At 36.1% G+C, this 72,089-nt stretch overlaps 1 protein-coding gene across 1 annotated transcript; it reads left to right on the top strand.

Moving 5' to 3' along the window:
- Nucleotides 1-25,213: 25,213 nt before the first annotated feature.
- LOC148949154 (uncharacterized) lies at nucleotides 25,214-55,218 on the top strand. The gene is made up of 4 exons (XM_089092850.1): nucleotides 25,214-25,281; nucleotides 33,087-33,231; nucleotides 50,207-50,397; nucleotides 54,118-55,218. The coding sequence occupies exons 2-4, from the start codon at nucleotides 33,153-33,155 to the stop codon at nucleotides 54,277-54,279; spliced, it is 432 nt and encodes a 143-aa protein (XP_088948976.1). The 5' UTR covers nucleotides 25,214-25,281; nucleotides 33,087-33,152; the 3' UTR covers nucleotides 54,280-55,218.
- The last annotated feature ends 16,871 nt before the right edge of the window (nucleotides 55,219-72,089 follow it).

Genomic DNA, 72,089 nt, shown 5'->3' with positions numbered 1-72,089 from the left:
CTATAAACAATTTTTCTCTCCTCAGCCTTGCTTGATGGCGCTTAGAAAGGGCATCATTTAAGACCAATTTCAAATGCTTTGGCGCTTCTCTTTACCTTTGGGTGTAATCTAGGGCTGCCGATATCCCACTTCTCTTCAATAGAGGGTTAGATCTCAAAATAACGCCACAAATTTCAACTGAAATTAGTTTTAATACCACTGGACCAGAAGAATTCTATACACTTTCACGTCCCAGCGGAAAAGGCCTAAATTGGGTATGCAACGTAAATGTCTTAAGAATCTTCTTTCAGAGTATTCGCTGCCGTATTAATGGGAGGAAAGTTGGGAGGAAAATGGGAGGAGAGTACTATATTTGACCTACTAAGTTCTTCGTCTAAACAATCTGAGCGTTGACTAGCTGCGCTTAAATACTTTCTCAATACCTCGATTTCCCTTTTCAATTCTTCATTAGCTCGTACATTTCCTGCCAATTTCTCATTTATGGCAGCTAATTGGCTTTCAACTGAAGTAACTTTAGTTTAGAACTTCAGGAAGCGTCTTTTCCAGTAATAATAATAATTTATTTATAACCCGCAAATGAAAGTGCGGAGTAAATACAAAAGAAAAAAAAATAACAACATCAATACGAAAACAACAAAAAATAACAAACACGTAATTTAACCGATATCACGAAGAAAAAAGTAAACTAGGGGGGTCGGTGACAAAAGCAACATTACAAGTATTCGTGATCATATTAGAAGCCAGACTGACCATCTGTGCGCAACCATCAATGACACCATAACGGGATACAATATTTCTATTTTTGAAACGGCCGAGTAAATACATCAGATATTTACAGTATCTAAAGTAACCATTTCTAAGTCTCCATAAATCTTTTTTCCTCGGCAGGTGGTGGAATCCAGATAGGAAATTTAGTCCTGGAGAGCTAAAACTATTATAAAGCCGAGCTAGACCCTTACGGTTGTAACGCCCTCTATTTGGAGATATCTTGCCATAAGACACACGAATATTTCTTGATGCATTAGTAATCAACTCGGAGCAAGTTCCAGAAATAGACGGGCAAAACGATATACCAAGCCACTTAATATTATCCAAACAAGGTAATGAAATCGAACCAAGTTTTAGTGGAGATACAGAAGTTCTACTATTAAAGCACATAATCTCACACTTTCTCATATTAACAGATAGGCCAATATCACTAAGTAGAGAAGTCAGCTTACGGAAATTCTGAGCCAACCCTGGACGAGAAAAACTAACTAAAAGGACATCGTCGGCATATGCAATATCACGAAAATACACAGTAGGAAATATATGTTTTAAACAAGTAGCAAGGACACATTTAAATATATAAGGAGATAAAACACCTCCCTCTCTAACGCCTTTCCTAACAGCTACCGAATCAGAAATATGTGACATCCACTTAATACGCACATAAGAATTATCATACCAATATCGCAATATAGAAATAACTGAATAATTAACTCCGGAACAGGCAAGGCCTGGGCGTAAACAACATTGTCAAAGGCCCCGGAAATGTCTACTGTGCAGCAATACAATGAACAATTTTGTCCCAGTCAAGCAAAGCATTAGGTCAAACTTGAAATTAATTTCTTCTAAAAAACTGAGCGAGCGTCCTCCTTCAATGGACATTTCAAGGGAAAATTGGAAATATTTCAAGGGAGATGAATATTAGTAATAACCTTAAACAAATGACCGCCGTAGATTAGATCGTTTTTACTAATTCTCTTATAACTCCTTGCTTCCTCTTAATTCCAAATTTCAATCTTTATTATAAACTTCAATCAACAGCCACTATTGCAATCAAAGTCATTGCTAAAAGAAATATCAGCATAGTATCCAATAAGTACAAAATTGTTCACAAATAAGTCTTTTATCGTTATCCAATTAAAGCAGTAAGTTTTATCACCATGTATTTGACTTGTTTTGTAGACGATGTTTGTGACTTGTTTTGTGACCTGATGACTGCTGAATGAAAAACTGTCTTAGCTTATAAGTGGGTTCACTCGCCTAACGCTCAAGGCAGACCGGCACTTTCAGGTTTTGGACGCTTATTTCCCTCGCAATTGCCGGCAACTTGTTAGTTCAACTAATATTGAATTAAGTTTTTGTTAGTGCAAATGTCTGAGTTTATAAATTGGTTAACCTGCCTCCCCTGACGCAATAGGTAGTTGAGGCCCTCACTATTAGGCTTTAAACGCTTGTTTGTCTGTCATTCCAAGCAAATTAACAGTCCTGTGTCAATTCTAAATTCTTGGTCAACCTTCCTAAGACCATAGACGAGCGTGACTTGTTTGCCTCTCATTCCAGGCAATCTAACGGTCCTATGTCAATTTAAAATTCCAAAAGCTGAAAAACATGATAAGCTACAGTTTTTGTTGTTAAAAAACTTATATGGCGAACAAAAACAAGCATATCTGAGTATGTCATTACATATGTGTATATCTTATGTGTGTATATCATTATGTTGTGTGTATTGTTTTGGTATAAGCTTACATGATAAACTGTGATTTCTGTTTTTTTTTTTAAACAAAACCGAAAATGGCAATCAAACAGTTCGTGGTAACGAAATGTAAGTAAGAAGCGACCTGGCTCAATAGTGACCAAAACTCTAAAAAACGGAATTTTGATAGCAATAGACAGATCAAAAGAATTGGATTTTTATGCTGATTTTAAATATGTAGGTTTTATTAATTTTAATTTACCCGTCAAATGTTACGACCCTGAGAAAATTGCCTGATTTTTCAAAAAGGGGGGAAATATCCCCTAAAATTTACAGGATCTTAATGGAAATCACACCATTCAGCGTACCAGAGAACCCTACTGCAGAGGTGTTAAGCTCCTATCTGCAAAAATGTGGATTTTTGTACTTTTTGCCAGAAGAGAGATCACGGATGAGTGTTTATTTTTTTTTCCCCAGGGGTGATCGTAACAACCCAGTGGGTCAAGAAAATCAGAAGGTGGCTCATTCTAACGAAAATTAAAAGCTCTAGTGTCCTTTTTAAGTGACCAAAAAAATCAGAAAGCAACTAGGCCACCTACCCCGCCATTTTTTTCCCAAAATCTTCAGACCAAAATTGTGAGATTGCTATGTTGTTCTGCATAGTTGAAAGGCATAATAACTATGTCTTTGGAGATAACAAGACCCGCCGACCCCCCCCCCCCCAGCCTTTGTAGAAAGGTATTTAAGTTATAAAATTTGACCGCTGTTTACGTATAGCATTTGTTATTGGGAAGTATACATACATTTTTCGGGTGGGGAGGAGAGGACGAATATTTGGCTGGGGAGGCTTATGATGGAGAGAATTCTCCATGCAGAGGGAATTTTCCAAGGGTGAACTATTCAGGGGAAGTTGTATACTGGGGAAATTTGCCAGAATTATTTTACATAATTTCTTATATGTCTTGCTTTCTGTTTACTGACTCAATTTTAAGCGTGGAGGTGCTAAGGGTAATAGTCCGGGGTACATTTTCACCAGGATATAACTTTTTAGAGGATATTTCCGTGGGGAGTGGGGATTTTTCTGTTGGAGGAGGAGCCAAATTTCAATCAGAAATTAAATAAAAAAAAATAAGTTTTTTCAACTGAAAGTAAGGAGCAAGATAAAAACTTAAAACAAACATAAATTATAACGTATATGAGAGGGTTGCCCCTCGTCAATATGTCGTTCTTTGCGCTAAAGTTAGAATTTTGTTCCAATTCTTTAAGAATGCCCTTGAATCGCAAAGGACGTTTAATTAGAATAAATAGCTCTTTTTAAAGTAGTAAAAAGCTTTGGCGTAAAGACGAGGGGGGCGAACACTCATATGTGTAATAATGGCAATATCAATTGACTCTGAAAAATCCCCCAATTTTTTAAGGTTTTTCGTGAAAATCGTAATTTTCCCCTCATATTTTGGAAATTTTGTAACTCCTATTACGTATATGATGGGGATTGCCTCCTCCTCGACACCTCGCTCTTCACGCTAAAGTTTTTCGACACTTTAAAAAAAGTTACATATTGTTTTAACTAAACAACCTTGTGTTTCAAAAGTCATTTTAAAAGAATTGGGGGGGGGGGCAACCCCCCCCCCTCATATACGTAATAGTTTCTATTCGTTTTAATTTTTAATTTTGCTCCTTAATTTCAGTTGGAAAAACTTTTATTTTATTTTATTTAATCATGTTCAGGGACGATGCAGGGAAACGCAGCTCTGCTACATTGAGTATTTCCAAGGTTAACTTCAGACATACCGTGTACCCACACAATACAATGTAGCAGTTTCCCTCCACCGAGTTTTTCTCTCGGAGGGGGGGGGGTAAAAAAACTTTAAAAACGCCTTAAATTTCGTTATTTTCATTGTTACGTTTTTTACGAGTCGGACAAACATTTCAGGGAGAGGGGGGGGTCAAACCCCTTAGCCCCCTCTCCTGGATCCGGCCTTTCCTGTATTGATCATTAGCTAGTAAAATATTCTATTTCAATGTGCATTACCGAATTTATTCATTTAGCCATAAGCTATCATTTTAATCAGTTGCCTGTTACTGTGTATATGAGTCCTTCATTAAAAAAAAGAAAAAAAAATGCGGAATAGCCTAATTCATACCTTAACTATTCTCAAATTAGTAAAATATTCTTTTTCGAAATGCATTGCTGAACATTTTTCAATAGCTATTTTACAAATAATTATTATTCGACAGGCTGTTCTTTTTCTTAAATGAGATACTGCCTGAGTCCTGTATTGTTCATGAGTTAGTAAAATATTCTACTGGAAGGTGCATTACCAAATGTATTAATATATCCATAAGCAGGCTCGTACGCAGGAATTTTTTTTTTGGGGGGGGATGCAAATCCTTCAAACCCGTTATTCTGTGAGAAAAATCAGAAAATTATGGGAAAATGATAAAAATCGTGAGATTTCGGGGGGGGGGGCGGGCCCGGAGCCCCCCCCTGCGTACGTCCCTGTCCATAATCTATCTTTTTAATCAGTTGTCCATGAATGTAGATAAATTCTTCTACATTCAAACACACACACACCGCATACACACACAAAAAAATAACTAGCCTAATTCATATCTTAACTGTTCACGAGTTAGTTAAATGCTCTTTTTCGGAATGCATTGGTGAGCATTTTATTATTCATTAAATTATCATTTTATAAATTTCCCAATATGTTTTTTCATTATCATCTTGATATATTCTTTTTCTGCTTAAAAACAGATTACCCTGAACCCTTTCTTTATTGTTAAACCATTAGTGAAATATTTTTTTGCGGTGTGTACTGTCCAATACATTAATAATAATAATAATAAAATAATTTATTATAAGCCAAAAAACAGGCCATACAGAACAGTATTCTTAATTACACTCCACAAGAAAAATAACATAAATATCAAGTTTCACTCATTGATGTCAACGCTTCATTTACACATTTACATAACTGCCTGATTGTCCTTTTTACAGTCGTTTTCAGGATCCCCGGGAATTCCAATTTGCTAGCCAAAACATACTTTTCCCTTAATATAGAAATTTGCATTCTTTGAGAGTATGGGCTACATCCTCAATACCTAAATTACATCTGTGGCAAGAGTAGGCCACATCCGCATCTGCGGCCCCCTTATTTATTTCAAATACTCTTTTTCTAATTTTTAGTGGCAGGCAATTCACTCGGATCCAAAACCACCCCCTGAAAGTCCGGTAATCCTAGTTTTAAATATAATACAAGTCCAAATATCTCTTCTACTTGGTAATAAAACTTAATTTTTTCATTTTTTTTAACTGCCTGTGTCAACATTTGTACTTCCTGATATTTTTCTCTTTCTATAAACATCCCAAAACACGACTCCCCCTGATCTGAGGGTCCTAGCCCCTCATACCTAATATATGATAATCCTAATCCATCTAAAAAAATTTTATTTGATACGGCCACGATCTTTTACGTTTCGACCGTAGCATCTCCACATAAGCTGCTTTTGCTAACCTATCTTCTGACAGACTTAGAACATTTAGCCAGTACCAGATCATCTGTGCTAATCTACTCATTCTCAGTGAAAATATACCTAGGTCACCTTTTATCGCCTGATTGTGGGTCGTTACGCGAAGACCAATTAATCTCTTAATGTATTGCAGCTGAATTGATTCCAATTGTGGTGCCGGGTCATTCCCCCAGAGCTCAGCTCCGTAATGGATAGTAGGCAAAACTTTAGAATTAAAAACATATTTATGCATTTTTAGATCTTATATACTTGAAAGCCTTGAATTACGTAAAATAACAGCTGAAACTGCTTTCCCTCTCTTAATCATCTGTTTTACATGCTCTTTCCATCCTTCTTTTGCTGAAAGTGTTACTCCCAAATATTTAAAATTTTCGCTCTCTTTTACTTTTTCACCTTTATAATAAAATTCTACTTTTGATCATCATTATTCACACGAATTCCTCTAAAAACCACAATCTCAGTCTTTTTGAAATTCAACACTAGTTTTTTTCTATCTAAATATTCTTCTAATATACTCAATAAGATTTGGAGCTCCTCTGGTGACTTGCCTATCAACACCGCATCATCAGCAAGAAGCAACAGAGATAACGTCAGGTTCCCTAGTTACACCGTAGGGGCCCATACCTTTTTAAAATGGTCAACAATATCATTTATATACAACGTGAACAACCTAGGTGAAATACTACTGCCCTGTTTTACTCCTTTTCTAATTTCAAACGGTGACGATAATCCCTTCCCTAAAACTTTAACTATACCAAATGTGTTTCTATACATATCAGCTAGTATTTTAACAAAAAGTCTTGGTAAGCCTACCTTTAACAGTTTATTGTTTTAATAAATAATTGTCTTGTACCTATTTGAATAAATCTTTTATTTTAATTTCTGTTATTACTGAATATTTTATTTCACTTTGGCCTAGTTTTTCAAATAATTTGTTACAATTCACTATCACTACTTGAGTCGTAATTCGGTCTTTCTTTCTGCAAAGATTTATATGTGTACTTGGTTTGAACCAATCAACAATAAATATATGTTAAATCGACCTTTCTGACAACATTACGTGACCTTTTGTCAACAAACAGAATGAAAAGACCAATTATTATTCTACTTCATAACGTTTGCTTCGCTGACGTTAAATTAATCAATTTTCTAGGAAACTTGCCGAGTCAATCATTCTGTTGAGTAATTGAGCTTGCTTTGAACTATAATTAAATAAATAAAAAAACTAATTAAATAAAAAAAAAACGTGACCTTTTGACCAATTACGGAATGAAAAGACCAATTATTATTCTACTTCATAATGTTTGCTTCGCTGACGTTAAATTAATCAATTTTCTAGGAAACTTGCCGAGTCAACCATCCTGTTGAGTAATTGAGCTTGCTTTGGACTATAATTAAATAAATAAAAAAAAATAATTAAATAAAAAAACTAATTAAATAAAAAAAAAACGTGACCTTTTGACCAATTACGGAATGAAAAGACCAATTATTATCCTACTTTATAACGTTTGCTTCGCTGACGTTAAATTAACCAATTTTCTAGGAAACTTGCGGAGTCAACCACCCTGTTGAGTAATTGAGCTTGCTTTGAACTATAATTAAATAAATAAAGAAAAACTAATTAAATTAAAAAATAATTAAATAAAAAAAAACGTGACCTTTTGACCAATTACGGAATGAAAAGACCAATTATTATTCTTCTTCATAATGTTTGCTTCGCTGACATTAAATTAATCAATTTTCTAGGAAACTTGCGGAGTCAACCATCCTGTTGAGAGATTGAGCTTGGTTTGAACTATAAACTACAACAGAATTTATGTCTAGAATAGGGTATTAGGTCACAGTAATTATGAAAATCACCTTTATGTATGAACTTAAAACAAAAATTAAGTTTTTTAAAGTTGATGTTGATTTGAGGAGGTGAATTCGTTTTTACATATAAAGGAATATAGCAATTAAATTGATGTATAGAATAAGGTACTAGATCACGGTGATTACGAAAATCACCTTTATTGGAAAATAAAATTAAAAATTTCATTTAAATATTCCATTAGTGTTAAACCATGCTTAATATAAAAGAAAATGGTCTTAAAATGTAGAATGACAACTACAACCAGTTCAATGTTTTAACTAACGATTGAAACATTCTCGACGTTTTCAGTTATATAATATACAAATGTGAAGAAAAATCCAAATATCAATATTCATAGATCTTCATGATTTTTCAGATCATCAACTCGGAGAAACCCAGCTGTAACCAGTTAGTACACCATGTTGGCTTTGATGGTCCACAGGCCCAGGTGCATTTCATGCCATTCTTTTTGCAAGTACATCGCATATTTGAGCAGTCGGTTTTGTGTTAAGTCAGTCTCTGTCCAATCTACCATCATATCCCTGGATATGGTGGTTCCAGGGATATGGGGACCTCCCTGGAACCTCCCCATAGTTCCAAGTCGTCTTTTAATCTCTATATAATATTCTTCTATTCTCCACCAGGTACTCCTGGTACTCCTTAACAGGTGTGAGCTATTTTACAGACAAGGAATTCTCAACATATTTTGTCTTCGGGACAGCGCAAAGTGAGACCATGAAACGTTTCGATGATGATCAATAATTCTTCTGATAAACTGAGCGAATCATTATACGGCTCTTGGAAATTTTGGTCCGTCTTCTATTTCAGTGATTGTACTGTACGCACTGGTGTTCAAACGAGTCCAATAATCTTGTCTCTTCTGCTGTGGCCAGTCACGTCTCAAAATGTAGAGTAGTGCAGCTCCAAAACTTGCTGGGTTGACTTACTTTTTATTTGACTGATTTCATTTCAGATCCATTGTCATTATATTTTTGGTTGATTAAATGCTCCCCAGGCCTTTGCTGTGTGGGCACTGAAACGTTTCAGCTTCATAGCCTGGCGATGCGAGTTCGGATGTATCTTCTTCATTTGCCGGAACATGTTGGAACATATATGACTTTTTATGTTTTCTGCTGACCGATCTTTTATACTAATTCATCAGGATCAGATGTGTGGAGAACAGTAAGCTTTGTCTGGAAATGCTGTTATTGTGCAGTATGAATGCAACAGTTGAACCTCACGAGGTTCAGTGTCTCTAGTACTTTACTCGTTTCTTATTAGTATCACAAAAAATGGTACCGGTCCCTTATGTAAGTCTCAATTGTCGTTCGATTACATTACACATTTTAATTGTTATTATTTTGGCTTAGTGATCTTGATGAACTTAAGGAATGATTCAGAATCATTCAGGTGCAAAATGAACAGCCAGGATAAAAATAACGACTGCTTAGGAGTCGGCATTAATTTAATTGCGGAGAAGAGCAATGACCCTTTTCATGATACAAACGTTAAAAAACACCGTCTTTAGCTGTTACAGAGCTAATTGTTAATACGATCCTTTTAGTTCATAATTGAGGTAAGTTCCTTTCCGATTAATAAAATAGCTGAACTGTAAAGTCTCTTTTGATCCCAGTCAAAATCTACCGAGTTTGTAGATATATTGACAAGTTTTTTGCAGATTAGAATGTGTTGCAGAGGTATGGCATTGCAGTGCGTTGATAAATCCTCTTAGTAAAACATTGAGGCTAGCTTCTTAGTCTGAAGCTCCTCGCGGATCCTCGTATATAAAAGTTCTTCATTGTACGACATTCCTCTCTGAATAAAAAAAACAGCTGAGCAGTACAATCTGTTTTGCAAATTAAAATGTCTTTCACAGGTCTTGCATATTCGTAAAATAACCATAAAAACAAAATAATGTATTGTGGAGCCGTCACAAGGGTAAGGCTTGCGGCAGTTGTCCTAGTTACCACTACCCTTGTAACCGTGGAAAAGATGACCAATCTCTGCTGTAGAAAGACGAGACAGATCGAGTATTTCCCCGATAAAACTCGATTTATGAAACCTAAGAAATCGAAGATCTTTTTTACATAAAACAAATATTTTTTTACGTGTATTAAAACAGCCTCCTCCCCACCCTACCCTCTAATATTGGTCTAAAGAAGCCTCTTTCCAATAAAACGTGTGCATAAATCCATTTATCCGTTGGATAAATTCAATATGGCCCACGTATACTAATGTCTGTTTATAAAATGGTGTTTTAACTCCAGAGTCCAAAATTCAAATGGTATATTATATGTGATTTTATCCCAAGGGGGTATCAACTTTCAGAAATCACAAAAACCCCGTGGCACGTGCCAAGTGTGGTGAAACTTTGTCAAGTGTTGCGGAAACCTGCCACGCATGATGAAACTATTCGTTACACGTGGCACTCAGAGAAATACACCAGGCGGATAAAATTTGTCAACCCCATGTTTTATCAATAAATATTATGACACAAGGTTACTAAAAAAAAATTCAGAGAAACTAATATTACATGAGAAAATGCTAATATTAGCTAAGGCTAAGAAATCCGAAACTTCCCTTTCAGAAATACCCCAGAAAAAAAGATGGTTTAGAGGTTGAGAGGTTTTCTGTATCTGTAGAATTTAACTTTTACTGTTTTTGGATTAGGATTCAGCATTGATGTGTAGGTTTAGCAATTTGAAGCATTAAAAGATTCAAGCTTTTTGATCTTTTTGTTTCTAATGCCAATCTCGGCGGGAGCCTTTGGACAATATAAAATAAATAACTACATAAATGAAATAAATAAAAAACAAATAAACTTTAAGCTGGCAATTTTTAAAACGTCCCTAACCAACATATTCCGCTGTTTGTATTGTTCCATATTTTATTGATTGTTACTGGTTGATTTTCTTACCGCTTTGTCTATAAAACCCCAAATGAAACCTGGGGTTAGTTTGATCTAGCCTCTCGGTCGACACAACAAACGATTTCGTCAAATAAGTTGATTTTCCTTAGTTGTTTGATTCATCAAATATTGACGTTATGTCAACTTTCTGTCTTTTTTTTTACGACAAAATAAGAAAGCTATTTGTTTGTCTTGTTGGTATGCTACTATTACTGCTAAAAATTCAGTGCAGCACCAAGCCGCTTGAGGCTAACATAGCTGCGCACGGTCCTCCTCCATTTCAGTTTATTCAAAGATTCCATCTTTACTCTCTCCAAAAAATTCCAATTGACTTTAAATCCCTTCTTATGACCTCTCTCCGACCCATTTGGGGATGACTTACTTTTCGTTTTGCCCTACATGGATGATAAAAAAAAAGGATGATCTTTGGTAATCTGTCATCCTTCATTCGAAAAACGTGTCCTAGGAACCTCAATGTTAATTTCTCAATCTGAAAAAAAGAGCCCTAAGAATAATTTTTAAAGAAGCTATGGGACCATATTCACTCCTTCTAAAAAAGGCCAAGCTGGAAACTCTTGAGCACAAGAGAGGAACGCTGTGCCTCCGGTTTGCAAAAAATGCAATAATAAACCCTCATACGGAAAAAAATTTCCCCAAAAGACACTCCTCATCCCTACACCGCCTGCCACGTACTGTTTTGAACTTTCTTACATTTGACACCTTTTTTTTTTTTTACTAATGAATGGCTTTGCCTTTCTTACATTGTTGTTTTTGGCATTGATTAGGCAGTTTTTTAGTTGTTATGCTATTTTTATAATTTTTTTGTGACTCCGAAATGCGAATTCGGCCCTTCGGGGCTTGTGATAGTCATTTTTTGAAATAATATTATATCTTATCTTAAACTGTTCTTTACAGCTGAGCCAAAGTCAAACAAAGCTCCCCTAATATGGGATATTCACAAACTGAAAGAAAAGCTGGGCCATGAGACATGCCATCTCATTCTGTTTGCTCACGCCATCTTAGGCTGTGACTCTACTTCACAGATCCACAGTGTGGGAAAAGGCCTTGCTCTGAAGAAGCTAATGACAGATGCCGATTTTCTTACATCAGCTGCAATTTTCATGCTGAATTCAGCTTCAAAGGAGGAAGTAAGGGTTGCTGGAGAAGACGCTCTGCTCATGATATACGGCACATCACAAGGGGGAAATCTGAATGACTTCACGGGGAAGTTTTTAAAAAGAAGGTGACTACAGCTAGCACATTCGTCTACCCAGAACAGTTACCATCATCTTCTGATGCAGCTAAATTCCACAGTTACAGGGTTTTCTACCAATTTCAGGTATGGAGTGGAGATCCTGATTCTGAACTTTAAACCGAGGAATAGGGTTGGAAAAATAAAGATGACTTCTTGTATCCATTGACTACTGACGTCCCACCAGCCCCTCGTCTGCTCCTGAATATCGTGAAGTGCTCCTGTCAACTGGAATGTAGCTCAACGAGATATAGCTGCCTTTAACCCTATAGAGGCAATTGTTGTAAAAAAACAACACTGTACTTTTTGAGCTTGGACTGCCATCTTGCTGTAAAAAAATACTGCTTTTATCAACATCTTTCGATGGGGCTGAAAGATGGCAGTCGATTGATACCTTCGGGGAGCTGCTGTGTGACATGTGGCCTAAACAGGGAGTCACCAAACCAAGGGATAAGAAAAGCAATTGAGAAGGTAGGCAATTCCCAAGGTAGAAACTGGAAACAAAAAGAAGAGGTGGGATGTTCCTTGCATGTCATATGTGTATGAAACATATACCGTTTAGAATTACTGTAGTTGAAATTCACGAAATGTGCAAGAATTTGGAGCAGTAGCAAGATAAACTTCCTCCTGTTGTAAAAATACAACATCGGACGATCGTGGCTCAAAATTGTGAAACGAATAACTAATTTTTGTTTTCTTTTTAAATGGCAGAAGTCTTTTTTACGACAGACTAAGAAAACGAGCTCAAAATCGCCGAATTGACGCAGAAGAGGCGGCCAAGTATATTTTTGACATTCGAGAAGACATGTTGTCTGACTTGTCCGACGATGATGATGACGATGATCGAGACTTCCTGTCTCCAGAAGATCTTATCGATGATCCTGATGCTGACTTGTTGCCTCTACTGGACAATCTCCACTTCTTCTTCGAACAGGATGACGTGGAAGCTAACACTGAGCCCTGTGACAATGACTTGGTGAAAAATTCACCCTCCAGTCAGCAACAGCAACCGGTAACAGCAAGTACTGGAAAATCAAAGAATAAATCGAAAGTCCAAGAAAAATTCGACTGGAGAAAAGTAAAGACAGAAAAAGTTGATCTGTCTTGGAGAGGAGAGCCTCGCCAAGTTCCGGGCATCTTGGAGACTCCGCTGAAATAGTTCCAAAAATTCTTTGACGATGAACTTCTTGAGCTGATTGTTGAGCAGAGTAATGTCTTTGCACTTCGGACTGAGGGATGCAACCTCTGCCTCACTGTCGAAGAGCTAAAAGTTTTCATGAGCATTATTCTATTATTGGGAGTGATAAAAGTTCCCTATTATCGAATGCACTGGGAAGCAGCCACCAGATACCCTCAAATTGCCGACAAGATGGGCAAAGGTTTGACAAGATCAAACGTTTTCTCCATTTCAATGACAACAATAAAGCTAAGAAACCTTGAGAACAAGGATTTGACAAGCTATACAAGATTCGACCCGTCCTGAGTTATGAGTAAAGCCGTCATATGGGTGGCGTAGATTTAGCAGACATGCTGGCGGATATGTGCCAAAATCATCTTTGGACACGAAAATGGTATATGAGAATCTTCTGGTGGCTTATTGACACAGCAGTCTGCAATAGCTGGCTTCTTTTCAGATCAGACGTCGAAGCGCTGACTTCAAGGACAGACGAACCGATGATCTTGAGAGCCTTCAGGTCTGAAGTTGCTGCAGGGTTGTAAGCCTCGGCGCGTGTGATGCCCCAACGTAAACGTGCTAGACCATCCGCAGATGTTGAAGCAAGTCCCAGCCTCATTCGAAGTCGCAATCGAATCCGACAGGCAATATCTGCTCAAGCCGATGGACTTGATCACTGGCCAAAAAAGACTGAAAAGCAGAGCCGCTGCAAAGAGTGCAAATCGGGATATACCACTTTTGAATGCGAAAAATGTGACCTTCCACTGTGCCTCACTGCCAAAAACAATTGTTTTAAAGCCTTCCACACGAAGTGAAAATGCCCCATTTTCACATACTTGAAAGTCTAATGTTGTATTTTTACAACATGGTCTAAAATTGACAATTTTGAATAAATCATGCAAAAAAAAAATTTTTCGTCAATAGTCTGACCTAGAGATTACATGGAAAGCGTTGGAGATTTTTCCTGGTATTCGAACCTATAGTGGCCTGTCAAGGGTTAAAACGGCTTAGCTTGCACTGCAGCGTGTAAAACATGCAAAGGAACAGCATGTTCTAACTCTCCAAGAATTGAAAGCTATAACGACGAGGAGAACGTCGAAGCTTAGATATCAGAATCAAAAGAATAAGTTGTGAATAGTAGTCAGAGTTTTATTCTGTCTTTCAAATGTTTCTGAAGTTGATTCGATAATTTCATCAGTTGTGAATATTAGTCAGTGTGTTCATAATAGTTTATTCTAAGGGGGATTTTGAATGTCGGCTGCTGAAAACTAGTTTCATATATGATTTTCCTTTTCTAGTATTTTTCATGTTTTAATAAACATCATGCAATCACTTTTTTTTAAGCCGACCCATCAGGTGATGAAGCCAGCAACAATCAGACTCAGGCTAACTAATCATTAGATCTCAAAACCGACAATTTAGCCAGCAAAAGATGGTCTGGTAAAAAAGAACGGGTGTCACAATGACGAGAAGCGTAAAAATCTCATATTGATGATTAAGAAACTTTTTTTATATACCGTAGACCAAATTTGACTCGATTTTCGCACTCATCTCGTCTTTTTACATCGGAATAATAATTCAGTTCAAGAAAAACGAACACTTTCCGGAACTGAATTTTTTTTTGTTAGGAAAGTAAGAAAAATGACACGATAGGCAAAAAAAAAACTAGTTTTGTGTTGACCTAGAATGTGCAACTTTTGATATGTTGTTCAGCTTTTTTTGTCTACAACATGGTGTAAAAATTATTCCTGATACAATTTGTTTGGGGTCAAACTCTAGTTTGTCTCAATGGAAGATCAAGGGGGGCGCACGTCCCCTAACGTAATCTAAAGTAGCATAATTTACTTAATTAACATAAGTTTGTGTTAATTAAACTTGCTCCTAACGCAAGTTTATCGGATCAACCTATTTTGCACCCCCCCCCCCCCCTAAGAAATCCTGGATCCGTTCCTGGTATGCCTGTACTATAAGCTAAAAGAAATTAACGAAAAAACTGGTTCTATAATGCATCAATGAATGAACAACTTGAGCGGTAGGATGTTTATCATACAAGTTCCAATATTTTTCAAACAAAAGTAAAGGTCATTTTAAACTTAAGGTCAACAGAAATAGAAATATATAATAATTCAAACTTAAAACGGCAAGAAATTACAATTAAAGAATAAATGAAACTCAAAACGAACAGATATTTAACTAAACAATCATAGCAAACAAAAATATAACAGGTATCATATAAATGAATCAATCAGTCTTTTTTTTTTATTAATTAAATCCCACCTCCTCTCCTGTCGGTGACATAATAATCTTTTCCACTTAATTTCAAACTTTAATGTCACCTACACTAATTTAAGAACAACTTTTATTATTTGAAATTTGAAAACACTAATTTAAAAACAAATTTTATTATTTGAAATTTGAATTTGAGTAGCCAAACATAATTGACAAAGAAAAGGTATACAACAAAAAAAAAAATTAAAAACCACAAAAAAAAGTACCATTCCCGGTTTAGCAGGGTGCCCTTCTGCCATAGGGCACCCCTTTCACCGTGGAAATACATTAATAATAGACAAATAATTAATAAATAAGTCTTAAAACAAGTAAAACTTAAAAGAACATGCAAATTAAGCTTAAAGCAAACGGAAATGACTAAAAACAAGAGTTTGGCTACTACCCTTTCCCTAACAGTAAAAGTATACAGCCTATTCCGTCATTGGTACTTTACTGAAAAGGAATTATATTACACCTATTTTCTTTTGTACTCATTATAATAATGAAAATAAAGTAACTTTAACATAAGTACTTTATTTTAATAAAGTAACTTTGTCTTTTACTTTTGTTTGAAAAACTTTATTTTCGGTAAGTTTTCTAATTAATATCTGTTCGTTTTTTATTGCAAAATTTTAAAGTTTTCAAAATTCACTATTTCAAAATCAATTTTTTTAACATCAAATTCTCATCAAAGTATTGAAACTAATATCAAAGTAAAAATATCAAAGTAAAAAAGTATCAAAGTAAAGAAATTATCAAAATAAACACAGTAACAAAGTGAACAAAGTATCAAAATAACAATAAACAACTTGCATAACTTACACCCCTTGCAACGTAAATCAAAGTTTTAAATCAAAGTATCGGATCTGGTTGCCCTTCGGTCCCTTTTACCACTTCTAGCTCTTCTAAAAAAAAGTTATAGGTTCCAATTTCCAATTGAATGAATACCTTCGAAAGTAAATCCGGTCACCCCTTCCATAAAAACCTTATATATAATGGGCAACTTTCAAAAGATACAAACCTTGTCCCTGGGGCTATGGGGGATTTTCCAACTCCTTAGTTATAGCTATGTGAATTTTGAACTATTTTCAACCAAGTTTCTATTTCAAAATTTTAATCCGATGCATTTGACCAGAAATGCGTGCGAGGGGTGGGAAGGGGCTGGCCGCCCTTTGATCTTTGTTGACTTTGATCACTTTTTTAATGATAAAAGGCAAAAGGAATTTCGATTTCCAATCGTATGAACCTCCCCCAAAGGTCATACGACTACGCCTTCAATAACAACTTTATATTTTAAGGATGGGTAACTAGCATAATTCGTAACCCTTTCCCTGAGGGGGATTTCAAACCTATAAATCCACTATTTGACATTTGGACTATTTTTAGCCAAATGGCTCAAAATTTCGATCCGGTACATTTGGAAAAAGAAGCCATGGGGGGGGGGATAATTGCCCTCCAACTATTTCAGACTCTTAAAAGGGAACTAGAACTTTCAATTTTCGGTAAAATCTCGACCATTTTTGACTCTTTAAAAGGGAAATTTTCAACCAAATGAGCTTCTTCTAAAGTTTAAATGACCACTTTTTCCATAAAAACCTTATATACCCCAGGGATCTAACTTACAACCCTTGTCCCAAGGTTCAGAAGGTCGTATCAGCCCCAAAGGCATGGTTACATGAACACAATGGCTATCTCAAATTTTTGATTGGAAGTATTTGTGGAAAAAAGGGGGTTGGGGGCCTGTTGCCCTCTGATTCAGGGCCGTATCCAGGATTTTCGTTCGAGGGGGGGGGGAGTTTACCCGATTTTTTCACGTGGACTTTGTCTAACATCCTCGAGCAACATTACTTGCGAACGAAGACGCGTCCACTAGGCATACTTTCGGATCTTTTTTTTTTTTTTTTTTTTTTTTTTTTTTTTTTTTTTTTTTTAGCAACGAAAAAATAAGACAAGTATTTATATACAGTTAAATACTACAAGCTAATTTTTTTTTTTTTTGGAGACAGCAAAAACAGTTAACGCAAAAAGAAGCCAACTTCTTTCCGGAATAGCAGTGCTAACAGGTAACGTCACAAGAACAGCCAGAAGAAGAACAACATTTGGAAAAAAGGTGGTGTCGCATGCCTGAAGCGAAGACACAGCACATGTAGGCCTCTCTGATGCCGAAACATTCTCCCACTTGATGCGCCATAGCTCAATTTCTTGCTTCAGACAGTCTGGCTCGGAAAGAATATCGCCATACAATTCAACCAATTGACTCCAGGTTTAATACCTTCAGATCAACAGAAACAATTTTGGCAGGAGAAAGGACGCTGAGATTTGACAGCACTTTCTGGTGAAGCTCAAATCGTTGTTTCAGCTCGGAGGTGAAGTGGTCCAGGAAAGGAATAAAGAGCGAGGTTCTATAGTGGCTGAGAAGGTCTGGATCGTCTGCTTGCATACTCCGGCCACCTCTTGTCCTTCGACGAGTCATCTCCAGTCCTAAGTCGCTGGCAAAACGCTAAGCTTCGTCGAAAATAGACGTGAAAGCAGTAGCACCATTTCCTCGCATTTCCTTTGTTTTTGAAAGGACAGTTTTCACATGCCTGCATGCAGCTGCCAAATCACAGTCAACTGACTGAAGAGTTTTGCACAGTGGAAACGTAAGGCAGAAAAGCTCATTGACCACATGGAGACACACAACAAATTGCGACTGGTTCATCGTGTCCAGCAACTGCGCCACTTTTGCAGAAGTTTCTGCATTTTCGTTCACTTCAAGAGCTTCCAGGGATCGCAGGAGTGGTCGGTACAGCTCAAGAAAACGCACGACTGAATCGTCGCACTTCACCGATCTTGTTTCGCAGAGTCCTCGAATCCGGTAGTATGTCGTTGATCTTCTCTTTTAAATTCTTTGTCCTGAGTGGGACTGTATGGTAAAAACTGCAGACTTGTGACAAGACATCGAAGAAATGCTTAAACGCCAGAATAGAGCACACAGAAGAGATGACCAAGTTGAGACTGTGTGCACTACAATGGACGTAAAGCACCTTCGGATACTTTTCACGTATAACAGCCTTGACACCCCTAAGATGCCCACTCATCGCTGCTGCACCGTCATATCCCTGACCAACCATGTTTTTCAGATTAAGACCAAGGCTTTCGAGAAATCGCAGGATTGATGAAGCCAGACCTTGCCCAGTCAAATCAGAAACTGAGGTAAAACCAAGGAAGTCCTCATGCAGGTTCCCTTTGAAAGTTTAGCGGACGCAAACAGACAGCTGCTCGGTATTCGAAACGTCCGCCGTTTCATCAGCAAGCACCGAAAAGCATGAACTTGCGTTTACTCTTTCCACAATAGACTGCTGAAGAAGCTCCCTGGATGCGGCGATAATACCATTCTGGATAATGGGAGAAAGATATGTGGCATTTCCGGCCGCAGAAAGAAGATGGTTCTTCAGAACATCGTTACCGTGTCTCGCCCTCAGCCGCAGTAGTGCTTGGAAGTTGCCATCATTGTGAGAAGGTTCTGGATCCGAGACCGAAATGGGGCCAGAATTGTTGGTACCACGAAGGGCAAGCTGTTGCCACCCACAAAATATCACCCTCTCAACAATTGGTAACAACCTCTGGTGATTTTCTTGAACCTGCACTTTCCTCCCCGCGTCTAGTTGGTGCACGATATTGTCCTGCCCTTTCTCCGAGACAGAAATGAAGTTTTCAGCCGATACGATGGAGTTTCTATGAAACTCTGCTTGTTGGTGAGCTGTGAAGCACTCTATCGCATACTTCCAGTTCCTGAATGGTTTGGTGATTAGATTCCCCAAGCGCTGGTGGCAGCCTTTGCCAGCTGTCTCTGAAGAGATCAGAACGCAAAATCTGCAAAAAGCAGCGCCCTCAGACGGAGAGTAGGACAACCAACTGAAACGAGCGAGCCAAGTAAACTGAAACTTCAGCTTACGTTTATCGGATACTGGAAAAGTGTAGGAGATATCTGGAGTCCAAGGGATCTTCAGCAAACGAAGTTTAGAATTTGCATCGAGACTGGATGATTTGTTGACAAAACGACCGATGTCACTTGCAAACAACGAAAGAGACTGGGTTGGTGCAGGTTGCGTCGTGGTTGGTTCCAGTGTCCGTGATTCAGAAGCTTCAACGATGGCTCCAGTGCCCTTCAGATCCACAGGTGTAGATGAATGCTCTGCAGATGTCCCGCTAACGCCACTGTCAGAACCATCCCTGGTCCGGTTTGGCGCAAAAAACGACGTAATGTTACACTTCCTCTTCATGTTGAAAATCACTCTTCTCTTATCCAAGTCCAAAATGGAACTGAACTGAACTGACAATCTTGCCCTCTCTTATAACATTTACCTCGAGCCCCCATTAATCCTAATTTACTATGCAAGGTCTGACCTTGCATAATAAGGCGAACATGGGATTACCTAATTGCATAAGCTGATCACAACCGTTTACCCAAAGAATTGCAATAGGATTTTCGTATGCCACAAAATGCAATAGGATAATAGTGCATATTAACCCTAATTTACTATGCGAGGTCAGGTGAACATGGGGTTACCTACGGTTACCTAATTGCTTAAGCTGATGAGAACCGTTTACCCACAAAATGCAATAGGATTTAGTGAGGGAGCATATTTTTTTTCTGGTAAGGTTTGTCTTTACAGGTATTTTTTAGACTAATTTTTGACTCGGTCAAAAATGTCGGGGGGGGGGCGTTCAAACCGGGTAGCCCCCCCTGGATACGGCCTTGCTCTGATCCCTTTTGACTCTTAAAATGGGGAACTAGAAGTTCAAATTCCAATCAAATAAGCGTTTTCAAAGTTTATACGACCACTCCTTTCCATAAAACCTTATATGCCCCCTGAGAGTAACTTACAGCTCTCGACCCCGGGCTTTGCGGGTCTGCGTCAGCCCCAAGGCCATTGTTATTTAATCCATGGACTTTTTTGAACAAAATTACTATCTGAAAATTTTGACCGAATTCATTTTGGGAAAAGGGGTCTGATTAGTTCTGATCACTATTGACTCTTAAAATGGAACTAGAATTTTCAATTTCTAATTGAATTAATCCCCTCCAAAGTTTATGTGACTACCCCTTCCATAAGAACCTCATATGCTACCAGGGCATAGCTTACAACCCTTGGCCCCGGGTTCTGGGGGGTAGTGTAAATCACGGAGTTTTTGTTATATGATCTTTGGACTATTTTGAATCAAAAAGCTATCTCAAAATTTTGGTCGAATGTATTTAGGGAAAAGAGGGCACGAAGGGGGGGAGGCTAATTGCCATCCGATCACTTTTGACCCCTAAAACGGAACTAGAACTTTCAATTTCTAATCAATTGATTCCCCTTCGAATTTTATACGATCAGCTTGTCCATAAGAACTTTATATCCCCCGGGGCATAACTTTTAACCCTTACTCCGGGCTTAGGGGGGCTTAGTTGACCTCGAAGTTTCGTTTTCTAATCATTGGACTATTTTATGGGGGAGGGGTACATGCCTCCCCTTCAATTTTGACTCTAAAAAAGGGAACTAGAACTTCCAATTTTCAATCAAATGAACCCTCTCTGAAGATTGTACAACCACTCCTTACATGAATATCATATATGTCCTCAGGACATAACTTACAACACTTGCCCCAGGCTCGGGGGTGGGGGGATTGTGTCGACCCCGGAGTTCTTGTTTTCTGATTTTGGAACTATTTTAAACAAAATGGCTATCTAAAATTTTCATAGGATGGATTTAGGGAAAAGGGGAACAAGCACGAGAAGACGAAGCGACTGGTGTGTTCCCTTTAATCCTATCTAAGTAATAAGAAAAAACCGCCAAGTTTTCCCACCCTTGCACCCTTTATAAAATAGATTACAAGATTTTTTCACACCATGAAAAATTGAGGTGGAATTTTTTGTTTTGAGGGCAACGATACCGCTGTTAAAAATTTATTTTGGTAATTGTCTGTGAAAGAGAAAGTATATATGCTATGTTGTCTTTAAGGATTAACAGAGGAAGAAACCAATATTGGCTTTTTTTCTAATGGAGTGTTTTCTACTGAAAGGTTATTCCTAAGAACTCAGCTATTAAGGAGATTTGAGGAGCTATTAAGGAGATTTGATACTTTAAAGACTCACTCTATCGCATTAAATAGAGGCCCAGCCTTTTTTACTTTGTATGGCCAAATTATTTAGAACTAATTGGGCGGTTTCGCTTTGAGCTCCTTGGCACACTAAACAGCAGCGAAGACGCCTGGAAGTATTTTAAATCGAAGACCAGTAAAGCAACACAACTGGTGCTTGGCAAGCGAAGTTTCCTGAAGAAATCGTGGCTAACTGACAAAAAACTGCATGTCATTGGGCAAAGGCAGAGGATGAAACTTCTTGGGGACATGACCACCTATTGAAGGCTCAATGGAGTGCGGAACAGACTTATTCACCGAGACCGAACTCAGTTTGTAGCAAGGAAAGCCGATGAAATCGAACTAGCAGCAAAAAAGAAAGACATGGGTAGCCTGTTTAAGCACCTCCGTGATCTCACAGAAAATAAAACATCAGCATTGGGACCCGTCTTATCCAGGGATGGGAAACTTCTCTCTGATGAGGCTTCTTGTCTCGAGTGGTGGAAGGATCACTTCTGCTCACTCCTGAACAACACTAGCCCGTCTATGCCTCCTACTGATAGTCCCAGCCAACCTGGCAGTCCAAGACCCGAAGCAGATGCTCCTCCCGACGAGCCTTTCAGCCCCTCAGAAATTCGAAATGCAGTAAAAAGCCTCAGGAACAATACAGCTGCTGTTATATATGGCCTGAGTTCGGAGCTGCAAAAATATGCAAGTCCTGTTATGCTCCTGTTTCTTCACACCATTTTCTCTAAAAATTGGTAAACCGAAATAATTCCAGAAGATTGGCGGAAGGCCGTCATTATCCCTTTATGGAAGAGGAAAGGCTCTAGAAATAACTGCTCGAACTACCGTGGAATAACCCTACCTTCTGCCCCGGAAAAAATTCTCTTAATAGTCCTGCTAGATCGATTTCAAAATATCATTGGTAAAATCCGGTGACCGAAGCAAGCTGGTTTCATGTCGGACCGTTCAACCATCGAGCAGATTTTTACGATTCGACAAATCATAGAAAAAGCCACGGAGTTCCGACAAAAAGCTTTTATTACCTTCGTCGACTTCCGTGCTGCGTTCGACTCAGTGGACCGAGAAGCTCTTTGGCGGATTCTAGAATCGACAGGCCTCCCTGAGAAATACTGCAGACTATTCAAATCTCTACACCATGGGACGGAGAGCTGTGTTCAAGTGAACGGCCGGCGCAGCCCGTTCTTCCAAATCACGACAGGAGTGCGCCAAGGATGTGCAGTGGCCCCAGAGCTCTTCAATGTCATCATAGACTACGTTATGACAAGGACTACCTTACGTTTCAGCTTTGGACTCAAGTTTGGAGATCGTGTCATTACAGATGCTGATTTTGCCGATGACTTGGCCATTCTGGCGGACTCCATGGAGCAGTTGCTGGAAGCGCCTCGAATCCTACAAGAAGAGGCTGCAAAAGTAGGACTGCAGATAAACTGGATTAAAACGAAAATTATGGCCATAGACCCATTCCCCCCTGCTGCCAATCCTTCAGTTAGCCTGGATACCACCACTAGTATCGAAGTTATCCAAAGGTTTACCTACCTGGGCTCTATAATTTCTTCAGATAGCTCGCTTCTTTCTGAACTACAAGCGAGAATATCCAAAGCGTCTTCTGCCATGGGCAGACTGAACCGTCACCTCTGGCGAAAAACAAACATCAGTCGTACAACGAAGCTGCGGATTTTCAACGCCCCCATCGGCGCTGTGATGCTCTATGGAGATGAAACATAGCAAGCTTTAGCCGCAGCCCTCAAAGCAATTGATATCTTTCAGTCGAAAAGCCTGAGGAAGATTGAAGGTCCACGATGGCTCGACTTCGTCAGCAATGAGAAGCTACTACAGCTCACCAAGCAGTCTCGGTTTTCGACCCAAGCAGCCGAGTGAACATTATGATGGTTCGGACACCTACTTCGAATGCCTCCACACATACCTGCGAAAACGATCCACGATTTCGACCCTGTCAAAGCCGGTTAGAAGCGACCTCGCGGCCGACCGAAGAAACGACGGTCTGACAGCCTGTTCGAGTCCCTGACGATGGCAAATATCAGGTTGAGCGATGTGCAAACGCTTTCCATGGACCGAAGTGGATGGAGGAGGCAGACGTCACTCTCTACGCCGAGCAGCGCCCGGCAGGAGACATAAGTCAAGTCAAGTCAATTGGGCGGTTTTGACATAGCTTATATGGCTCGGACAAGAAATCTGAACAAACGACAAAAGACTAAAAGCCAACATCTACTTCCTCGGAAATCTTAAAAAAAAACTTAGTATTTCTCTAAGTGCTGAATAGAGATGATTAGTTTTAACGAAACTTATAATATTAGAAAGAGTGATTTTTTTTTTAATTAAACGGAGCAGAGTTTTCTTTTTCAGTTTCAGGAAAGGACAGTCCATATAAATGTTCTAACATATCTGCTAGGAAAACGATAAAGTCAGCTCAAAAGACGTATAATTTGAGTGATTTGGCAGCTTTGATAGTTCCTTGTAGTGCTACCCGCTTTCATTGTGCCCCGCTTTCATGCATGTGCCCCGCTACCCGCTTTCATGTTTCATGTAGTGCTACCCGCATGTTCAGTCTTTTTCATAGCCAAACCATAGATTTTCAATAGCCTTCGATGATGGCTAGTCCTGTGGGCAAATTCACTTGAAGGGCCCTTTGTCTTTGAAACGGTTAGCCGACGCTGAGGCTAACAAAATGATTTTAAGGTATCGAATCCTCTTAAAACGAATACTGTTGTTTATACTGCCTCTAACATGTTATTTTGTCATGCTTCTTAATAACATGTCTATGCATACTTAAAAACAAAATTGTACCAATTTTTGTTTGCCTGTCTTAAATTTCCCATTCCGTTCAACATTGGTTTCAATTTCTCCAAGAAAGTATACCTTATTTAAAGAATAGTAATAAGTTTTCACAAATTAACCAAAATAAAAGCATCATGGCTATTTTTTTGAAAAATCGGATGTATTACACTGAAGTTTACACTGGATTTTGCGAAAAATGTGCTCCACCTAAGGGATAAGATACTTAAGTCATTGAATTCATTGGTCTCAGATCAACCGATTCGCTGAGCCGGAATTTTGTGTCACCTAAACTTTTTTTGGGGAAGGACCTAAACTTGCTTAAAATATAGGAACATAACAATTTTTTCTACGATTGGTCTACCGATTTTCAAGTAATTTTGATCTAAAAAACTGTGTAAAACCCAAATTTAAAAACAAATTTGGTGTATAAATAAAGTTGATGTGTGGAAGTTGCAGAAGAGCAGAAAAATAAATAACACAAATAGCAGATTTTTTAAATTTATACTAATTAATATAATATCTTAAAAGTATACATCTTATTTTTATCCCACCACTTAGCGTCATGTTCATAAAACCTATTTTGTTTAATTTTTTCTGAGCCATGTTTAAGCATTCCATTCTATTCGACACTGAATTCATTTTCATAAGATAGTATATTTTATTTATACAGTAGTAATAGATTTATAAAGTCACCTACTTTATACCGTGACTATATCTTGTTGTATATCAATAAAGAATGTTTGAGTTGCACGAAATCTGATTGATCAATAATAATTGCCAGGTTCAGTGAAAAAGTTGCGGCAGCTCAAGCTTAGTTTTATTTCTAGTTAGAAGAAGCGAAGTGAACTTCCCCGGAGAACATCTAACTGACATAGGACTTTTTATTTTGGCAAATTGATGTCAGGTAATTTCAATTTTATTGGATGAGGTAAATTAAAAAAGAGTTGTGACCGTAGGAGAGGGGTAAAAGCACTGCTTTAGAGATAGAGGATTCGAGATCCCCTTAGGTTAGTCACATTGTTTAATAAGACCGTCTTGTTGTTTACTATGATCGGTTTTGTGAGTGTACCTGTGGTGAAAAGTGGATGGATCTTTGCTTAGTTAGTACCATGGGACCCCAGTCTCAATTCCAACAGCCGCAGGGCCGACATAAGGACCTTTGTAAAGAAGCGTCGTAAATTCATCGATTAGACTAGAAAACTGAAAGTTAGTACACCCTTTGACAGACTAAAGAATGTGATATACGCCCTTTGTAATAGACGTGACCATACATTCTAGGGGTATATCAGGTAATTTTTGAGGAGGACGGTCTGGCAACCCCCAAAATATATTTCAAGCCCTCCATCCCAAAACAAATAGCACAGAGAAGGGATAATTGTGATTAGCCATAATGGAGACCTCTCCCACACATACACGTATTTTTAAGCTAAGACAAAGCCTTGTTCTCTAGTCTTTCCCCTCGTCTTAAACGTTTGCTATTTCCTATATTAAAATCTAAGTCCCAATAAAATTAATTATTTTAATTGAGTGGTCTCTGTAAGGCTAACCATCGTTATTTTTATCCAATGATATTCCTTCTATGCCAAGAAATCCCACATAACTGCTGTAAATTAAGTATTTAACTGGCCTTTCTTCTGATAAATACTGGGCAGAAAAAAGGAAAATGTTTACTTTAATTTTTGTATTTTCTTTTCATATTTTGAAAAAAAGTCAATTTTTGTGAGTCTTTTGAAAAAAAAACACATGGATGATGAAAGTAGATATTTTTTTTGTCAATTTGACCAGTATTTTGGGGAATAAAAAAAAATATGTTCTGGAATTGTTATACTTTTCTGTTTTATACTTATCTTCAATATTTTTCTTGCTAAAAGCTGTAGTAGACTTTACAGTAGAGACTTGATTTCCAGAAGAACCGAAGTATCTACAACATATAACTGTTACAATAAATCTAATTACTCGAACACGATTCGATTGAAAGTACAAGAAAAGAAAATCATTCTAAAAGATAATCCAGAAAATCACTTGATTGTAACTAAATTTTTCCACTGTTTTTCCACAAATTTTTCCCACTGTGTTGCGTCATTTCGTCGTTAATTAAGAAAGCAAGTTATCATTGCTATTTCTCACTCAAGAGTCAGGTTTTACAATCGCCGCGAGTTTAGAAAGCAGCGGCATCATTAGGATTCGGTTGATATCTGATGATCGATATAAATTGATCATCAGTACATTCATGATCGACCATTGCTTTGTAATTTCCCAAATCTTCAATCATAGCCTCCCACAATGTTGGATTTCTTTACACTGCCAGAGACGTGACAGATAGCGAAAATGGCAGCGTCCTATTTATAAATCAAACAGTTCGTGGTAACGAACTGTAAGTAAGGAGCGACCCGGCTCAATAGTAACCAAAACTCTAAAAACGGAATTTTGATACCAATAGATACATCAAAAGACTCCAATTTTAATTCTGTTTTCAAATATATAAGTTTCATCAAGTTTAGTCAAATCTATCAAAAGTTACGCGCCTGAGAAAATTTGGCTGATTTTCGAAAAAGGGGGGAAAGACCCCCTAAAAGTTATAGAACCTTAATGAAAATTACACCATCATATTCAGTGTATCAGAGAACCCTACTGCAGAGGTTTCAAGCTCCTATCTACAAAATTGTGGAATTTTCCATTTTTTGCCAGAAGAAAGATCACGGATGCGTGTTTATTTTTTTTTTTTTTTTTTTCTTTTTCTTTTTCCCAGGGGTAATCGTATTGACCCAGTGGTCCTAGAATATCATAGGGGGGCTCATTTTAACGGAAATTAAAAGTTTTAGTGCCCTTTTTAAGTGACCAAAAAAATGGAGGGCAGCTAGGCCCCCTCCCACGCTAATTTTTTTTTATCAAAGTCACCCAATTAAAATTTTGAGATAGCCATTTTGTTCAACATAGTCGAAAATCTAATAAATATGTCTTTTAGGATGACTTAATTCCCCACAGTTCCCAGGGGAAGGGCTGCAAGTTATGAACATTGCCCATTGCTTACACACTGTCTTGGTTACTGGGAAGTATACTGACATTTTCAGGAAGGATTTTTTTCTGGTGGGGGGGGGGGGGCGGAGGAGAGGGTTACTCGGGAGAATCTTCGTGGAGGATGTTTCTTTGGACTAAGGGACATTTCTATGAAGGGGGCGCATTATTTAAACAACGATCAGAAATTAAATAAAAAAAGAAACAAATTTTTTCAACTGAAAGTAAGAAGCAACATTAGAACTTAAAACGAACAGAAATTATTACGTATATGAGGGGGTTATCCCCCAAGTAAATACCTCGCTCTTTAAGCTACAGTTTATTTTAGTGCTTTCAAAAGAGCTATCTATTCTAATTAAACGGCCTTTGCGATTCAGGGGTTTGTGAATTAATTTTTTTTTTACTTTTAGCGTGAAGAGCGTGGTATTGACTAAGGAAAGATCCCCCTCATATACGTAATAACATATACGTAATAAAAAAAAAAACAATAAAAAAAACAAGCGATACGGCTCAATAACAATCTAAAATTTTAAAAGCGGTACCTCGATGTCAATAAATTTATCAAAAGAATGAGCTTATAATGCTGATTCTAAATATATAAATTTTATTAAGTTTAGTATTACTCATCAAAGGCTACGAGCCTGAAAAAATTTACCTGATTTTTTAAAGAGGGGGGGAAAGATTGGTTACATTGGTTTCAAGCTCATATCTGCAAAAATCTGCAGCTTTGTATTTTTTGCCAGAAGAAAAATATACGAATATAGAAGTTCTTTACGTAAGTTAATTTGTAAATTGCGTCAGAACCAAATTTAGAGACAGCCATTTAGCAAAAGAAAAGTAAAATTCTTATGCAAATTTTGTTTACTTATTCAATGACGGTGAGCCAAAATAAAAGCTGCATTAATTAAAAAACGATCAGAAATTAAATAAAAAAAACAAGTTTTTTAAACTGAAAGTAAGGAGCGACATTAAAACTTAAAATGAACAGAAATTATTCTGTATATTAAACGGGCCGTCTCCTCCTCGACGCCTCGCTCTTTACGCTAAAGTTTGAGTCTGTCTCACAACTCTATTTTATAAAACAATAAAAAACTTTACCGTAAAGAGCGCGGCGTTGAGGAGGGGACAGACCCTTTCATATACGGAATAATTTCTGTTCGTTTTAAGTTTTAATGTCGCTCCTTACTTTCAGTTAAAAAAACTTGTTTTTTTATTTAATTAAATTAAAAAAAATTTTTTTTTAACTGAAACTAAGTAGCGACATTAAAACTTAAAACGAACAGAAATTATTCCGTGTGTGAAAGGGACTTTCTTCACCTCAACGACTCGCTCTCTATGCTCAAATTTTTATTGTTATAAAAAATAAAGTTGTGAGACAGAGTCAAACTTTAGTGTAAAGAGCGGGACGTCGAGGAGGGGACAGCCCCTTTCATATAGGGAATAATTTCTGTTTGTTTTAAGTTTTAATGTCGCTCCTTACTTTCAGTTAAAAAAACTTGTTTTATTTAATTTCTGAAAGTTTTTGAATTAATGCAGGGTTTGAATTTGGCTCACAGTACATGAACATTTAAACCAAATTTGCGTGTTAATTTTACTTTTTTTGGCTATAGGGCTTCCTCGAAATTTTGTTCTGACGTAACTTGCGAATTAACTTACGTAACGAACCTTTTATATTCGTATATTTTCATTGCGTATATTAGGGGGTTCCCCCCTAATCAATATCTCGCTCTTTTCGCAAAAGTTTAAATTTTGTTCTAATTCTTTAAGAATGACCCCTTAATCACAAATAAATAGCTCCGATAAAAATACAAAAAAAACTTTAGCGTAAAGAGCGAGGTAATGACCAGGGGGCAAACCCAATCATATAAATAACAATTTCTGTTCGTTTTAACTTTTGATGTTGCTCCTTACTTTCAGTTGAAAAAATTGTTTTTTTTTATTTAATTTCTGATCGTTTTTTAAATAATGCTGGGAAATCCGGTGCCCCCTTCATAGCTATGTCCCTTCCCCCATGAGAACTTCCTCCATGGAAAGATCCTCCCACGTAACCCCCGATTCCCCCCAACTACTAGAAAAAATCCCCCTGAAAACTTCTGTATACTTCCCAATAACCTTGGGCAAAGCTTGGGCAAAAAACATTGGGCAAAGCTCATAGCTTGCAGACCTTTCCCCGGGGACTGAGGGGTATTATAACTATGTCATCCTCAAAGACATAGTTATTACATTTTTCGACCATGCTGAACAAAATGACTATCTCAAAATTTTGATCGGGTGACTTTGGGAAAAAGAGTGTGGAGGGGGGCCTAGCACTTAAAAAGGGCACTAGAATTTTTAATTTCCGTTCGAATGAGCCTTATCGTGATATTCTCGGACCACTGGGTTGATACGATCACCCCTGGGAAAAAAAAACAAATAAACACGCATCCGTGGTCTTTCTTCTGGCAAAAAATACAAAATTCCACATTTTTGCAGATAGGAGCTTAAAGCTTCTATAGCAGGGTTCTCTTATACGCTGAATCTGATGGTGCGATTTTCATTAAGGTTCCATAGCTTTTAGAGGGCGTTTTCCCATTTTTTGAAAATCAGGCAAATTTTCTCAGCCGCGTAACTTTTGACGGGTATGATTAAACTTGATGAAACTTATATATTTGAAATCAGCATAAAAATCTGATTCTTTAAATGTATCTATTGGTATCACAATTCCGTTTTTTGGAGTTTCGGTTACTATTGAGCCGGGTCGCTCCTTACTTACAGTTCGTTACCAAGAACTGTTTGATTTTGTCAAGTTTAGAAAGATAGTACAATTTTATCGTTTTTTTTTATATTTTAATATTTCAAGCGACTTACCACCTGCAGTGTTCAGGCTCCATGGTCTTCAGAATAAACGAAGTTGTATAATCCACCTTACTATTTATAAGCTGTATAGTAATACATAGATTGGAAACATACACAGTTTATATACCTTTTACAGGAGTTATATACCTTTTGAAATTATTTATATTGCTACTACTGCTACTGTTACTATTAACAAATCACTGTGTAACTAAGGAGGCCAACATAGCTTTATACAAACCTCCTCCTCCCCCACCACCTATTTAAAGATTCACTCTTCACCCTTCGCCGTGAACTTTCAATTTTGTTCCTGATAATATCTTTCCACTCCAACCGGGGACGACTTACATTTCATTTGGCCCAAATGAAATGATAGCCCAATTTTTGGCAAATATTTCATCCTTCGTCAATACTAGCCATCTTAAGCTTTCTTCGAATATAACCCTAGAAAGTGGGATGAGACCACTTTTCTCGTGTAGCTTATTTATTGTTTTGTATACGGTCACTCAAATGAGCATCCAAGATAATCAATCGATAATTCCTCTGGAAATCTAAGATGATCAATCGACAATTCCTCTGGAAAACATTTAACGAAACTCCTCAACCCTTCGAAGTGCCCACTTTTCAGAATATTAGTTGACAGAAACATTTTATAATTCTAAAGATTTTTATATTTCTTAGCGAGGTAGTTGAATTTATTGTATTTTTTTGTGTGTTTTGCTTTATCTGTTCATTCATCTGACCAGAATTAGTGGAATTTTTGGGTTTTGAAACATTACTTATGTGGTGAAAAACTTTTTTGTCAATGGTACTTGCTGATACTATCGAAGGATCTTCACTTCCGATGTAAAATGCTGATCATTATTCAATAGTAAGTCAATACTGAGTAGAAAATTCCATCAATAGCAAACATTGAGCAAAAAATTTCACCAGTAGCAAATATTGAACAGAAAATTCAACCAGAGCATGTTGCAAAACCAATATTAAATGAAGATTCCAAAACACAAACAACCAGCAGTCGCAAGTGCTACGTTTGGAAAAGCCAAAACCTACAATTAGAAAATTGCGTTTGCAACACAAACATACTTCTTTCATTAGGAAAGGATATGTTTGACTGAAAATGCTTATAAATACTAATGCTTATGAATACTAAAATGCTTATGAATACTAAGAATGATCGCACCCCTTCCTCTCTCTCCGAAAGCTTACCATAGTGGCTTTCTGCTCAATCTCAAAGAAGAAAAAACCATAAAACAGACGGAAAAGGTAAATAATACTAATTCACCCTTTGCCGTCAAGGTATGGGGGAATCCAAGCTTGATTTCTGACAGCAATTTTCTTCGAAGAATTGCACGATTAATCGAATGTAAAAGAATATTCATTTAAAGATACCCAATTCTTATAAATTCAAACCACCAATCACCGTATATACTATAGTTAGATTTACATTATTTATCAAAAATTATTTCCTATTAATAATTGATTACTAATTGTCATAATTATTATAACAAAATTATTAATTAAAAAATACTAGTTAATCATTTATTATAATAAACAATATGTAATTAGTTATTGATGTAGTTTATGCGATTATTGATTTATTTTATTTATTTACTAAAAAACCTGTCACATGAAAAGACATAACAAACAACAAAAGAAAAAAAAATAGCCACGAGAGAAACAAAACATTTAATGTGACAACACAAAATAAATGCCAAAAGAAAAAAAAACAAAAAGACAACTGCACTACAAGTGGGCCTAATTTGTGCCCGGCTACTTTAATAGCCCGACAGTTAGCTAATTCAGAGTCTTTAATTTTGCAGACCCCGACCAAAGTACGCATAAGATCAATCAACTAATCAAGTTATGGATGTAATTAAAGACGTTCTTGTTCTTAAGAGTTGCTAACAAGGGTTCTATTTGCTACTCAAGGGCAGCTTCAGCAAAGAAATTCTGAGCTGTATCCCAAGTAAAGTGATAGTACCAGTGATTCAGATACATACAATTTTTAGTATGGGACCAAAACGTACTTTTCAAAATCTGGGTGGGGGAAAGTCAATTTTTTGTCGATTTTTTTTCATGGAAATACCAAATTAATGGCGTTTTGTGATAAAAAAAAGAAAGTATTTTTCAAAATTTAGGGGTGTAAATGCCACCAGCACACTCCCAAAAGGGGAACTCGTCTTTGTTTATAATTAATTAAAAAAAGAAGCTTTTCAGATGGAAGTCGAGAGAGCGAAGCTAAAGAGAGCGAAGCGAAAATACATTTATAAAACTAGCTTAAGTAAAATAACAAAAAATTTATTTCCTTATATTTGTAAAATTTGGAAAAAACAAGTCCTTATTCAGCCCTCAGAAAACTAAATTATAAGACTCTTGATCATTCTCTAATAAAGAACTCCAGCAAAAATACACAGGCCAAAATTTAATTTCCACGGGCTTTTAAATCAGAATGCTGAAAACTCCCAACAAAGGGTTTTCAGCTATTTGAATTCCAATGGGGCACTTTTCGTTTTGATCTTTCGCCATTATCCAGGGTTTTCAAGCTCTTCTTAAAAATTTCCATATATTAGTTTTTGCAATAAAATTTTGTTATTAAGAATTAACCAAATTAATAGTTATCATTCTGAATCAACTTTAAAGGACAACTCTTTCTCACTAGATAGTTTATTTTCAAAACGTATTTTATTTTATTTATTTATTTACTAGGGGCCTTGGTTAGCTCTTTACTACTTTTTAGCTATTGCAGCACCCATGTTTTTGTGTGTATTTTCTTTTTTATACATATTAATTCTTATATACCGCACTGGTGTTTATCTAATTTTTGTATTATATGTCAAATAATTCTTTGCCTCTTTTCAGATTGATAGATTTAATATATATTCAAGTCATGAATCAGTTTCTAGAGGGGGAAAGTATTAATGGGAAATGGGCTGTAAATCGTCAAAAGTGAGAGCAATCGATATAAAACCAGACGAGGAACCATCAGAAATCAATGGAGCTAAAGGTAAACTTATAAGATAAATTTATCAACAAAACAATAGGACCGTTCTTTTGCACTAAGATCTTGCATCTAAGAACTCACATCTTTTTTCAGGTATTTGCATTCTTTTAAATGATTTTAGCTCTAACGTAGTTTAGCTCACTGTTCCCAAGAGCTAGTGTGACGAGCCCCGTTTTAGGATTATACAGAACAATGGTGGGAGATCTTCGACGATATGCCCATCTTAGTTCTCATACTGCTGATCAGAGTTGAATGATAAAAAATGTTTGCAAAAGAACGCTATAAGATAAGAACGCTTAAGCGTTCTTTGTCAAAAGATGTAAGATCTTAGCACAAAGATGAGTAAAAGAACGGAAATCTTTGCAGAAAGATGTGGGATCTTAGATGTAAGATCTTAGTGCAAAAGAACGGGCCTAAAGATGCTCGTTGAGTACTCCATGCTTCTTACTATCCCTGGAGAATTCCTAGCACAACCTGTATGCATGAATGTATTTATATAGTTATGCATGTTTGTTTCAGAAATGGGACACATCACAGCGCCACAAACAGACATGGTCAGCAGATTGAACGATTGATTTATTTTCTAATAGCATATCCAAGCACAGCAATATAAAATTGCCATTGCGCAGGTGCGGGCAAAGGATAAAAGCACTACACATGACGTATGCCAGAACTATTCAATGGAGAACATAGGAACGTGCATAACTTATATACATACCTAGGCTTTGATTCCTAATTTTCTAAGAATGATAAAAACGAGTTTGACCAAAATATTTCCGAAAAGCATTCAGGTGAATATCGTAAACATCGTAAACAAAAATAGCTGGTTAAACACTTTACTTCTGGTTGTTGGAGCAATACAAGTTGTGCGTGATCTATACACTTATAGTTTAATGTATTTTGAAAGCCCTGGGGCTATAAACACAAAACAAGGGAATCTCACCTCCCCCCCCCCAAAAAAAAAAACAACAGAAAACAGAGTAGAAATAAAAAATGCATAATCTAGAAACAAAATAACTTTATCGAATAAACTTTTACTTTTTCAAACATTTATTTATAGACACAGCAACTCCAGTTATTGTTGTTGGGTTTCTGCTTTGAAGAATGTTTGGAAGCAGTGAATTAATCCCTTGCCAATATTATTCCCTGAAATCAGAAAGGGGGTGAGTGAATAAATGACACGGTAGCATTTCCCTGTTCACAAGGTTGAGCAGGAGGGTGGCCGAAGTTTACCCCCCCCCCCGCCCCGGCGATTACCCCCCTAGAAAATACTACCCCGAAGAAACTACCCCCCGGAAAATATCCCCACGGAATATACCCCCCCCCGTGGAAAATACTCTCGGAAAAAACACCCCCACGGAAAATAACCCCCGTGGAAAATACCCCCCCCCCCTCGCGGAAAATAAGGCTTTCCTAATTTGAGAATTTTATTTGAGTTTTATTTTTTAATTTCCGTAGGGGGAAGGAATTTTGGTACTTGTGTATTATATGCCACTCACTCAAGTTTACGCTGTGTAAAATTCGAGAACACACCGGTTTTTTCTTTAGTTTCTTCGTTATTTTAGAAATGACTTTGGGCTATAGATTAGAAAATTAGGGGGAGGGGGGAGGTATAGCGGGTCTGCATGCAAAGTGTGTTGGTACAATTATTCTGCATATTAGATAGATAGATAAATAAGTTTATTTTAAAGCCAAATATACGGCCATGAACACACTAAAATAACATAAATGAAAGGCAAAAATAACATAAACTTTGATCAGCGATCATCATAACAAACTTAAATGAAACACTACATTAACATAATAATAGTGCTTAATACTTGAAAAAAAGGTCATTGAGAAAAAATCATTTAACAATTGGAAAAAAATATTAAATGAAACATTACATCTACTTTATACTGGAATTTATTTTATTTTTTATTTTTTAGTTAACGAAATTTCCAGATACCTCGCTATTCTTCTGTAATTTTTTAGTGGCCATATACGTAAAGAAAATTGTTTTCTGACTTCAAACTGTTCAAATACTTTACCCTCCCCCCCTCCTTAGGTGCAAATATATAGCCCAAATTATATATTTCCCATTTATTCTGTGACTTATCTTTGTCTTATCTCGCGCTAAGCTGAAAAGAAAACTAACGAAGAAACCGGTTAGTTCTCAAGTTATACACGACGTAAACTTGAGTCAGTGGCGCATAATACACAAGTACCAAAATTCCTTACGGAAATTAAAAAGACAAAACTCAAATAAAATTCTCAAATTTGGAAAGCCTTATTTTCCACAGGGGGGAACGTATTTTCCGGTTGGGTATTTTCCACGGGGGGTATTTTCCAGGGGGGTATTTCCGGGGTATATTTTCCGGGGAGGGGGTATTTTGCGCGGGGGTATTTTCCGGGGGGGATAATCACCGGGAGGGGGGAAACGCCTAGAACCGAGCAGCAGGTTATACTTTCCAACAAAAATCAGTTGCAATTTTTACGTAGCTTTACGTCACACCCTGTGAGGGCTAGTGTTTTGTACTTTGGTTGGTTTTTACCATGATTTTTGAGGTTGATGACTGTGGTCCTCACAGTTGTACTTTAGGCGAGTTAACATGGCACATACATACCACAGAAAGTACACATGTCGTATCCTTACTGTTTCACTGAAATCAGCAAGGGCAGGTCACTTAGAATCCTTGGTGCAATAGCGTTGATTGTTGCACCGTAGTGTCAGAGGACTTAAATTAGTGATCTCAGGACTAACCCTTACATTCCATTGGATTTAGAAATATTGGGGGTATTATAATCCCCAAGACACTCTTCACCACTCGAAGACGATACCATACCCTAGCGGAGGCCAGTAGTGGCACTGGTGGCTCAGTGCCATATACGATGGCACCGGCAGAATTTAAAAACAATAAATTTACATCAACTAAAAAACCTTCAACCTTGACTCCCCTATACTGCTCCATTGCCAGAAAAGAACCGGGGAGGAAAAATACCTACAAAAGATGTGAACAAAATAAAAACCAAATCCCTACGCCTACCTCAAAATTCATTACAATAAAATTAGTCAGGGGGTTTTTCATGACCTAACTAACTCAAATGAGCATTAAAACCAATCCAGAAATATCATATCCAGGGAAAACCACAGTAGCCCTCATCAGCAGTTTGCCCGCTGAGTTTATCTGCTGATGACGGTAAATGTTTATAACACCCAAATATTAAGAGTTTTTGTCATTGTTTTTTACAATCTAATGAAAAGATTTATCCCTATTAAACGGTTATTTGTGCGTCATGAATAAGCAGTGTGGTCTTTGAAAATACCTACGAAGAATGGTTAATTTCCCGAATAATGGTCCTTTCATTACTATAAAATTTTGGAAGTAACTTCAGTGACGAGGGAAAGGTTGACATCCAAATAACAGGAAAATATGAAATATAAGACTGAACTGGGCTGCAGAAAAGGTAATCTAAGAACTCACCTTGTAAATATGCGTTTGGCGTCACCTTACCTAAAATGTTGGTACATTCATTTACAAAAGCTTCTTCGATAACGTAATACGAAGATAGAGTTAAACATATCACAAAAATTTCTGCGTGCACCTTTCTACAACGATGAACTCGACTCACATGGTCAACTCAAGCTAGCTTCTATTTTGTGATTCACGTAGTTAGACGGGTTAACACTATCCAAGATGATTTCTTTGGATTAAACTCTGCGTATTGAATGTTTATGTAATGGAAAATGTCAGGTAATGCCAGGTATAGTTGCCAGGTAATCATTTGTATTTTAAGAGGATTTTCCCCCTGATTCACATTTAATGCGCTCAAAGCGCTTTAATGCGCTCAAAGCAGTATATTCGCCGAATAAGCTGCTATCCACTTTCTTGGAAGGTACCCAGAGAATGACTCATTTCAAATAAGAATTATTCTTTGTGACTAAGACTGTGTTCACCAATTTCTGGTGTCTACGGTAGGGTATTTTCCTTGACTACATTGAAGTCGGCTATAGTTCATTTCAAAATATTTGGACAAATTTGAGATAAAATTAACACATGCAAATTTCTAGCAAAATATTTTCGTTTAGCTACAAATATAATAAGATTTATTATTTAACTCATGATTTAGAGGCTCATTTAAGCAGCAAGTTTTCCTAACTTCATTTTAAGTATTTTGAAAAATTTAATGATAATATGTTTATTGATTCCATGATATTTTGTAATTACTTACAAGTGATGTAAGATCAGGTATGGATAAACTTCCGAAGTTACCAGTAGCGGATTAATTGAATTCTAAAGGCTGGCGACACTTTAGCAGTACAACTTGGGCTTTGACCAAAATATGTTTTTAAATGAAAATTAATTTAAAAAAAATTTTCCAAAAAAATAAGTTTTTCAAAGAAAGTTAAAGAACTTCATTAAACCAAAAATGAGCAAAAATAAAGTCAAATAATCTACCAAGCGTGAAACTACCACAAATCAGCATCGATAAATAAATGAAACCCAAAACGAAAAGAATTTACAACAAATAACCGAATCAAACTCAAAACTAGCAGAAATTAACACGAGTAGGGCTCAAAATCCCTATGCCTTCCCAAGGCCAGAACAAAATTTGCACTTTACTGAAAAATATAAATGTTTTTATTTTTATAACTTTAATAAATCAAATAATATTAACATTTTGATTACAAAATATCAGCAGATGTATATTAAACTGACAATGCACATTCGTTTGTATTTTTTTCAGTAAAGTGCAAATTATGTTCTGGCCTTGGGAAGGCACAGGGGTTTTGAGCCCTACTCGTGTTAATTTATGCTACCTTTGAGTTTGACTCGGTTATTTATTGTAAATTCTTTTCGTTTTGGGTTTCATTTATTTATCGATTCTGATTTGTGGTAGTTTTACGCTTTTACGCTTGATAGATTTTTTTACGCTTGATAGATAGTTTTACGCTTGATAGATTATTTGATTTTATTTCTGATCATTTTTGGTTTAATGGAGTTCTTTATGTTTCTTTGAAAAAATTATTTTGTGGAAAAAGTTTTTTTTAATTAATTTCTGTTCGTTTTATATTGACATAGACTTTTCAGGGAAAAAGAAAATAATAGTTTAAATCTTTTATTTTTGTAAGACTTAATAGTTTGGCCTGCTATTTGTATGCTGGAAAATAATTTTCATAAAATAGTAGTGTTTAATTTAGTTTCATACCTCTTTCAGTTGACCTGAAATAGAAAAGTTGATACCATTCGCAAACAAATTTGTTTGCTTTCTTTGATAGCTTGGAAATACTTAAGCTATTTTGATTCTGTTATATTTTAAGAGCAGAAGTAGCCGCAAAAGTTTGAACATAATACCCTCAGTAGTTCTTGGGATACTGCTGAGATGCCTTATTGGGAATTAACATTAACACAGTGCATTTCGATTTAATCTTAAGGCAACAATTAGTTTCAAACAAAAGGGAAAATGGGAGGGTGGGTGTGGGAGGGGGATTAGTTGCCCTCCAATAACTTCAATCACTTTCGACTATAAAAAAGGACATTAGCCCTTTCTATTTTCAATCGAATGAGCACTTGTCGAAGTTCCTACGACAACTCCTTTGATACGAAGTTCCCTGGTCTAAAAAAAAAAAAAAAAAAAAAAAAAAAAAAAAATGTACTCATAATGATCTTTACTATAAGAATATCAAGCCTTCCAATCACTTTCAACTATTAAAAAGGGCACTAGCCCTTTCAATTTCGAATCAAATGATCCCTCTATTAAATTTGTACGACAACGCTTTCTATAAACACTTTATATACCCCCAGGGCATAAATTACAACCCTTGCCCTGAAGGCTCTGAGAGGGTTGTCATCCTCAAAGACCTAATATCCAGAACTTTCAACTACGTTAAACATAATTGCTATCTCAAAACTTTGATTGGATGTGTTTGGGGAAACGGTGTGAGGGGCATTAGTTGCTCTCCAATCACTTTCAACTAATAAAAACCACACTAACCTTTTCAATTACCAATCGAATGAGCCCTTTTGAAGTTTCTACGACAAAGCTTTCAATAAAAACCTTATATACCCCCAGGGCATAACTTACAACCCTTGCCCTGAGGGCTGGGGGGTTGTCATCCTCAAAGATCTAATTTCCAGAACTTTCAACTAAGTTGAACAAAGTTGCTATCCCAAAATTTTGATTGGATGTGTTTGGGGAAATGGTGGGTGTGAGAGGGGGAGGGGGTTAGTTGCCCTCCATGCACTTCTGACTATTAAAAAAGCACTAGCCCTTTTAATTTCCAATTGAATGAGCCCTTTTTGAAGTTTCTACGACAGCGATTTCAATAAAAACCTTATATGCCCCCATGGAACAACCTACAACACTTGCCCTGAGGGCTGGGGGGGTGTCATCCTCAAAGACCTAATTTCCAGAACTTTCAACTACGTTGAACAAAATTACTATCTCAAAATTTTGATTGGATGTGTTTGGGGAAATGGTGGGCGTGAGAGGGGGGGGGGGTAATTATCCTCCAATTGCTTCCGAATATTAAAAAGGGCACTAGCCCTTTCAATTTCCAAGCAAAGTAACCCTTTTTGAAGTTTCTAAGACAACGATTCCTGTAAAAACCTTATATGGCCCAGGGGATAACTTACAACCCTTGTCCTGAGGGCTTTGAAGGAGTTGTCACATTAAAAGACATAATTTGCGGACCTTTCAAGGACGTTGAATAAAATGGTTTTCTAAAAATTTTGATTGGATTTCTCTGCGAAAATGGTGGGCGTGAGAGGGGGGTTACTTGCCCTCCAATCACTTTCGAAAATTAAAAAGGGCACTAGCCGTTTCAATTTCCAATCGAATGATTCCTTTTTGAAGTTTCTACGGCAACGCTTTCTATAAAAAAAAAACCTTATACGCCCTCAGGGCATAACTTATAACCCTTACCATGAGTTCTGTGGGGGGAGTGTCATCGTGAAATACACAATTTCCGGACTTTTTAACTACGTTGAACAAAATGGCTATCTCAAAATTTTGATTGGATGTGTTTGGAGAAATGGTGGGGTTGAGAGGGGTGTTAATTATCCTCCAATCACTTTCGACTATTAAAGAGGGCACAAGCACTTCTAATAACCAATCGAATGAGCCCTTTTGAATCTTCTACATAATCACTATCCATAACAACCTTATATGCCCCCAGGGCATAGCTTACAACCCTTGTCCCGAGGGCAAAATACTTTTTACTACGTTGAACAAAATGGCTATCTAAAATTTTGATTTGATGTTTTTGGGGAAAAATCGGCGTGAGAGGGGGATTAGTTGCCCTCCAGTCACTTTCGACTATTAAAAAGGGCACTAGCCCTACGAATTTCCAATCAAATGAGCCCTTTTTCAAGTTTCTACAAGAATGCTTTCAATAAAAACCTTATGTGCCCCTAGGGAATAACTTACAACCCTTAACCTGAGGGCTGTGGGTGGGGGGGTAGTAGATTATCCTCAAAGATATAATTTCCAGACCTTTCATCTACGTTGAACAAAATGGCTATCTTAAAATTGTGATTGGATGTGTTTGGATAAATAGTGGGCGTAGAAAAGGTGCTAGTTGCCTTCCAATAACTTTCGACTATTAAATAGGGCAGTAGCTATGTTAATTTTCAATCAGATTGAAGTTACTGTGACAACGCTTTCTATAAGAACCTTATATGCCCCCAGGGCGTAAATTAAAAACCTTGCCGTGAGGATTGTGCGGGGGGGGGGATGTCATCCTGAGAGACCTAATTTCCAGAACCTTCAACTACGTTGAACAAAATCGCTATCTTAAAATTTTGATTGGATGTGTCTGGGGAAAAGGTGGGCGTGAGAGGGGGGTTAGTTACCCTCAAACAACTTTCGACTATTGAAAAGGACACTAGCTCTTTGAATTTCCAATCGAATGAGCTCTTTTTGAAGTTTCTACGACAAAGCTTTCTATAAAAACATTTTGTGCTCTCAGGGCATAAATTACAACACTTGCCCTGAGGGCTCTGGGGCAGAGTCCTTCTCAAAAACATAATTTCTATCTGGAAATGAACTACGTTGAACAAAATGGCTATCACAAAATTTTCATTGGATGTGTTTGGGGAAATGGTGGGTGTGGAAATGGTGGGGGTGTTAGTTACCTTCCAATCACTTTCGACTATTGAAAAGGGCACTAGCCATTCTAATTTCCAATTGAATGAGCCCTTTTCCAAGTATTTGCGACAACTCCTCCGATACGAAGGTCCCTTGTCTGAAAAAAAATAATACATTCTGCCAATATCGTTCTTTGCTTAGGCAGTACGATTGCGCTGCCTATGATTTGAAAATGGCCATGTAGTAATGCTACTTCGTTACCCCATTTTTTCAAGGCGTTATAAGCGGTCAGAATTGGTGGTCGTCGCTCACGCAATTTTTTTTTTTTACTTCTTCCCTTAGAGTAAAGGTCCCAATTTTTTTGCCTTGATTCATATCCTTCTTAGAAATCCGTATCTGGCAACCCTGCTGGTATGTTCAAAAGCATGGAACAAAATATTACAGAGGGGAAATTTTTGTGTCTTATTTATAATTATTTGTCTTTTAATCGTTTGGGTTAAACCCAGTGTTTATGATATGGTATCATACTCATTACATGAGGTCATAACACGCTAGATGTAAATGCCGTCATTGCATAAGATTATAAACCCTTTTGCGTACAGACCGGAATTACATAAGGTTATAACACCATTGGATTTACAGGCTATGATTACATAAAGTCATAACACCTTGGGTGTGCAGGCCACATTGCATAAATTTATAACGCCTTGGGTGTACAGAACATCGTTACATAAGGTCAAAATACCTTGTACAGGTCGTCATTACATAAGGTGATAACGCATTGAGAGTACAGACCTACATTACATAAGGCCGTAACACCTTGGGTATAGAGGCCGTCATTACATAAGGTCATAACGCCTTGGGAGTACAGACCGTCATTAGATAAGGTCATAAAGCGTTGGGAATACAGGCCACCATTAAATAAGTTCACGATGCCTTTTACGTATAGACCCTCATTACATAGTGTCATAATGCTTACAGCGTTTGCCTATAGGTCTGTTCTGGCTTGAGGTAAGTTGTTCTGGTGATTGCAGCTGAATTTAGTTCTAGCGTCTAATTATAAATATTTTATAGTTGGATAAAAAGTATATACTTATAGCATTGAGGAACATGTCATTTCAAAATCCGGTACTTTCTTTGACCCTCTCAGCATCCTGCACCGAGTGAAAGCTTATAAATGTCACGACGCACCTTTAGCTTCACAGGCTCCATGTGTCAACAAAAAGTTCACTTTAGTGTTATTAACTGGACAAATAGAGAACAAAAAGTTCATATCAGTTGAAGGAAAGTCATTTCTGACCTTAGAGTCTTCTATACAAGTGGCTATGAGCATCCTATCATACAGTGACCTCAAGCCTCAAGTTAGGTAATTTCATAAGACTGTTAAAGGCAGAGAACGTCTTTCCTGACACTATCCCAAAACCGATAAAGTTTTTGGAATTTGTCAATAGATATCAGCAACATCTTTTAAATATTCTTCTAGAACGTACTCAAATTTGATGCTCATGAGAGGAGATGCTGTCTTGAAATGGATTTCTGACTTGGCTAATGAGACTAAGAATGAACTAATATCATTATCTCTGGAAAGGGAGTTCCTGTTTTTTGGCGGCTTTAAGGAGCTAACTCACAGAACAGGTGATGCAGAGTTGAAATTAGACAGTTTTCCAACCCTTCAATGGATTATTATAAGCGGCCAGTAAAGAGGGAATATGAACTGCAACAAGACTGTTGAAACTACCATGGCCCAATCCAAAAGAAACCAAGTTTTGAAGTAAAACAACCATTTTGTTCCTAGCAAGGGAGGGAAGGCTTTAATAAAAAAAAGAGAAAAAAGTCATACCTTCACTTCAGCCCGACACATTCGAGGGAGAAAAAGTCTAACACTCAATGATGTGTTCGTGGTATCATCTCAAAACCCTCTTCCTGAAAGAAATCGTTTTTCTCACTTTATAGGAAACTGGAAAAGCATAACAGACGACAAGTTCGTCCTCAACGTTATCAAAGAGGGCTACAGTCTGAACTTCAAAAAAAACAAAAACAGAAATAACACCCTACTCTAGTATGACGAATGAAATGTATAATATTTATCAAGTATAATGGATGAAATATCTCAAGCAATCAATTGCTAATTTTGGAATCAGATATTGACGTGGTGTTCGAGAAAAGTGTAATAAAAGAAGTCCAAACTCAGTCGTCTCCAAGAATTTACAGTCAGAATTTTCTGTTCCGAAAAAGCAAAACAAGGGTTGGCGTCCAGGAACAAATTTATCTTGCATAAAATAATTTCTTGAACGTGACAACTTTTAAAATGGTGAACGAGGCCACAATATTACCTGCATAGCGGAAACCAAACTAGACAGCGTCAATAGATCTTAAAGACGCCTACTAAGAAATCGGTATTAACAAGAGCCATTGGAAACACCTACGGTTCATCTTCAAAACCAAATCTATCAGATCAAAGTGCTCCTCTTTGGGCTAGCCGCATGTCCAGCCGTTTTCTGCCACGTAATTGGTTCCATCGTGAGCTATTGCCTTTTTCAAGCCATCTAACTGCATGCTTACATGGACTGCTGGCTTCGGCACATCTACCAAAAGTCGGTAGTACAGAACAATGTAAAGACCATTATGATTCTCCCACGCAGACTTGAGCTCTTGCTGAGTGAGTAATCAGAATTGCAACATATGTGGCAGATCCTATTTCTCGGGTTTCAGGTAGACCTGAAGGTCAAGAGTGTGTACCTAACCCATTAAAAACATCAGAACTTGATATATGCAATCAGGAAAGCCCTAGAAAAACCGCATAATTCAATAAGAAAACTGATGAGGCTGATTGGAATCCTCAATGGAGGCTCAAGAGCAATTCGTTTCAATAAACTGCATCTCAGGAAATGATAGTTGCTATTGCTCTGGTTGTGGGACAGGTTATGGAACAACAAACATTCAAACATCCTGATTACGACAAAGATGAAAGAAGCCTTTTCACCATAGCTGAACAAAGATTGATTTAGTTAAGGCTTTCCTCTCAAGCTCCTATCATTTCACAAACAATATTCACTGACAGCTCAACTTACGGTTGGGATGGGTATCTAAAGAACCCATATTGATACACTTCGGGGACTTGATCTCCAGAAGAGAAATCTCTTCATATATATTGCCTTGAAATGAGATCCATAACCAACACAATCAATGCCTTTGCAGAGGAACTAAGAAACGAGGTAGTCATGGTAGCGACAGATAACTCGACAAGAGTTAATTACAATCAAAAAGAGGGTGAAACCCATTCTTTCTCTCTAGAGCAGGAATCCGTAAAGCTTCTTGAGATTACGATGGTCCTGAACTTTTCAAATGCTGTCAACCAAAAAACGTGCTGAATTCAGTTGAGGGCAAGGCATATTACCTGGTAACTCAATGTAGTAGCCAACACACTGTCATGAGAAGGAAAAGATCTGTCCATGGAATGGAACCTCAACGAGAGTGTCTTCAGAGCCCTGTCAAAAGAATATGGATTGCCAGATGTTGATCTATTTGCGATTCGATTAAAATGGGAGATTGACGTGTATTTCTCACTAGTTTCAGATTCTCTGGCGATCAGCAGAGATGCGCTAGTCCACGATCGGTCGAACAAACATATCTATGCCTTTCCTCTATTCACCCTGATTCTAATTGTTTTGAAGAAGGTTCAATAGTCTTTGAACTGCCAAATAACACGAATTGCTCTGAGTTGGCCTCACCAATCATAGCACACGAACCTTATCAACCTGCAAATAGACTTTCTGTATCCCACGAGGATCAGACAAATCTTTTCTAGCAAGGTGGACTTTGCTACTCAACACTGAGCAACTGAAATTTACACGGCTAGGAGATATCAAGTTTGGACTCGAAATAAAGGGGATTTCTAAGAAATCTGCCGTGCAATTGCCTGGCCTCAGCGATATATCATTGACTTCTACAATGGAAAACGTCAAGGGTTTGTGGGTTGGTGTAGACAATAGCGGAATTCATGATATATCTAAAGAATAGTCGAAACCTTGCCTCATTAACAATAGAAGGATAGGAAGCAGCAATATGGGGAACACTAGTTCTAGCTACAGGGCAGGTATCAGTAAAGATACTTGTTTGACGAAAATTATACATAATTTTTGGCACGAGTCACCACGGACTCAACAGGATGCTCCTACCTGGGGTCTTGGCCTTGTCCTAAAGAATTTAAATCTTCACGATTTCTTGCCTTGCCAAGTATCAGTATTGAAAGATCTTACTCTTCAGGCGGTATTCATTACTGCCATAGCAGCCGGTCGTAAAAGAAGTAAAATTCATGCCTTTTCATTCCGCACAGCACAAGATTTGGATAATTTAGTAACTCTCAGATTTCTCACTTTGTTTAGACTCCCCCCCCCCCCCCAAAAAAAAAACCCAACCCTGAAGCTTCATAAGATTTTTTTTCTTACCATTTTGCCCATGCTAGATGTAGATCCAGCCTTGGGCCCAGTAGAATAATATCGACCTACGCACAGCGAACACCTAACTTAGTGATCAGAAGTGGGTGAAAAAGGTTCTTTATTCCTTTTTCAAAAATAACACTACGAGAGGTGGCAGCAAGAACTATCTCTTCTTGAATATAACATGCCAGAACTATAACATATGATCTAGCCAAAGAAGATGTACACGACACAAGATCCATGGCGGCGTCATAGATGCTTTCAAAATGAGTGCCACTTGCTGATATAACGGATGCTACTGGCTGGTTTTCAGAGACTACTCCCAGACAGCATTACCTTCATGAATAGAAATTAGAACCGATGCTATAAATTCCGTCGTGGTTCAGACAGTTATGTAGCTTATGCATTTTAACATTTGACTTTGAATGTAAAATATATATTAGCTGATCTAGGAACCCACCACCAAATCAGTTGGAGTCTAAGCTTTTGTAAGTAAATGTACCAACGTTTGAGGTAAGGCGACGCCAAAACCAAACTTTGAAATGAAAGTTCAGTTTGGCTAGACAATACTTACATCAAACGTTGGTACATAGAATCCCTCCCTCCTCCCCATTTATAGAGAGCTATGGGGTTTTAATAGATTTAGTTCTAAATAGAAACTGGCTTGATTTGACTGTATTAGTCGAGTTCATCGTTGTAAAAACTTTTTCACAGACATTTTTTAACTCCGCCTTCATATTACGAAACCAAAGAAGCTTTTGTAAATAATACCAACGTTTGAAGTAGGTATTGGCTAGCCAAACCGAACTTTTATTCGAAAGGTTGGTTTTTAGCTTTCTAAAGATTCCTTGACTCTTGGAAACTTTCATTTTAATCATGCCAATATGACACTTTAATGATATCTTCTCATCAAGCAAGGTGTCTAGGAATCGGACACAACAATCTCTATTGGGCAACTTAAAGAACCTCTTCTTAATGCATGTATTTTTTTAAGTAGGGACACGCCTTTGAGACTCTTGAGAAAATGAGAAAGCATGTCTTTCTAACATATAAAGCACGTTAATTTACATCGAGCCACTAGATGGTCTCAAAAGGTCGTCATCTTTGAACAAAGGTCAGGCTCAGTTATACTGGCTATGCCTAGAGGACTTTCATCAGCAATAGAAATAAGTGAATTTTTCAAACAGCTATTGTATTGAAATCTTATCTGTTAGTTAAAAAAGGATTGTATTCTTAAAATTAAAAAGCTTTAACAAGAAGTGAACCAGGAAAAAAAGGCCACATACGGGTGCTTTATCACTGGTAAGCAGGACATCAATAAGAAAGTGGCCAATAAAATCAAGATCCTGCAAATGAAAGATCTATTAAATTATATGCATTGAAAATTCTCTAAGGTCCCCTATCCCTTTATCTGACAGGTAAGTGTGTAAAAAGTGCCTTTTTGGTCTTTGTTTTTTCGCAATTAACATTGTTTCACCTTGTCAAAACACAAAATCATAGCAAACATAAGAAACAGGTGAATTACATGAAAATATTAGTAATTAGTAAAGAAATACTGGATGCTTTCCACCCTCTCCTGTGTTTATAGAAACAAATCTTTGGCTCTTCCTAGGTAATGAATCAGAAAACTCATACCTGGAAATAACAGGAAAAGGGCCTGAGATACCACTAAACAGTATAGGATATTTTCACCAAGGTCAGTGAAGAAAAATATTATAAGCAAAGAAGTAGCAATGTCAGTTTCACGAGTTGGATTACATTCAGAAGGCAATGTTCTACAAGCAAGCATAGCTGAAAGAAAATCAAAAGAAAAAGTTGATCACGGGTCATAAAAATTAAGTTTAAAGTCACTCATAGTAACACGTTCACAAGGATTACGCTAGATTGTTTCCATAACCTCAGGCTTTTTGATAACGTATTTCGTGTAAATGTCTTTTCCACATAAAATATTTTGCTGGAAGTATCCTTTAAGCTTCTGCTTCCTTTGGATTATTTTCTTCTTGTTTTGTAATAATAAAAGTAAAAGCCTTCAAACGGGTACAATTTTGAAAAAATTGCACCACCACCTTCAACAGGCCTTGAAAAGTCAGAGTGGAGGTTTCAGTGATCTCTCTGCAAAATCCGGAATTTTATATTTTTTTCCAAGAAAGGCAGAAGTTCTAGAGTCCTCTGTAGTAAAGCAGATTCAGCCGCAAGAAAGTGCCTTTTTCAGCTATTTTGTGTTGTAAGACAACAATTTTGACAACACATCTGAGATAGCAAATCGCCTTAAATTACCGAGAAAGAATGTAGAAGATACTGAGAAACAGACAGACTCCTTGCAAATATATTGTGACTCGAAGACTTTACTTTCTTTTACTGGCTTCAAACTCTACACAGAAAAACCAATCAGGTGAAACCTGACTTTTAGTTACTTCTACTGGCCTAATGTTTCACACAGGAGGACAGTAAAACCAGTTAGGGTTTAAAAAGGCAGGGTATGTCAGCTCACCTTTCTGACATACATTTAATGAATAGCGTGATTGACTTACGAAAATATATCACAGGAGGATACTAACAAAATTTTACCACACTTTATTCCACAAAATATTTTGCCAAGAAAGTATTCTCCTTTTTTCTCATTTTATCAGACCTCTAAGTTTCTGAAGACAGACATACTACCGAACTGCGGCACACTCATCCAAAACATGCAATTCATATATATAGTCTCTATGTATGGAGTTTCATACATACAGTTCATGCAAATGAGCAGTTATTGAAGACAATTACACTAAGATTCATTTGACTGAGTGATCCATGTAAGATATCATTCTTATATTGTAAACCAATTGTTAAACAGGTATGGTCAGTGTGTTTTTCTGGGTCTGGACGTGAAGGCTCAAAAGTACATTTTTAGACCCAAAATTTCCAACTCTGTGAATACCCTTCAAAATAGTAAGGAGGAGGACGTGGAAATTACCTTCCAGCCTTCGTTCATTTAAAGGAATAGATTTACATAGCTACACACAACATAAAAGGTAAATAATACAAATGTCGAACTGGCTTATCCTAATACAGAGTAAAAAGGTGATCAAGTGGAAAGTTTACCTTGAAGTCATTCATGATAATGCTGCTTTCTGTTGTGAGGCAGTGTTGCAGTGTTTGTTAAACGACCATTTGGTTCAAAGAATCATTTCGTGTGTATTAAACAATATTTATTAAACAGTCATAGAGTTAAAGCTGATAAGCGATCGCATGGAAATTCATACTTAATTCACATTCATTTTAAGTTATCTTGAATTTCTATTTACAATGATCAAATGTTCAGATTTGAACATTACCTTTAAGAGGTATACTTCATAAAACATTTTTGGAAGAAAAAGAAGAGAGACATGCACCAAATCTACCAGCCACCACGAAGTTACTCAGTTGGACATTTGTGTGCTATAGAGATCTGTGTAATATACCTTTTGTCTGTGATTTGGACTAATTGTTCAGTACAGATTCTGAGGGGCTGGTATCCAGTGCTAAAATCTCGTCAAAATCTTGGGGGGCAAAGTTGGAGCCAAATTTCCCAAATCAAGTGAAAATGACAGTGAAAGTTAAAAATGATCCATATATTACAATAAATGCAAAATATACTGAAGAAAACTGACCTCTTTCTCTGGATACTTGAATTATGCAGGGTTATCTTAGTTTTGAAAAGATTGTTTGTAGAAAGTAAATTTCAATTTCAGGGGGGAGGGAATTAAGGTCTGGGGGAAACTTGGGTTGGATGGGGAGTTGACCCCTCTACCTGATGGCAAAGTACGCCCATGCTGGTATCTTAGTCTTATTGTGCAAATAATTTGTCAAACGGGTGTCCCATCCCCCTTGGATATTCTATGTCAGTTCGAATATCGCTCATCTCTCTCTCTCTCTCTCTCTCTCTCTCTCTCTCTTTCTCTCTCTCTCTCTCTCTCGCTCTCTCTCTCTCCCTCTCTCTCTCTCTCTCACTATCTCTCTCTATCTCTCTCTCTCTCTATCACTCTATATATATATATATCTATCATCATCATCATCATCATCATCATCATCACTACTCTATATATATATATATATATATATATATATATATATATATATATATATATATATATATATATATATATATATATATATATATATATATATATATATATATATATATATATATATATATATATATATATATATATATATATATATATATATATATATATATATATATATATATATATATATATATATATATATATATATATATATATATATATATATATATATATATATATATATATATATATATATATATATATATATATATATATATATATATATATATATATATATATATATATATATATATATATATATATATCAAATACGAGCTTTTACCATCTATTTCTTTTTGTTCCAAACGTTGCAGCAATTCCTGTAAATTAATATGACTCTTTTTTTTGAAATTATAGCATTGCCAGAAAGTATAGCGTATGAAATAGATTTTGACGAAGAAACGACTGACAAAGAAAATAGTGAATCAGGAGCAAAATTTCAACCGCCTAAAAGACTTCAAAAGATTCTAACCCAAGACAAAGAAACTAATTTAACGCCAGAATCAATTGCAGAAAAACAAGCTGAAGCTGAGAAACGAAGACTGGAGGTAATTTTCTCAGCTTTGCAAAAAAAAATTATGTAAAAGTTATACTTTTAAATGGTCAAAATACTACTGGATAAAGGTTGTGAGCTTTCAAAAAGCGAGGATTCTTAAAATATCAAAAAAAAGAAGCAAAAACAGAAACGGAACTGTATAGAAAGCTTTCCCTCAGCCCTCCCCACAGTGAAAATACTGCAGAGTTTTGACCTATATTACGAAAAATACATGAAATGATCACGGTTTCCTTTTTTCTATTTTTCTGTGCTAAAAAAAACAGAACAAAAAATAAAATGAAAAGAACAATTAAAATAACAAAAATATAAGACAGAAAGTACCTGTAGATTTCTAACTGCTGGTGGTGTGCGGAAGTGAGGAATTCAGTTGATATTTGAGTCCCAATTGAGCTTTCAGTCAATGTTTGCCCAATCTTTGTCAACCACAGCTTTGAATAAGTCAACAGTGGCTGTATTACAAAGCAACAATAGTGGCTAACAATCAGTTCCAAATTGCCCGAAATATATTTATAAGACCTTCTACTTTCTAAGAACATACTCTCAAGCTGTAGAAAAATTTTCCCCAAATCTACATAGATTCTGAATTTCATTAATAAATCTTAAGCTCAAATTAAAATTTACTAGACCAATTTCTGTGGACCTTTTTTCTGGGAGAGGGGCTGTAGCCCCTTCCTTCAGATAAATCCTCAATTAACCCCTGACTATGCCACCACAAGTTCTTCTATTGACATGGCTGGTCCATAAGCTTTAGTAAATACATAAGAAACAAGTTATTTAGCGTTTCAGAGTTTTAAAACCGAAAAATCTGGGTTTAAATCCACTTTTAAAACATAAGTTTTAAAAGGAATTAAAAACTGTTAAACAAGCTGACAGTATAGCGTTACCCAGTATAACCGGAAATAAAATAAAACCTTGATTTTATCCTAATTACATCAGAGTTACAGATCCCGTTCTGGTTCCCTTAAAAACTTTTGTCCCCTACATCACAAAAATTAGTTGTCATTCCAGCAGTTTCAATTTTAATTACTTTTTACACATTTCCATCGTTTAGCCACTCTTTGTAGTTCTGTTACTTGATTTAATTTCCTTACAAATTCTACCAGTTTTGATATTTTTTATTCTTTTTAACATGTCGACTTATGTATCTTTTTCTTCCTTTTTTTGACCGATAATACATCTTAAATTTTGAGTCTAAAATGTGAATTCAGCCAATTTGGGCCTTTTTTTTGCAACAGCAAATTATTTTGAAATTATCTGAAAGCTGACCCATTCTATTGCTCTTAATTCTGTTGTTTTTGTTGTCTTTTTTGTTCTTGTTTTTTTTTTCAGTGGTTGGGGTGGCTAACTGTTATAAGCAAAGGCCAGTCTTAGAAGAAAAACTACACAAATGTTCCTATTGTGCCATTTTGGCAAAAGTGGCTCTTAAATTTCGCTTTCCCTGCCCCATGTTTTGGTACGTTATTTACCCACCCTTCTACAGTTCAAATGTTTCAGCGTAAAACGACAACTTTGCTATTATTCTATTATTGAGATTCAGCTTGATCTATCTACGGATTACGTTTTTGAGTTTTTTTCTGTTATTTCTTATAGTGAAAACTGCGTTGAACATTGGTTGAAAATCGTAGAAAAAAGCAAAACTTCCCGTTTTTTAAAACAATTTTATATTGCTCATTAATGAAACTAAAACTAATGAATCCAAATGATATAATTATCTTGTTCTTTCGGTGAGGTTGTCACAAAATCAAATCTTTCAGAGGAAATATGAATCTTAAAAGCAAAATAAAGACGTTAAAGAAAATACAATTAAAATTTTCTTTGACGACATCATAGTCAGTACCAGACTTAGGACTTCGGGAAGGGAGGTAGGTGCTGATGGATAACAATGACGCTTATTTATTTGTATTCTTTTTTCTGCCTCGACAAATTCGTATGCTACTATTATAGTTTTCTTTCCTTTGTAGTATTTCTCTTTGTTTGACACAGTGACATCAAGTCAAAAAGTTCAGGGGTGGAACAAAATATGTGTTCAAGATCTAAGGGGGAGAGGGATAAATATGCTGATTGTGTTTCAATGAAAATTCCAAGAAAAGGCATTTTTAATGAAAATAACCGTCAAAAACTAAGGGGAGAAGAGGGGAGGGAATTCTTTTCAGCCCAGTTGACATGAATGACTTGACAGCTCCACGTAAATCTAAGTGAAAACTGCACAAACCTAGACCAAACTCAATCCAGTGGGGTTGCGCCCTGGATCCGTCACTGATTTTAGCTAGCTTTAGAATTAATCTTAGGTAGTGCTAGGTGGTGTTGGCTGTTTTGTCTTCAGAGACAAAGTGTCTCTGAATGAAGAAGATGATTATGAATTTTGTCTCAAATTGCCTCTCTTTTCAGTTCTTCATATTTTCGGGGCTGGTCCTGCATATCATTTAAACGATATGCCTCACAAGAATGTTGGTATTTTTCATAACGAGCTGTTTCGGCACTGGAAATATTTTCCAGTCATTTTGATTTTGTTTAAGATTTTGTTTTATATATGTCAATATTATACATATGGTTTGCCTGAACCTCCCCTTCTTCTTCGTCTGTGGCTGGTTAACGATTATTGTGTTTTTTTTATTATTGATAAGCCAGCGATAAAAGAGAGTAAGAAGTTATTACTGAAAATATACTTTTTGTATATACATAAAAAGTTATGTTATCACGCACAAAAAAATTAGTGTGACATCAAAAGTATCTTTTTTTGTAAATTGGGGAGACAGCAAGTGTTTTGAATCAGAATTTTGACATTTAAATAAGTAATAATCTTGGCAGCCCAGCTTCCCAGACTTTTGGTTGGTTCCGAATACTCTTTAAAACGATATGTTTTAAAAAGAATATTAACATTTTTCTAATGGACTGTTTCTGGTCACTGGAATATCTTATCTTACTGACATTGTTTTAGATTTGGATTTAGAAGTGTCAACATTTTGGTGACCATTTGCACTCGAAGCATTACTTTTTTTTCCAATGGACTGCTCTGACACCATAATTATTATCTGATCATTTTGGTTTTGTTTTAGATTTACAAATGTCAAAATTCCGAGTCTCACTTACCTGAATATACTCTCTCCTACGTTTGTAGCTAATCAACAACTAATAAGCCTTTTTTATTATTTGTAAACCAGAGTAAGCCAGTATTATCGAAATTCTGCTGAAAGATCTATGCCATGCCACAGAAAAAGAATTAAGGTAAAACAAAAAGCAGATTTTCATTAATATAAACTGAGATGAGACCAAAAAAAACCTTTTAGGACCAAAATTTCAACCCTAGTGAGTGAGGCTCTTGGCAACCCTGTTTCTAAAACTCTGGATTTGCTTTGTATGTTATTTTAAACCATATGCGCCACGAGAGTATTACGATTTCCCCAAATGGAATTTGAAATATTATTGGATTATTTTGATTTTGTTATTCATTTACGTTTTATCTAATGATTTCAACTTTTATATTTTTATTAAATCTTATTTCCTTCTCAAGGGTCAAGACAGACCTTTGTGTCTGAGCAGCTGCAAATCTCCTTTTTAGGGGGTATTAAAACATCAAAATAGACTTCAAGAGATTATATAACAAAAAATCAGACTAGTAGGGAATATTTCAGGTTTCGAGCGAGATTGGGACTTAAACTCCACTAACCACCCTTTGACAACCCCCTCTAATTTATTCATTTTTTCCCAATAGGCACTTCAGCAAAGAATTCAGAGCGCACGTAAAGCACAACTGCAAATCTTGAAGAACAAAAATAATGAAAACGGAAGTACAACGGTTCCAGGACAAGTTAGTTCACAAGAAGAAGGAGACGATAAACTAAACACCATTAACGAAATTCCTATTGAAGGATAATATTGATTAGCAGTGTTGACTAATGATATTTGACTGTCACTATCTGTGTATGCAAAAATGAATAGCACAAAGCAAATGCTTATTAAAGATTAATTAAAATATCTACTTTTTAAATGCATTGATTGAGTTTCAGATTAATTATTGAAGAAAGTGTTGTACCCTAAAAACATTTTTCTTATTTATTGACTATTTTAATTTGACTTAAAATTTATTTTTTTAAATCTTGTACTATATTATGGGCTGGCTTCAAGCAGTTTTGTTTCTGATTTAATACCTAATTTAAAAAAGTATGGGCAACTTAAAAAAGTGGAAACTAGCACGAGTGACAATAAAAAAAAAACTCAACGCCATCTAGCGATTGGTGACATGGAATTTCTTTCTGTCTAATAATAAGAATAATTAATATAGTTTGTCTAGTTGTTAAAATTCGTGTTGCCGAACACTAGACGGCGTTGATGGTTTTTTAGCCACCACTAGTGCCAGCTTTTACTTTTCTTAGTTACCCATACTGTTTACCCCAACTTAATGTTTAAAGACGGCTATTTTTACGATCTCTCTGTGTTAGTCACTATTTGAAATCACTTTATGAATAAAGCATGGTTTGAAGTTGATTTGAATATGAAGTTTATGTGATTAAAGTTAATACGAGATGATTATGAGTTAAGTTGATTGAATAAGAAGTTGAATTGATATGAAGTTGGTATGATTCTATGAATAAGTAGATTTAAATCAAATTGGCTTGGAATTTATTATCTTGTTTATGTTTAACGATATTTGTTCTATAAACGTTTTTGGTATGGACTGTTTTTTAATCAAAGTTTGAATTTCATAGAATTTTTTTTTTATGTCAATGCCTGTTTGTTTCAATTTTGTTTTATAAACAAAGTTACACCCGAAATATTTTTATCTGAGAACCGAAATTAATTAATATAGAATAAATACAACATCTTTTCAATAATTTTTTTGGAAGTCCTTTCATGCAAAATTAGAAGCAGATATCTATAAGCCTAATTCAGGACAACAAATTTGAGCTAGGATGTTATTATAAACTCATATAAATAAATACAGATAAAATTATAAAACCCATATAAATAAAAATAAATAATTATTCATAGTCTCATAATTTATTGAGTAAAAGAATGAATGCCAGATAAGTTAAGATACCTCCATTTTTTTTTTGCCAAAAAGGAAATTTTGCCGAAAAAATATAAGGCCTCACCCAAAATATAGACGAAGTCCTATATTATGATGTAATTTAAGTAAAGTATTGAACTTCCTCGTTCGGTGGAGTGGTTCGTGATAATTTGTCGCTTTTTATTATTTAGATAACACAATTCTGGTTCAATAGCTAGTTTTTCTGATTTTTCGCTGTTTAATTTTTTTTTTAAACAGATTCAAAGCTTCCTGTCCTATAGCACAAGATTTTTTCTTAGTATTAATTTTGGGAATAAGACATTTTCTAAGGCTACGGTGAAAAAAAAAATGGTTGAGATGGTTATGAAAAAATGCTAGTGTTGTGAAACATAGATGGCGTTGATAATTGAGACGGTTTCTTCTTTAAGGTAATAGAATGAAAATGCTAAAAGACGGTAAAACCCTTAGTAAAGTATTAAGCTGTGACATTTTTTATCATAAGATTAGTAATAAATCTTTCTGTTTTGCATCTGGAGGATTTTATCAGTGAGAAAGAAAATGAAAATAAACTCAAACGAGCTTAAACAAAGATCTGCATAGTTCATATAAAATGCACGATTAAAATAGACATTTATTTTAAAGCTTCATCTACTTAGCTTGTCCATTTGAGGTTTGATTATATTCTGTAGGTTGGTGTATAATCGCGTTTCAGGCATTATGGAGGATGACCAGTCAATCCTAATGCAATAAGGGGAAGGGGGTCGTGATTGAAACCTCAAAAGATAAGTAAAAGAAGCATGTTTTAGCCTTCAGATAAGTATAATGGGACCCAAGGAATCAGTGAGGTTCTTCACCTGTTCCCAAAAGTTTTATTTAACTAGCTAAATTTCTTTCCAAGAGAGTAAAGAGCATATGATCTAGAATTTAATCACCCCCTTCAACAAAATGTAAGCCCTCCCTCTTGCAAAATTTTTTTTCGTTATTATATATTCAAACAGCCTGTATAGTGAAAAGTTCGCAATATTATTTTGTACTTGTTTCTCATTACCAGTTGTTCATAACACTGAAAAAAAGAAGCTAAGTTTCGTTTGCAGCCTAGGACTAAAAGAAGCATTTTGAAGAAGGGGATTATACGCAGTTGAGCCGGAAGTGATTATGAAAATTTATCAAACTAGAACTCTGTGGAAAAACGGCTTCTGATTTAATGAAGTAACAATTTTAGTAGCATAGTGTTTTCCTCAGAGGGACATAGACTTCATCCTTATGCAAGTAGTGATGAAATGACTATGTTAGAATCTCTTTAAAAAAAAATAAAAATAGAAGATTCTAAGCTTTTTATTTACTATTACCTTCTTCTTTCTCACTTCAGATTATCCCTTCTGTGCGTACTTTTAGGATCTAAAAAAGGACTGTGAAATTGTATTGTTTTTTAAGCGTTACAATCAAAGATGTTAGAAGCTTAAACTGCTGTTCATATAAACACAAACTTTTTTGCGACTGAACCGAACTGTTGATAAAAAGTTTGCGGGAAAAATAGATTGATTTAAAAAGGACATAATACTTGAAACTACTACGGCTTCTATTGATAAAGTTGAAAAAAATTGCAAATGAAGATTTCTGGTGTGAGTCACCTTCCTATATAGGAAAGTCAATATCATGTTGTAAAGGCCATGTAAAGGTCAAGTATATTGTAAAGGTCATAAGGCTCCAATGTTTTAAACTGCCTCTCTGCTGCAGCACTTGAGTGTGGCAGTACCATCAGGATACCCATGAATTTCGGCAAGGTAGGAAAAAGAAAATCGCCTTCTGTATTCTTATATTCAGACAGAACTGACCAAAATTTTGCTGGACTGTCGCCAGTTTTGGAACGGATTGCATCGTCTGCGTTCCTCAGTGATCAAAACTCTCTGTCCAAATAATCAATGTCAAAGCTCAGGTACTTTTCTTTCTTGATCTATGACAGCATATCAATGATACTGACAAGACTTCATGACAAGAAACTACAAGATGATTATCAAGATTTGAGCATAACCTTATGACCTAAGCAAGAAAATGGCCTAAAAGACTGCAAAATTACCAATATTTTCAAAATCAAGATATAGATGTCAGACGTCAAAGATCTAGACTAATGAACTGATAATAACTTATTGTCAATAAAGGGCTGGGCACACGTAGCTGATGATCAAGATTTGAGCATAATCTTATGACCTAAGCAAGAAATGGCCTAAAAGACTGCAAAATTACCAATATACTCAAAATCAAAATCAAGATGTCAGAGGTCAAAGATCTAGACTAATGAACTGATAATAACTATCGTCAATAAAGGGCTGGGCACACGTAGCTGATTTCGGGAACTGATTTCCAAATCAGCGCCGATTTTAAAAGAAATCGGTGTTGATTTGAGCTTGAAAAATTTTCTAGTTTTCGGCGCCGATTTACAAAATCAGCACCGATTTTCATCATGATCATCACAAAAAAAAGATACAAATAAATAGTCAGCCAGAGGTATCTGTGGTGAAAGACCCCACTACTGAGCTGAGAACTAAACTGAGAACTAAGCTTAGATCAATCATGCAACTATTAATAAACTCCAGTTGACTATTTGTGTCCATGACTTTTTGTTTTGAAAATTTTGCGCAATAAATTTTTCTTTCAACACATTTTTCTTATCGTTATCGTTTTTCCACTGATGCTGAAATCGGTTCCCGAAATCAGCTACGTGTGACTAGCCTGGTAATACCCCTTAGAAACTCCTCTGCTCTGAAGTAATATAAACCAGCCTGAAGTAATAGCTGACCGCTTAGAATCTTCTCTGTTCTGAAGTAATTGTATTGAAGTATTTTTAATAGTTCTTTAGGTTATACGAGGCAAAATTTAGCAACAATGTAATCAATTTGAAAGACCGAGCGATCGGTGAATGGTGTTTTCTTAAAAGTTTGTGCTAAGAAAAGACCTTTTACCTGTTCTGATTTTATTTAATATTGATCAAAGTTCGTTAATATTAAATTGCACTGACCAGGGTTACGCAAAGGATTTTCAAATAAAAGATCCCAAAATTTTATTAGAGGATCGTATCCAGGTCCCTGAACGACCTCCTTTACAGCATACAACAGTTTCGTCTTGATTTGTGTTGTGTTTGCACCGTCATGAGAGATTTTATTTAAAAACAAAATGTATCAGCCATGATTTTTTGTTGTTTTATCTTTGTTTTGTTTGGTATTTGTTTTTTTTTAATCTTCTTAGGTTAATTTCCAGGATACGTCAACTCTTTATTCTAATTTTCATTTCGGTACTTGTTTGTTATACCGACCATAGACAAGAAGTGAAGTTAGGTTAATCATAATGAAATATACCAAAATATGATGAAAATAGAAGGAGAAGGCTTCTTTCCAGCCTTCTCAGTGGCCTTGGTGACTTTGCCACCAGCAGTAGGTGGGTCCTTGAAGTTGAAAGACTCGATGACAAACGTCAACCGTAAGATAGAAGAAAAAGATGGATTCGATAGTTCTAGCATACCACATTGGTTAAAACTTTAGGTCATATTCCTATGCGGTATATAAATGGTGTTCGCGCATGGCGCAAAAACATCTAAGAAAAATCACCAAGCCGTTACCAAAGCTTACCAAAAAGTAAAGTACAAATTAAGAGCAGTCAAAAAAAAAGAAAATAAAGACATTTGGTTTTGATTTAGAAAAATTTCTAAAAAATGTCCTTTTTTTCTAAAAGCTGCCTTTTTTGACCCAATAGTGTCTCGGTGTCCCTCAGAGTGAAAAAGTCTCCAAAAGCCACTAAAAGTGTCCATTTGGTATCCCAGCCGGTATATACATTCCCTGTTTATTCAGAATGTCATTTCCCAATATTTGTCTGTTGTAGCGTAATTCTATTTTCGCACAGCAAAGAAACTGGAGGCATTTATATAAACTTGCATGAAAGAAGGATCATCCAGAATGCTCTCTAAAAAAACAATCTGGAATTTTTTTTAATTTTTAAATAGATTCAAACTATATTGCTAAAATGAAACGTGTAAGATTTTTAATAAAAAAAATATGTATATATGATTTTAAAAAAGTCATAACGCTTTGCTTTAAGATCAAGAAGCCTTTATCAATGGGAAAAAAACAAGAAAAAAAGCGAAGGTACTTGCCTATTACACCTACCACACTCAAGGTTTTGATCTGAGTAAAACCAGATTATCTGTCTGCATTCGAAGATAATTAGCTTAGTCTCAGTGAATAAAACTACTATACAGGTATATTGCAATTTAATATTCAATATATTTAGGTTAGGTATTTAATCTAATGCGTTCTGGGTGGCCTGCTTTCCAAGATTCTCTGTTGTAGTTTCTATGATTTTGTTATAAAAGTATTATATTTTCATCATATTTTGGTATATTTCATTATGATTAACCTAACTTCACTTCTTGTCTATGTTTGGTATAACAAACAAGTACCGAAATGAAAATTAGAATAAAGAGTTGACGTATCCTGGAAATTAACCTAAGAAGATTAAAAAAAAACAAATACCAAACAAAACAAAGATAAAACAACAAAAAATCATGGCTGATACATTTCGTTTTTAAATAAAATCTCTCATGACGGTGCAAACACAACACAAATCAAGACGAAACTGTTGTATGCTGTAAAGGAGGTCGTTCAGGGACCTGGATACGATCCTCTAATAAAATTTAGGAATCTTTTTATTTGAAAATCCTTTGCGTAACCCTGGTCAGTGCAATTTAATATTAACGAACTTTGATCAATATTAAACAAAATCAGAAAAGGTTTTCTTAGCACAAACTTTTAAGAAAACACCATTCACCGGTCGCCCGGTCTTTCAAATTGATTACATTGTTGCTAAATTTTGCCTCGTATAACCTAAAGAACTATTAAAAATACTTCAATACAATTAATTCAGAACAGAGAAGATTCTAAGCGGTCAGCTATTACTTCAGGCTGGTTTATATTACTTCAGAGCAGAGGAGTTTCTAAGGGGTATTACCAGACGGTTTCAGGCTTGTTTATAACCAGCCTGAAGTAAATAGCCCATCGCCCTGGCCATCGCTTTATGTTCAGTTCAGGCTGTTTATAAGGGATATTAAGTGTTTGTAAGTCATCAAAAGCATTTGTAAGAGATTAAGAGCATTTATGAACACTTATGAACACCAAAAGTGTTCATAAGTGATCTAAAACGTTTACAATTGATCCAAAGTGCTTATAACCGTTTTAAAGTATTTATAAGTGTTCACAAGCGTTCAAAGTGATCAACAAGTTTTTAAAATGATTTTGGCTGTTTGTAAGTAATCTAGAGTGTTTATAAAGATTCTATCTTTTAAAGATCGATCTCGAGCCTTTATAAAGATTTTTTAGTGAGTATAAGTGTTCGAAACGTTTATAAGTGTTCTAGAGCGTTTCTAAGTTATCTAAAGAGCTTATGAGTTATCTAAGGTTCTCTAAGGCAAATATTTGATTTAAAGTGCTTATAAATGATCGAAAGCGTTTATAAGCGACCGAAAATGAGCTTTTATGACTTATTAACGCTTTAGGCCACTTATAAACGGCTTAGATCTCTTTTAAATGTCAGGAAATGGACCAAACCTTGGGGTGCCCTATATGAAATTTTTCTTTCTTAAAGCACTTGTAAACGCTAAACATCAAATAAAAGCATATTAGAGCAGTATTGATGACTTAAAAACACTTTAGTTCCCTTACAAAATCTTTAAATCACTTATAAATTAGTTACATCAGCTATAAACACTTCAAATCACTTATTAACACTTTAAATCACTTATTTGCTTTAGATTGCTTATAATCGCTTTAGATAACTCATAAATTCTTTACTTAGCATGTAAACACTTTTGATCACTTATAAAGGCTTTAGATCATTTGTAAACACTTGAGACCGCTTATAAACTTTTTGGATCACTTAAAAACATTTTCGGTCTCTTACAAATGCTTTAGATCATTAACACGCACTTTAGATGAATTAAAAGTTCGTTAGATCCCTTATAAAGGCTTTAGATCATTTATAAGCACTTTAAATAATTTATTTGCCTTGGAACATTTAAAAGCACATAAGCTAACTCATAAATTCTTTAGATAACTTCTAAACGCTTTGAATCACTTTTAAAGGCCTTTGATCACTTAAAAATGTATTGGGCTGCTTATAAACGCTCTAGAACACTTATAAAGGCTTCGAACACTCATACACCCTAAAAAATCTTTATAAAGGCTCTAGATCGCTTTAAGCGCTTTAAAGCACTTGTAATGCAAAAGCGAATCTATAGCGTGAGATCACTTATAAACACTCTAGGTTACTTACAAACAACCAAAATCATTTTAAACACTTCTGATCACTTGTAAACGCTTATGAACACTTATAAATGCTTTAGAACGATTATAAGCACTTTTTATTAATAGTAAACGTTTCAGATCACTTGTGAACACTTTAGATAACTTATAAACGCTTTAGATGAATTATAAAGGCTCTACATCAGTTACAAATGCTTTTGATGACTTAGAAACACTTTATATCTCTTATAGCCAGCCTGAACTGAACATGGGGCGATGTCCAGGGCGATGGGCTATTACTTCAGGCTGGTAAGTAAATAATCGTAACAGAAGTAGAGAGTCGAATGCATCTAATCAGGGACCCACGTTTCTTCATGTAAACGTTTTTTTCCGGCCGAATCACCTATCTTTTCGTATAAAGAAAACGGCTGGAAGAAAACGGACGCGAGGGTCTAGCCTGATTTGAGACCAGCATTGCGCTTACGGCAATTTCCGACTTCTTTAACGGTTATTTACTTCTGGTCAGAACCTAGCTTTACTGTTGGTTCACACAGATGCGATCTCACGGTTTTTGCATTTATTCACGGTTTCTCCATAAGGACAGAATATTCTAAATTTTTCTGATTTGCGAGATACGTTGAAATATTCCAGCCTACTCGAAGAACTATCACATGAAAAAAAAAAAAAATACAAACTGTGCACTTCCGCGTTGCATCTATATGAACGAATATCTAATCGAAAAGCCGTGTCTACGAGCGACGCGAAGCGTCGCGAGTAGCTCGACAATTTTTTTCGTACCTTTGGCATCAGTGCTTGCCATGGATTTTTTCTTTGACTGGTGGAAACCCTGGGGGTGGGCTGCCAATGACTAGCCATGGATTTTTTCTATCGCTGGCCATGGATTTTTTTTCTTGAGCGGGTGGCAACCCTGGTTCGGGTTTTGTTGACAAGCTTTTGTGCTGCAGGATGCGTCACATAAAATATATAAAATATTAGAGGTTACAGCCAATATTTTGGTTTACGTTCAGTAATACATTAAACAGCTTAAAAGAGAGAAATATAATTGTACAGATATAAAAAAAACATAGGTAAATATTACTTTGAAAAGGATAAGTTGGGAAAGATAATAGGAAAGTTTTTTTTTTCAATATGAGTTATTTTTGTTATAGCTAAGACTATATCCAGGTATCAATGACGTAAATTTGAGAACGGGCTATCCCGCCTCGATTCTTTACCCCCTTAGATTTTGAAGGAAAATGCTTTCAGGGAAACTTCTATTGAAAAATTTTGTTTTGTATATTTTGCGAAAAAAATCAAATCTGCAATTTTGCCCCCCTCCCCTAAAACTTAAAAGGAATATTTTTTGCCCCCCCCCCTCTCTATATTTTCGTGATTTAACACCATTTGCAGCCATTATTGAGGGGAGGGGTAGTTAAACCGGAAGTGACTTTGAAAAATGTTCGATATGAAAATATAAAATAGGTTTTTAGTAAATAGAATAATGATAGCTTTTTAAGGTAGTTTCAGCAGAAAAAGGGTAAATTTTCTAAGCGATGCATGATTAAAAATTGTTTTTTATTGCAAGTTATTGGTTCAGAAAAAATAGCTTTGATAAGGATAACCGATAAACTTGTCCATAAATATTTCGAGAAAACTGCAAATTTTGACTGCGTTTACTGCTTCCAGTTTTCCCTTCCTTTTTCTTGAAATGGATAGTCTGAACGCGGTAATTCCACACTTGGCAATATTGAGTAGTTGAAAGTGGACATCCAGAGATAAGACGTTGTTGCTTTTAGTTAAATCCCATATAGGTTATCCTTTTCTCTCATACCAGAAGTCATTTGAGATAGTGCCAATTGCTAGATTATGAGGTGCTCACGAAAAACCGATTTTTTTATTCACACTTAGCGTGATACGTATTAAAAACAGATATATCTGCAGTGGCGAGACTACGTTGGGGCTAACATTTTAATGCAAGATACAGGTATTAAATTACGCCATCCTCTATTGCTTGAACAATGTCGTTTCCTGTGTTGTAGCGCAAATTTTTTGACTTGCACACGCTTTTAACAACTGGCACTCTTTTTTGGCCTTGATTTGCAGCTTTTTTTTTAACATCGGCAGTTGGCAACCCTGGTTGCTACCACTGGTGATTTATTACCAGATCTGGTGATATTTCATCCTCCTGGTGATTTTCTTGAATCTGGCGATTTGTTTTTTAATCTGGTGACTTTCATTCAATTTGGTAATTTTTTACAAAAGTGGTTGACATTTGAGGCATGATTGGTTTCCACTGTCTTACTGAGGTGAAATAATCAATTACTTTCATATTTTGTCTTTCTTTTATTCGTTATTTCTAAAGAATGGCATGGTTTTCAGCTTTTCTGTATCCTCTTAGCTTGGCAATTGGCTTCCCGATAGTTACAAAGTTTAATTTATAAATACATTTGGGCCACATGTGCTATAAACGGATTGAGGCTCAGAAACGGAAAAAAAAAATGATTTCTCAGGTAAAGAAAGCATAGTCCCACATGATCATAGATTCAGCAGCCTAGGATAGGATTTTTTTTCAAGGAACTTAACAGTCTCAGGGAAAGGGAAGAAAAAATACTAGTTTTTGAACGCCAGATATATTTTGTTTTTAGTGTCTTGAACACACTAAACAGAGAAATTTTTCTTTAGGCTTTTGTCAAACCTACTTGTTTATGATACATATAGAAACGTGCATACTTCACCCTTACCAGGACTGAGATTAGGCTTAGCTTAACTAGGTTTCTGATGGGAGTATGTTCAGAAATTAATCATTAGCATTAAAGTAAATGGGCTCTTGAGGGAGAAGTTTGAAAGCTAAATTTTGATGTGATTTTCTTATGTGCAGACTGTTGATATGGGACAAGCCTCACTAGAAATGTTTCATAGTTAATGCTAAATTAATATTTTAAGTCTGATATTCCTGCTTTGGCCTATTATATTCGTACTATGGATTAGATTCAAATCATCCACATTCCCTGTGCCTGCTGGACTTCGGAATGAAGAAGTTTCAGTGTAGGTGTTCTGTTTTATTATTCCTACAGTTGGCAAGTAATCTTGAGACAAAGAGAGGATATATTCTTTATTCCTTTTTTTCAGCCCGTTTTTTATTGTTGTTTATGGCCAGTTATATTATATTGCCATTTTGTGCTTTGCTTTCAGCAGTTGCAGTCAGGAGTGTAAAATCAAGCAATTTACATGGCGGCCAAATAAATACTTTTATGTATGAATAAAGACAAATTGAAGTTAAGGGCTAGGCACACGTAGCTGATTTCAGGAACCGATTTCAGCATCAGTGGACAAACGATAGCAGTAAAAAAATTTGTTGAAAGAAAAATTTATTGCGCAAAATTTTCAAAACAAAAAATCATGGACACAAATAGTCAACTAAAGTTTATTAACAGTAGTTTGATTGATCTCAGCTTAGTTCTCAGTTTAGTTCTCAGCTCAGTAGTGGGGTATTTCACCACAGATACTTCTGGCTGACTATTTATTTGTATTCCTATTTTTTTGTGATGATCATGATGAAAATCAGCGCTGATTTTTTAAATCGGCGCCGAAAACTAGAAAATTTTTCAAGCTCAAAGCCGATTTCTTTTAAAATCAGCGCTGATTTGGAAATCAGTTCCCGAAATCAACTACGTGTGCCCAGCTCTTTATTGACGATAGTTATTATCAGTTCATTAGTCTAGATCTTTGACCTCTGACATCTATATCTTGATTTTGAGTATATTGGTAATTTTGCAGTCTTTTAGGCCATTTTCTTGCTTAGGTCATAAGATTATGCTCAAATCTTGATCATCATCTTGTAGTTCTTGTCATGAAGTCTTGTCAGGATCATTGATATGCTGTCATAGATCAAGAAAGAAGAGTACCTGAGCTTTGACATTGATGATTTGGACAGAGCGTTTTGATCACTGAGAAACGCAGACGATGCAATCCGTTCCAAAACTGGCGACAATCCAGCAAAATTTTGATCAGTCCTGTCTGAATATAAGAATGGAGAAGGCGATTTTCTTTTTTCTACCTTGCCGAAATTCATGGGTATCTTGATGGTACTGCCACACTCAAGTGCTGCAGCAGAGAGGCAGTTTTAGCTGCTAAAGATCATCGAAAGTCCCCTCAAAAATAAAGTTGAGTCAGAAACTTTAAGTGCTTTGATGCATGTGCAGAGGTTTGTTGAAGACACAGCAACATGGGAAATATCCTCATCACTACTCACAAAGGCTAGGCTATGTAAAAGGGAAGAACAGTACCCCAAAATACGTTCTTTTGGAATAACCTTTAATATTTTATCTATTTCTGTTTCCTATTTGAAGAGCACCGAATTGTTTTTTCATTTAAAGCTTCTGCAGAAACTTCTGTAACTTGATATGATCCTATATATTTGATATAATTTATCATGATATGCTATATTTGATATGATTTGATTTGAATTACAGAATTTGATTTTATATTATTTGAATATTGACACATTTGGTTTCCTTGTGTATAATTTGTATTGCCATTTAGGACTAGTACATGATCAATACAAGGTTTTCGCTAAATTGTAGTAGAAAGGACGGGTAATTAAGGATCATATTTTTCTGCCTAATATGGAACTAATACTACTACTACTACTACTAACAACACTCACCGCAGCAACAAGCCACCTGAGGCCAACGCAGCTACGCTCGCTCCTCCGCCACCCCAATCTATTCAAAGCCTCCCTTTTTACACCCGCCCACGAAGTTCCTATATCCTTTAAATATTTCTTTATGACGTCCTCCCACGCCAGACGGGGACGAAATGCTTTCCGTTTAGCCCTAGACGGTTGGCCGAAAAGAACAATCTTCGGCAATCTCTCATCCTTCATCCGCACAGCGTGCCCTAACCACCTCACCCTTTCTTTCATTATAGCCCTAGAGAGTGGTATTGAAGCACATTTTTTGTATAGCCTATCGTTTGAAACACGGTCAGTCAGCCGGGTACTCAGAGAAATCCTTAGGCAATTTTGCTGGAAAACATCTAGCAAATCTTAATCCGCTTCTTGGAGCGCCCATGCTTCAAAGCCATGTTTGATCACTGTCATAACTGTAGCTTCTAATATTTTTATCTTGGTTTGCAGAATTATCTTCCTATTCTTCCAGACTTTTTTTAACTGTGAAAAAACACCCTGAGCCTTGGCTATTCCATTTTCAACATCTTCACTGCTCCCACCATCTTCTAACGGGGGGGGGGGGGTTCAATAGTTAAAAAATGGTTTTTGTTCTTCTTTTCTTTGCTTGATTCCTTCAATTAATTGTTTATATGAGTATTTTCAATTAAACTCTTAGTTGGCGGTTCGCGAGTAGCATACCAGAGTAGAGGGGAAACTTCTTGTGTGGGGAACTTAAATTAGCGGTTCAAATGGGGAGCATATATTAGTGGCCATACTGAGTCGAAATCAGATTGAAAGGATTCAGGCTCCCTTGAGAGCGATTGGAGCCACAAGGACAAGCAATCTTGAGAAATACTAACATAAGGAGAATAAAATAAGAAAGTAATGCATTTACTTTAACTCACATGATCGGTACAGAGCTTGAAGGGAATATCAAAAGCACTTCGGAATCAAAGACACTAAGATAAGGCTGTTGACTGAGTCAATACAAGTAATAGTTAAATCACTCTAATAAATGTTTCTAGGGTCACATAAAACTCATCATAGGTTCATAATAGACTCACAATAGACTCCAAAAGACTGCTAAAAGACTGAAAATAGACTAACTCAAACTTGCTTAGTTGGAAAGTGCTACACTCTGCGACTTCGCCTATGATTACGTTCGGACTTTGCTGAAAAGCTCACAGCGCTGATTCTGTTAGTTCTGATTCTACATCCCCTATTGCTATTGAACGTTGACGTGCCATCTAGTCGATTTTAACAGTTTTTTTATGCGATTTTTTAATATTTACAAAGCAAAATTTGCAATCATTTTCTCGTAATAAAGTTTTTACATTGTAATTACAGTAAAAAGCACAATTTCACATAGTATCTCAAGAAAATGTTTCTTAAAGCTTTACCTTGTAAATACAGCGAAACACAGAGTTCAACTTTTGTTTTTTGCGTGACCGTTTTTTGCATAATAATTTCTACCTTCTCTTGATCGTTTGAGAATTCAACTCAAGATTTAAATTACATGGTTGGTTGCCTGTCATGTACAATTGGTCACGCTGAATATTACTTGCTGTTACCTTTTTCGTGGGAACGATTTTTTCACAGGGTTACAATTGTGATACAATGTTTCGCTACTTTTTAAATTTGACGATTAAGTGTTACTTGAATTTTTGGGTTCATATTTTGGGCTCGTGATTTTATTTTACTTGGAAAATTTTGGGGTCTTGAAAATTGATTCCATTACATATCATCCTTCCCATTCTTAACGATGTCCTCATCGTTTTGTTAGCCTACCCTTTCTACTCGTTCAAATTTTGATCTCGCTTCCCCTTTTTTTCAATTTTAATTTGGTACTTGTTACTTGAATTAACTCAGCTTTGGTAAGATATATATTTTTTCTTCATATTCCCGATTGCTTTATGAGGCTACATATATTAAGACATTACTTTAAAGTCCATCACCTATACACTCTATTTGACGAAAGGGTCAAAGAGTTTCTATTGACTAACACATTTGGTTATATGATTACGTAATAATTATTATTTCCTCCACCTGATACTAAAATTCCTTCACCTGATATGCTAATAATTCTACATGGTTCTAACTAATTAAGTTCTGCCTTTGCGACAATTTTATCACTTAAAATGGTACGTATTTTCTTTTTCTAATACTTCACTATACTTCCAACTGACACTATAATGATACAATAAGTAACTGGCTTCAAGAGCACTGATATATATAGATTAAACGGTTTGCAAATAAAAGGTTTCACAAATTATAATTTTTAAGCTTAATGTCTGATTGCAACACTGGGGTAATGTAATTTATACTTGTTTTCATCTGATTATGAAAATTTTCTCAATATTCACTAAAGTTACAAATTAGATACATAAGATTCACACTTACTTCGTCATTCTACGTGTCTATAATACTCACATACGTTGTCGTTTTACTATGCGCGTCATTTTAATTAATTACTGGGTTTGCTAAGTGTTCATAGTTTGTATTCATGGTGTTTCAGTTTTTGTCACTCCGTCATTGGGGTAAATGTTTATTCTGTCCATGAGTATGAATGCTTGTACAAAATTGTCCGTGCGTGGTTTTTCATGTCAAATAAGGGGGGTTGATGTTATAGATTCGTTGAAATGTTTCCTGTGTACATAACTCTTGGGGAATTAATTACATGACATGGGTATCTTGATCGCTGGACTGGGTAACTCTTCTTGGGCACTTCTATTCTCGGGAAAATTTTATACTCGTACAGTCTATGTTTCCCGTAGATTGTTCACGTTTAGTCCTTCTTTTATTTGAATAAAGGGCTGTGTTGCGATATGTAAGGGTAATTACGGTTGGATCAAAACTTGGTCTCAGAATTTATGTTCGACACATTGTCTTTAATTCTTGTTTTAAGGATACACCATCGTTGAGGGCTTGGTCATGGGGATTATGGCTGGGATAACTTGGTTTGGTGTCTTCTCTGACACTTTATTTTGGGAAAGTTTGCACGTAAAGTTTATATTTCTCGCAAAATTGATCGTGTTAATTTCTTCTTCACTTGGGGATGGTTTGGTCTTGTGACATCTAATAATGATTGGATAGGGTCAAAACTCAAACTTGGGATTTTGGTTCAAGATATTGTCTCTGTTTGGGGCTTAAAATATATAATATTTGAGGGATTGGCTCCAGAGTATTCTTGGTCCTTAGGATTGCTGGTACCCCAATAATTAATTTGCACTGATTACTCTGCTTCCTGGAATATAAATATCTGGGCAGAATCATATGCTCTTTATAATTACATAAGTTAAAACACACAGCAATAATACACAATTTATACAATATTATATGGGGACTATTTCTTGAAGTAATAGTTGTAATTAGTCGTTTTAATAATATCCATTTAATGTGGGTACGGCTAAGCACAACTATAAAATGAATAAAAGGAATTTCCATTCTTTTACATGCATATTGCAGCAATACTAAATTGCTACGAAATAATCTAGGTAATCATAAGAAAAATGATTGTGTCTACGAAAAACAACACAATTTGAGAATTTCCAGATTTAGTGATTGTATGTATACTTATATATATGTGCATTTGGCACATGTTCAATATTCAATACATTTTTAAATGTTATTCAACTCTCATCTACTTTAGCATTTACTTTTCTATTATATAACTACATGCGAGGTAGGTTACATGGTTTTATGAGAGGTCTCGATTTACTATAAATTTTCAAGTCTGTACTGTTTGCGCGCGTCCATGCTGCTTAAGAAATACATCCCTGCAGCTGCATGGGTTTACACAAACAATAAGTAGAGATTTGGGACTGGACATGGGATGAATGAGGACCTCTACTCCCATTCGCTCGATCATGTCATCCCTTACTTTTTTGTTTAAAAATTATCAGGGAGTTCCGGGTTTACATTTTGCATCTCACTCGACTCGATGTGATCTGAATTTGCTGTTTTTCTACGTGTTATCATAATTCTTCCGTAATTCAGGGTTAATAGCATTCTTATAGTCAGAGAGATCATGAATACAAATCCTACCGTCAGGAGGATGTTCCACCAAAAATTTGTTGAGAACAGTCCGTATCTACTTTCTACATACGTTAATCTTTGGTCTTCATTAGTAAATAGGGGAATTTGAGAGTCTAAGGCTTATTTTATTTTTGTCAGTGGTAAGGTTCCCTTGATATTCTATATCTTTGACCATATTGTTGCTCTTAGTTATTCATTTTCAATGTTAGGAATTGTATAAGATAATTTGAATGGTTTGAAAATGACCACCATGGGGCTTATTATATTCGTGCTGGTGGTTATCTGTGGTGTTTGTACTGAGGCTTCTTTGGTTACTAATCGACACCCTTGTTTTATGGTTATTGTTCCCACGTCTTGTAATAGTATTTCAGTTCTATAGCTTGGATCGATTCTTTGAGTGTTGTTATAACAGGAGATAGTCCCGACTGTTTCTTTTGGGACAGAAAAAAGCCACAGATCATTTCTGAGATGAATAAATATTTCTCGTTTTGTACTACCTACTAGCGCTTCGCATGGATTGGGAATTTCTTCTTGTTGAGTCTCTTTCAAAAATATATCTAACATACAAGATCCAGGTTTTACGTTATAAATTGACAGGGTTAACTGACATACTAGATTTTTGAATGCTACGCATTCCTTAAGGTCCTGTGAATTTGCTAAGGCATATTTTCTCCTATCTTGATCGACAAGTAAGTATTCCGCTTCGGGGGTGATAGTCATGAACGAATTAGTTTTAATTATGTTGGCTGGGAACCTAGAAATGTTATGCAAATCATATATGGACTATTGATTTATTAATGGAATTTTTATTACTGCAAATAGTTGTTCATTTATTTCCGTGTTGTGAACCTTTACCTTGGTGAAGTAGTGGGACAGGTTTGCTACTTCTGGTTCTGTTGGTAGATGTAGACCGAACGTTAGATGTGTTTTTGTTTCATCTAAGATACTTTTTAGGTTCGAAGGGTCCACTAGGTCATATGACAGGGTTCCTCCAGTAAGGGAAAATAATGCAAATTCAAATTTGCTAACATCAGTTGCCAAGTTAAGTAATGACATTGTCACTATGTCTAGTGATACCATGGTGAGGCTCGAATCGGAAATCACACGATCTACCTCATTTTGTAAATAATTCATTATGTTTACTGTTTTTGATATTTTCTTCGAGATTGCCTCAATTTTGTCTCTCTGATAATTAGCTATACTAGCTTGTATCTTTTGGACATGTAAGGTCACGTTCATGGCGTTATTTAGTTTTCCTACGTTTTCCCTTAGGATATTTAGGTCTTCTTCAGTCGATAGCCCAAATAAGCATGAAGCTAATTTTCCTACGATTGGTATTAGACTAGCTGATCTGCGGTATTTGCTCTTTCGGAAGAATACTTCGAAGATTCTTGTGGTGCTTTGCTTTAACTTTTGTATTTCGGTATTAAACAATTCAAATAGTGCTTGTAGTCTCTGTCTATACAGTATTAAGAAGGATTGGTGAATCGATACTCTTAGGACGTTTTTCTCATTTAGCTCAGGTAACGATTCGACGTAAGTTTTGGCTTGTTCGTCGGCCATGGCCAATCTGGCACATGTGTATTTGCCGTCAATTGTCCAGCATTTCTCGGGTAAATATTTTTCTTTCTTTTTATTTTCGGAAAATTTCCTTTTGTTATCCGAATGGTGTCCTTGAACTAATA

This window comes from Artemia sp. Qi Xiang Cuo, chromosome 8, assembly GCF_049724085.1.
Source record: "Artemia sp. Qi Xiang Cuo chromosome 8, ASM4972408v1, whole genome shotgun sequence".
NCBI lineage: Eukaryota > Metazoa > Arthropoda > Branchiopoda > Anostraca > Artemiidae > Artemia > Artemia sp. Qi Xiang Cuo.
This window is presented reverse-complemented; position numbering and strand designations above follow the sequence as displayed.

Coding starts and splice junctions, on each gene's coding strand:
- LOC148949154 (XM_089092850.1), top strand. CDS start 33,153: ATGGGCTGTAAATCGTCAAAAGTGAGAGCAATCGATATAAAACCAGAC. Junction 33,232..50,206: donor AGAAATCAATGGAGCTAAAG/GTAAACTTATAA, acceptor TTGAAATTATAG/CATTGCCAGAAAGTATAGCG. Junction 50,398..54,117: donor CTGAGAAACGAAGACTGGAG/GTAATTTTCTCA, acceptor TTTTCCCAATAG/GCACTTCAGCAAAGAATTCA.